Source organism: Pelophylax lessonae, assembly GCF_965119305.1.
Source record: "Pelophylax lessonae genome assembly, contig: HAP1_SCAFFOLD_347, whole genome shotgun sequence".
NCBI lineage: Eukaryota > Metazoa > Chordata > Amphibia > Anura > Ranidae > Pelophylax > Pelophylax lessonae.
Genome location: NW_028119997.1, coordinates 14,865 through 86,953, shown reverse-complemented (window position 1 = coordinate 86,953; position 72,089 = coordinate 14,865). Strand labels below are relative to the sequence as shown.

Genomic DNA, 72,089 nt, shown 5'->3' with positions numbered 1-72,089 from the left:
CTGTTACTGGAGTGTCAAACATGCTATCTATGGGTAATCTTGGAGACCTTCCGAACAGTAGAAAGAATGGAGAATACCCTGTAGCTTCACTTTTGGTGCAATTGTATGCATGTACGACCTGGGCAAGTGAACTTTTCCAGTCTTTCTTGGAATCTGGTGACAGGGTCCTAAGCATAGACAACAGGGTACGATTAAATCTTTCACATTGTCCATTGCCTTCTGGATGATATGGAGTTGTGTGAGAGTTCTGAATATGGCAGTGTTTCCCTAATGCCAAGAACAATTGGTTTTCAAATTCTTTACCCATGTCATGGTGAATTCTGGTAGGAAATCCAAACTTCAAGACAAAGTCACTGAATATCTTGTCGGCAACAGTCTTTGCTGACTTGTTTTTGGTTGCGTAGGCTTGAGCAAACCTGGTGAAATGGTCGATTACCACTAATATATACTCATAACCTCCTTTACAAGTCTCGAGATGGAGAAAGTCAATGGAGACCAGCTCAAAAGGATAAGTGGTGGCAATACTGTTCAATGGAGCTCTAGTAGGCTTATGTGGGCGTTTGTCTTTCAGACAAGTGCACTGGTGGTTGATGTATTGCTCAACGTCTCTCTGCATATGTGGCCAAAAGAATCTTTCTCTGATCAAGTTTACAGTCCTTTCGACTCCTAAGTGTCCCATATCTTTATGTAATTCTTTGAACACCAATTGATGATACAACTTGGGCAACACTAGTTGAGAACCTGATGATGTTTTCTGTCTCAAGATTCCATCTTCATCGAGGTATAGCTTGGTCCACTGTTTCATTAGTATGAAGAGATCAAGTGGTCCACCTTGTTGTTCCTGTTTTGATGGGAACCGGTTTTGGCTCTTGTACTTCCACACTGGGCCTATCACGGAGTCTTCTTTTTGGGCTGTCCTAATGGTCCCTTTGGGTATTTGAGCTACCTTCTTTTGGGTACCATCCATTGTTGACGTCATATGGGCGATGGATACTGGACACAGCCAAGGCATTTCTTCCTTCTGACGTACTTGAAGTGCTTGGGTTATGCATCCGACGATTTTGGGGTCCACTTCTTGCGAACACTGTTGCATGTATTGTTCAGGACTTAATGGCATACGGGAAAGTACATCTGCGTCCGCATTCCTTTTTCCTGGACGATACTTGATAGTAAAATTGAAGTCAGCTAATTCTGCAACCCATCGATTACCTGTTGCATTTAGTTTAGCCGTAGTGAGGACATAGGTTAGGGGATTATTGTCAGTATATACTACAAAGGATGGACAGTAGTATAGGTAGTCTCGGAACCTATCACATATGGCCCACTTCATTGCTAGGAACTCTAGTTTTCCCGAATGCATGTGATAGTTCTCCGCAGGTGTGAGAGTTCTAGACCCTTAAGCAATTACCTTTAACTTTTCCTCTTGCTCTTGATACAGCACAGCTCCTAGTCCTTCTTGTGAGGCATCACAGTGTAGAACAAAGGATTTGCTGTAGTCAGGGTAACCCATCACTGAAGGATTAGTTAACACCTCAATAAGCCGGTTCAGCACTACCTGTGGTGGTCAGTCCAGACTATAGACTGATGAGAGGGTAGTTGACCTCTTAGCTTTGGTGTTGGCTTCTTCTTCTTCCTGGACTGGCTAGTTGGTGCTGATGATGCGGCAGGTGTTGTATCCACTGACAGTAATTCATAGAGAGGTTTTGCAATTCTGGAAACGTTTTGGATGTAAGGGCGATAGTAGGAAAGGAATCCTAGTAGTTTCCCGAGTTCTCCAACAGTCTTTGGCTGGTTGTTCTTCAATGCCAGCACAGGCGCAGTGTCTGCTGGATCCACGGAATGACCATCTTTGGACACGATCTTGCCCAAGAATCTGACTTTGTTTCGGAAGAGTTCACACTTCCTAGCTGTTAACTTGACTCCATGTTTCTGATATCGTTGCAGTACCAACCTGACATGCTCCACATGTTCTTGGATTGATCTGCTGTGAACAAGGTTATCATCTAGGTACGGCAGACAGATCTCATCCCTCAGTCCCATTAAACAGGTTTCCATGCTGCGTTGAAATTCAGCTGGTGCAGAGCTAAGGCCAAAGGGTATTCGGATCCACTCATACAGACCCCAAGGTGTGATAAATGCAGTCAGTGGTCGACTGGATTCTTCCACAAATCCTTGATGGTAGGCTTTCCCTTGGTCTAGCACCGAAAACCATGAACTTCCTCCTAAGCTGTCCAGCATGTCTTGTATCCTAGGGATTGGATGGCGGTCAGGGATGGACTTCTGGCTCAATTCTCTGTAGTCACAACACAGTCTTAAACTACCGTCCTTCTTCCTTACGCATACAATGGGTGATGAGTATGGAGATTTTGACTCTGCAATCCATCCACGATTCAGAAGATCCTGCAGGTACTCTTTCACTTCTCGGTGCAGTGGTTTTGGTACAGACATGTAAGTTCTCCTAACAGGTGTGTTGTCTTTGAGGCGAAGTTGCAATTGTAGGGAAGGGATACATCCTACATCAGAGTTATCTTTGGCGAAAGCATTGCATTCCTCCCTTAACATCATCTTGACTACCTGTTGATCCTCCTCCGGTAGGTGTTCGATAGCCACTGGTGGATCCCAGTGTTCTCGATTAGCATCGCTTTCCGGTGATTGACTCGTGTCTAGGCTATCCACTCGACCTTCCGGTCCTGGTCTGGATATCGGTGGCCGATGAGTTACTGAGTGAGTGGCCACACTCACTGATTGTTTCAGTTTCACCTGAGCTGGGTAAGTTGCCTTTATGGGCTCGAGGCACCCCATCCTCGTCTGACCTGATAAAATAATGTCCCACTTAGTTGTGTTCCAAACCGGAATGGATAGTTTGGAAAATTGTCCCTTTTGGAGTGATACTAATGTCTCACCTACATGCAGTCCATCAGGCCAATGATGGGCCTCATCAGGTGTAAACAAAACTGTCTGATCTTGCAGTGCTGGTTTGGCATGAACCCTACACCTGAGATACGTCCCAGTGTTTGCCGGAATTCTTTGGCTCTTAGTATCAGTCTTTAGTGTAGCACCACCAGTTTCCCTGTGACTGGCTTGTAGTAGACTTACAAGGATCTCTGTTTTGGTGTTTGACAGTTCCAATGCTGTCCCTAGTACGTCTACAAAACCTGGAATGGCTTTCTTTCCCTTGGCAGATGTCTCCTTGAAGAGTTCTTCAATAACATTATAACCGATGATGGGCTTTTCAGCTACTTTCTCATCCTCCGATACCACAAGGGGCACTATTAACTGTTGGCAGGTGTTACTTCCCGATGTTAGCTGAAAAACGACCTCAATCCACCCGGAGAAGGGAATCTCAGTTTCATTAGCTGCTTTTCCTAGGAGGACTCCAGGCCCAAGCAATTCTTCAAAAGATCGGAGCACCGTATGTGGCAGAACCCGCTGTCTCCAGCTCTCATTGATAATGCTAACCTGAGAGCCGGTATCCCATAGGGCCTGGACAGGAGTATCATCTATTTCACAGTTCACAAGGCACTTTTTCCCAATGAGACTCAGTAACTTGCTGTTTTGTCTCATGGTAACACCATCCACATGAGTTGGCACTTCCTCAGCCATCTGGTAGAGTCTTTGGTTACTGCGGGTGGGTACCCTTTGCAAGGGGTCTTGGCTCACCCTTCCAGCCATGGCACTGATGGTGGTTTGAGAGCTTATTGCTTTGCTACCGACAGGAGTTGCACTTTGGGACACAGGGTTGGTTCTCGCACAGGTTACTGTCGGTCCCTTGACAGCAACCCTCTCCCGTTTAACTGGTTGGGACTGGTCATTTTACAGTATCTCGCTATATGTCCAGATTGACCACAGTGGAAGCAATGGTCACAAGCAGTTCTCCGACCAGTTCTTTTACAAGATTGACAACCTCTATTGCTCAATGCCATTGTTACCTGAGGCCCTCTAAGTTCACGATCTTGTCGAGTTCTCGAACCTTGGAGAAGTGTTTTCATCTCTATCATCTCTTTTTGCATCTGGAGTATCAGCTTTTCCAGTTCAGAGTTGCTCTTTGAAAGCTGTTGGATGGCTTGGCTACTTGATCTGGTGTCGGCAGTCGTTGTCAGGACATCTGGTTCCTGAGGACACTGTAAGACATTGGACTGACACTCTTTCCCTTTCATCGAATGGCTGGGCTGAGTTTTCTTTTGCTTCTGTTCCCTTTCCATCTCCATATTAGTGGCTTCATTTGTTTTCTCTATGAGCACCTCATCTGGAATGGAAGGATCGTCTAAATACTGCTTTAACTGGAACTTGATGTGGTCACTTCTCAGTCCAGTACCCACTGACCGTAGGAATTTCTTTTGTATCAGCTCAGCGCTGAAGTGTTCATCCGATCCTTCTCCTTGTGAGACAAACAACAGGCGGTCCTTCAATTCGATAGCTCTGAACAGGAAATTCTGAGGAGTTTCCTTACTATTCTGTGAGATGTTTATCAGTTGTTGGTAGAGTTCGGAAGCGTTTTCCTCCTTGTAATGGCTTTTTAGGATTCTCCTAAGTTGCACTAGGGTCAGTCCATTCTTCATTTCCAGCATACCTCTGAGACTAAGGCCGGGACTTATGGCTTTTACCACAGCTTCCACAATCTCAGACTCGGGATACCCTTTTTGTAGTCCCATGTCAATCTGGTGCATAAGGTTTGTATAGGACAACTTGTCTTTCTGTTCCTTTTCACCTATCTGACCAGCAATCCTAAAGTCCTTCCTGATTGTCACCTCTGGCAAGTTACCATGGTGAAGTCTCTGAGTAACTGGTATAGGTTCTTGTTTTGAATGACTGTCATTTGAGTCCTGGCTTTTACTACTCAGCTCTTTTATCTGTTCCTCGATCATTCTGGAAGTTTCCTGGAACTTCTCCTGCATAGTGTGGTATTGTTGTTTCAGATTGGCTAATTGCTGTTCTGGTTGGGGGTCTTTCTCACTGGTGTTTGGTGCTTCAGCATTGTCCCTCTTCTTCTCTAGCTCACTGACAAATCTCTTAGTTGCTTGGAGAAATTGTGTCACCACTTCTTCACTTTCAGTCTTGACCAGTTCATCTATCACCTCATTGACTATCCGCATGTAGTGGCGCCGGGTTTTTCCTTTCGCCATACTTGCTTCAGAGGCCTTGATAAACTGGCAAGTCTCAATGAGATCACCGACTGTCATGTGAATCAGATGCCAACTGATTTCGTCTTGCAACTTTTCTACATCCATCTGTGTGCGATTCCTGTGCAGCAACGGTTAATACTCTAATCTTCTCTCAGCTTCGCCACGGACAGCGTAACCGCTCTCTTCCACTTCCGTGACCTTTGCGTTTTCTTCACCCGGTCCCTGTTCGGGCGCCAATTTTGTTGCACATATGCTGAAAGTATGGTAAATAATTCCAATGTGCGAAGGGATCGGACCGGGTGAAACCAGAATTATTTTTATTGAGAAGTTTCTGCAAATACAAGGACATCAGTGAGGTGACTTTCTATTCTGAGGGACACAGCACTTCTATTCTGTTCATACATACTATTACACATCTATATATAATAATATCAACATTCTGATATACAGGAATAACGTCCTCATAGAAAATAATAACAAATTAAACATGTGCTGAAATGTTGTTACTCCTTCTGCATCACAGTGGTCTCATAATACAATCTAATATAACAGCCGTCACTAAATGGCGGCCCGCGGTCCAGGAGCGGCCCGCACGATGCTTCCGCCCGGACCCGTCAGGCCGCCACTGTAAGTAGTTATTAGTTTGCTGGGACCGCGGGTGTCCCAGCAACCAGTGACATTACGGGTGTGCGCCCCGCCCCCTGCTTCTTTCTTCGGCTCCCTCCCAGCCAGCCGCGAGTTGGGGCGAGACGTCACGAGCGGGCCCCGCCCCCTGCTTCTTTCTTCGGCTCCCTCCCAGCCAGCCGCGAGTTGGGGCGAGACGTCACGAGCGGGCCCCGCCCCCTGCTTCTTTCTTCGGCTCCCTCCCAGCCAGCCGCGAGTTGGGGCGTGACGTCACGAGCGGGCCCCGCCCCCCTGCTCCAAACTGCGGCTCCTGACTCTCACACTCAGCCTAGCCGCGAGCACGCCCTGCCCCTCTGATGTTCGCTGCTCCTGGCTCCCGCATTTTCTGCTCCCAAAGGTATGTGGGGCACATTTTTATAAAATGCAGACTGATGGGCATATTTTGTTAAGGGGCACACATTTGTGTCCATTAGAGTGCCCCATAAAATATGCCTATTAGAGTCCCCCCTAGCATAAAATGTGCCCATCAGCGTGCGCCTTATTTTATGTTAAGGGTCACGCTGATGGGCAAATTTTATGTTAAGGGGAACTCTAATGGGCATATTTTATGTTAAGGGGAACTCTAATGGGCATATTTTATGTTAAGGGGAACTCTAATGGGCATATTTTATGTTAAGAGCAACGCTGATGGACACGTTTTGTTTTGCCCATCAGCGTGCCCCTTAACATAAAATGTTCCCATTAGAGTGCCCCTTAACATAAAATGTTCCCATTAGAGTGCCCCTTAACATATGGGGCACTCTAATGGGAACATTTTATGTTAAGGGGCACGCTGATGGGCAAAACAAAACGTGTCCATCAGCGTTGCTCTTAACATAAAATATGCCCATTAGAGTTCCCCTTAACATAAAATATGCCCATTAGAGTTCCCCTTAACATAAAATATGCCCATTAGAGTTCCCCTTAACATAAAATATGCCCATTAGAGTTCCCCTTAACATAAAATATGCCCATCAGAATGCCGCCTAACATAAAATGTGCCCATCAAAGTGCCCCTAACATAAAATGTGCCCATCAGAATGCCCCCTAACATAAAATGTGCCCATCAAAGTGCCCCCTAACATAAAATGTGCCCATCAGCGTTCCCCTTATTTTATGTTAGGGTCACACTGATGGGCATATTTTATGTTAAGGGGCATGCTGATGGGCAAATTTTATGCTAAGGGTCACGCCGATGGGCACATTTTATGCTAGGAGGCACGCTGATGGGCAAATTTTATGCTAAGGGTCACGCTGATGGGCAAATTTTATGCTAAGGGTCACGCCGATGGGCAAATTTTATGCTAGGGGGCACTCTGATGGGCACATTTTATGTTAAGAGCAACACTGATGGACACGTTTTGTTTTGCCCATCAGAGTGCCCCCTAACATAAAATGTGCCCATCAGCGTGCCCCCTAACATAAAATGTGCCCATCAGAGTGCCCCCTAACATAAAATGTGCCCATCAGCGTGCTCCTTATTTTATGTTAAGGGGCACGCTGATGGACACATTTTATGTTAGGGGGCACTCAAATGGGCATATTTTATGTTAAGAGCAACGCTGATGGACACGTTTTTGTTTTGCCCATCTTTCTGAGTCATAGCTCAGACTTCAGATTCGGACCTCGGCCCAAAGAAAAATTTAGCAACCGGACCTCCTTGAATTTTAATTCATTACCCCTGTAATATAAGATATAAACACATAACACTACAATAATCACATTCCTGGTACACTGTAGTCATGTGATGCTACAGTGTGACCCACTAACATTTGTGCAGTATGTTATTCAATCACACAGTAGTGACAGGAGCCTTTGCTGATCACAGGGATGTAAATTAAATGAATTTCACACTGTTTATAACCATAAATATACTCCTTCTTACCTGCAAATACAAGGACATCAGTGAGGTATGATTCTGAGGGACACAGCACAGCTATTCTGTTCCCCCAGAAACAAAACGTCAAACTTTTAGTTCCTTCCATGCCTTGCTTGCAGTTGTGCTTTGTGCTGCCATCTACTGGTAAATTAATAGAAATGCCATAAAACAGAAATGTATTATTTTTATGGGGTACCTGACATCCCTTACACAGACACCAGTGACAAGGATCAGGCCCATATGGATAAGGTTACTTCCCTGCAAGGCAGAGCCAGAGGTATAGCTAGTGAAGGTTGGAATCTTTTAATGCTTTGGGAAGTTTTAGGGATTTCTTGTTCTTCATTGGATCTTGGTTGAAGGAAAATGGAGTATATACACAGTGCCTTGCGAAAGTATTCACCCCCTTGCACTTTGCAACAACTGTAATTTTTTTGTGAAGAATCAACAACAAGTGGGACACAATCATGAAGTAGAACTAAATTTATTGGATATTTCAAACTTTTTTAACAAATAAAACACTGAAAAATTGGGCGTGCAAAATTATTCAGCCCCTTTACTTTCAGTGCAGCAAACTCTCTCCAGAAGTTCAGTGAGGATCTCTGAATGATCCAATGTTGACCTAAATGACTAATGATGATAAATAGAATCCACCTGTGTGTAATCAAGTCTCTGTATAGATGCACCTGCACTGTGATAGTCTCAGAGGTCAGTTTAAAGCGCAGAGAGCATCATGAAGAACAAGGAACACACCAGGCAGGTCCGAGATACTGTTGTGGAGAAGTTTAAAGCCGGATTTGGATACAAAAAGATTTCCCAAGCTTTAAACATCCCAAGGAGCACTGTGCAAGCGATAATATTGAAATGGAAGGAGTATCAGACCACTGCAAATCTAGGAAGACCTGGCCGTCCCTCTAAACTTTCAGCTCATACAAGGAGAAGACTGATCAGAGATGCAGCCAAGAGGCCCATGATCACTCTGGATGAACTGCAGAGATCTACAGCTGAGGTGGGAGACTCTGTCCATAGGACAACAATCAGTCGTATACTGCACAAATCTGCCCTTTATGGAAGAGTGGCAAGAAGAAAGCCATTTCTTAAAGATATCCATAAAAAGTGTTGTTTAAAGTTTGCCACAAGCCACCTGGGAGACACCAAACATGTGGAAGAAGGTGCTCTGCTCAGATGAAACCAAAATCAAACTTTTTGGCAACAATGCAAAACGTTATGTTTGGTGTAAAAGCAACACAGCTCATCACCCTGAACACACCATCCCCCACTGTGAAACATGGTGGTGGCAGCATCATGGTTTGGGCCTGCTTTTCTTCAGCAGGGACAGGGAAGATGGTTAAAATTGATGGGAAGATGGATGAAGCCAAATACAGGACCATTCTGGAAGAAAACCTGATGGAGTCTGCAAAAGACCTGAGACTGGGATGGAGATTTGTCTTCCAACAAGACAATGATCCAAAACATAAAGCAAAATCTACAATGGAATGGTTCACAAATAAACATATCCAGGTGTTAGAATGACCAAGTCAAAGTCCAGACCTGAATCCAATCGAGAATCTGCAGTGGTCTGATACTCCTTCTATTTCAATATTATCGCTTGCACAGTGCTCCTTGGGATGTTTAAAGCTTGGGAAATCTTTTTGTATCCAAATCCGGCTTTAAACTTCTCCACAACAGTATCTCGGACCTGCCTGGTGTGTTCCTTGTTCTTCATGATGCTCTCTGCGCTTTAAACGGACCTCTGAGACTATCACAGTGCAGGTGCATTTATACAGAGACTTGATTACACACAGGTGGATTCTATTTTTTATCATTAGTCATTTAGGTCAACATTGGATCATTCAGAGATCCTCACTGAACTTCTGGAGAGAGTTTGCTGCACTGAAAGTAAAGGGGCTGAATAATTTTTAATGCCCAATTTTTCAGTTTATTATTTGTTAACAAAGTTTGAAATATCCAATAAATTTTGTTCCGCTTCATGATTGTGTCCCACTTGTTGTTGATTCTTCACAAAAAATTAGTTTTATATCTTTATGTTTGAAGCCTGAAATGTGGCAAAAGGTCGAAAAGTTCAAGGGGGCCGAATACTTTCGCAAGGCACTGTAAATAAAGCTACAATGATCCCAGTGGAGGATTCCTCGTGCTTTAAGGATCCGGCGGATAGAAAGGCGGAGTCTGTGGCCCGCAATATGTACTCCCTGGCGGAGACTGGTGTTTACTATTGTCCTTGGGTCACAAACCTTGACTGAACGGGCTAAGTTACTACGCTATGACCTGGATGGGGTACAACTCCCCCCCCCCCTGCAAGGCACTGTACTTATGTTGTTTTGTTTCTATTCCTTCTATGCGCCGTGGTGAGATTTTCCTGTTGTCTGATCGAATGAGTCACCAAAGCCCGAGCAGGCGACCACATCCTTATTGCTGAGACGAGACTCCCTGAAATGCTACCCGTACACCAGATGCTGAGGATTCCATACCAACCGACGATCAATACGACCCAACACCGCATGTCCTCCCTCTCAGTCACCTCCCGAAGAACGGAACCTACATGTCAACATTTGTTTTCTTTTGAGTCTACGTGTTGTGGCGGCCACCCGGGTAGGAACACGGGTCTCACCGTCAGAGATGTCCTTTTCCCCCTTGTAGCGAGTTATGTTGTAGTAACTCTGGTCTCGTTAGCAATAAAAAGTAGACTTTCCCAATAGTGATAATCCAAAGCAGGTATAGCTTTCCCCCACAGACAAAGTAAGTACAGTAATAATCAGCAGTGCAATTGATCCCATCCTCCATCACCACTGCCCCCTGCTGATCTCACCACCCCCTCAGATCTTATCCCTGATAGGATGGGGGGCAGCAGTGGTGGTGGGGAGGATGGCACCCCCCATCACCACTGCCACTAATCTCCCCTCACCACTATAGCTGCCACTGATCCCACTCCCCTCACCACCATCACTGATCCAACCCCCCCACCCATCCTGCCACTGATCCCACCCCCCTCATCACCGCTGCCACCGATCCCACCCTCCTCGTTCTTCAGTACCCATCAGTGCTGCCTCATCAGCGCACATCAGTGAAGGAGAAAAATTACTTATTTTCAAAATTTACTGACAGAAAATAAGAACTTTTTTTTTCAAAATGTTCTGACTTTTTTCTTTTTTTTTTTTGTAAGAAATTAAAAACCCAGCAGTGATTAAAATACCACCAAAAGAAAGCCCTATTTGTGTGAAAAAAATGATACAAATGTCATATAGGTACAGTGTAGCATGACCGCGCAATTGTCATTCAAAGTGTAAAAGCACTGAAAGCTGAAAATTGGCCTGGGCAGGAAGGGGGTAAAAGGGCCCGGTATTGGGGGGGGGGTGCAGGAAGGGGGTGAAAGGGCCCGGTATTGAGGGGGGGTGCAGGAATGGGGTAAATGGGCCCGGTATTGAGGGGGGGTGCAGGAATGGGGTGAAAGGGCCCGGTATTGGGGGGGGGGTGCAGGAAGGGGGTAACAGGGCCCGGTATTGAGGGGGGGTGCAGGAATAGGGTAAATGGGCCCGGTATTGAGGGGGGGTGCAGGAAGGGGGTAACAGGGCCCGGTATTGAGGGGGGGGTGCAGGAAGGGGGTAACAGGGCCCGGTATTGAGGGGGGGTGCAGGAAGGGGGTAACAGGGCCCGGTATTGAGGGGGGGTGCAGGAATGGGGTAAATGGGCCCGGTATTGAGGGGGGGTGCAGGAATGGGGTGAAAGGGCCCGGTATTGGGGGGGGTGCAGGAAGGGGGTAACAGGGCCCGGTATTGAGGGGGGGTGCAGGAATGGGGTAAATGGGCCCGGTATTGAGGGGGGGTGCAGGAATGGGGTGAAAGGGCCTGGTATTGAGGGGGGGTGCAGGAAGGGGGTAACAGGGCCCGGTATTGAGGGGGGGTGCAGGAAGGGGGTGAAAGGGCCCGGTATTGAGGGGGGGTGCAGGAAGGGGGTGAAAGGGCCCGGTATTGAGGGGGGGGGTGCAGGAAGGGGGTAACAGGGCCCGGTATTGAGGGGGGGTGCAGGAAGGGGGTAACAGGGCCCGGTATTGAGGGGGGGGGTGCCGGAAGGGGGTGAAAGGGCCCGGTATTGAGGGGGTTAAGCTAACAATCATAGTATTATTATAAGGTCACTGTTACAAATCTTAGAGTATTGTCCTACCACTGTGCATTGATATTGTGATTCTTTATCTGTTATTTCTTTATATCAGTCTCGCTGAATCCGGCTGGTTTAGTTGGGATTCGGCTGACTGGTAGAGTTGTACCTGTTTATACTTTAAGTAAATAGTAAAATCTCATTCATCTTGTGTCAGTGTGTTCTTAAAGGTATACACATAATGTCGGAACCTAGAGTGTCAGGTGGGTTGGACGGTTCACAGGGTCACAGAAGTGCTGAGGAACACCCATCAACCAGCTGGCCTCAAGGGGGCAGTGCTACAGTCATATTTTAGTGGACTAAAATTGAATAGGTTTGGTTACATTGTGATCCATTATTGAAGCATTTCTCTAGAATTGCTGATCTCATTCTATCCTCCAGGAGTAACAATGTAATAAGATGTGATTATTACCGGTATGAAGGGCTGAACACGCATTACACACGGATTTAGCCGGTGTGAGATGGAACATCTTTATAAGGAAACCAAGTTTCATTACAAGAATATTGCTTTTTTGGGCAAACAGAAGTGCAACAAAAAAAAAATAACACTGAATCTGTGCAATCAGAATTGGATAGTGTATGGGGGGCTATCCTAAACAACAGAAATAACGAACAATCGTGATACACTGACAAGCTTTAGCATGGAACCGGCATTGATTTAGCGGTCAGTGGTGGTAATAGTCCAGCCTGGAGGCGCTGGGATGATGGAGAGGCGGTAGATACCAGTGATGAGATCCAGAGAAGCTGTCAGAAAGCCGTCTGCTAGAACCTCAGAAGAAAAGCCTGGGTGATAGTAGCCAATCTGGAACCTTTTCAGAGGAAAAACCATGCCACCAGGGAACCTCAGAGGAAGACGCCTGCGAGGAGCCATCTGGGAACTCCAGACTGAGAATCTGATGTGGGATTGTGGCCCCGGGGTCAGAGGAACCCACCAGGGAACCTCAGAGGAAGACGCCTGCGAGGAGCCATCTGGGGAACTCCAAACTGAGAATCTGATGTGGGAGATTGGCCCCGGGGTCCAAGGAACCCACCAGGGAACCTCAGAAGAAGACGCCTGCGAGGAGCCATCTGGGGAACTCCAAACTGAGAATCTGATGTGGGATTGTGGCCCCGGGGTCAGAGGAACCCACCAGGGAACCTCAGAGGAAGACGGCTGCGAGGAGCCATCTGGGGAACTCCAAACTGAGAATCTGATGTGGGAGATTGGCCCCGGGGTCAGAGGAACCCATCAGGGAACCTCAGAGGAAGACGGCTGCGAGGAGCCATCTGGGGAACTCCAAACTGAGAATCTGATGTGGGAGATTGGCCCCGGGGTCAGAGGAACCCATCAGGGAACCTCAGAGGAAGACGCCTGCGAGGAGCCATCTGGGAACTCTAGACTGAGAATCTGATGTGGGAGTGTGGCCCCCGGGTCCTAGGAACCCACCAGGGAATCTCAGGGGGAGACTTCTGCAAGGAGCCATCCGGGGAATCCATTCTGCTGATCACAGTTAAAAGTTCAACAAAATATCAGCTCGGGGGGAAACCCTTTCTGACCAAGGTCTGTTTTATAACTTTTATGTCACAATAAACTTTTTTTGCTCCTTTAAAGTGTTTTGTGTGTTGAAAATAAATCAAATATATTCCAAAGGTGCTGGAAATGTCCAAGAGGTGATTCCTGCAAAGCCCTGTTTTAGGAGTAGAGGAGCATTGTAAGCAGTGAAATAAGTCATATAGAAGTATATACTTTACTGAAGGTATACGATGATATCAGCGTGTGAGTTCACACCTCCCCCACCTCCTCTGCCAGGGACAGGATGTCAGAGGTTTCTAGTAAGATGGCTCTGGCTGCTCCGCTCTATGCTAAAATCAGAGGTAAAAATAAGGCAGAACCTTCACTCCTGGATGGACTTCTTCATCGGGGCTTCCCGGTGCACCAAGCGTGAGTACTGACCCCCAACATGTGACTTGTAGTCACTGCTCCTGGACCCCCACTCTGTGTGACTCTCCCAGTATATGAATGTCATTGTGCCAGGGACCTGAGATGATGAAGTATAAACCCTCATAATGAAATGTCCGAATTCTCTATTATAATAGAGGGAGAGAAGTTCCAGGTGGAGTAATGGTGACGTGGTTGAGCTCTAGGCATAGAAAGTCATATAAAAGAGTTGGAGATAAGGAAAATGAAGTGAAGTGGTGTGGTTGGTATGGATGATAAAGGGTGGTGATAATGGACGGTGAAGTGAAGTGGTGTGGTTGGTATGGATGATAAAGGGTGGTGATAATGGACGGTGAAGTGAAGTGGTGTGGTTGGTATGGATGATAAAGGGTGGTGATAATGGACGGTGAAGTGAAGTGGTGTGGTTGGTATGGATGATAAAGGGTGGTGATAATGGATGGTGAAGTGAAGTGGTGTGGTTGGTATGGATGATAAAGGGTGGTGATAATGGACGGTGAAGTGAAGTGGTGTGGTTGGTATGGATGATAAAGGGTGGTGATAATGGACGGTGAAGTGAAGTGGTGTGGTTGGTATGGATGATAAAGGGTGGTGATAATGGATGGTGAAGTGAAGTGGTGTGGTTGGTATGGATGATAAAGGGTGGTGATAATGGACGGTGAAGTGAAGTGGTGTGGTTGGTATGGATGATAAAGGGTGGTGATAATGGACGGTGAAGTGAAGTGGTGTGGTTGGTATGGATGATAAAGGGTGGTGATAATGGACGGTGAAGTGAAGTGGTGTGGTTGGTATGGATGATAAAGGGTGGTGATAATGGATGGTGAAGTGAAGTGGTGTGGTTGGTATGGATGATAAAGGGTGGTGATAATGGACGGTGAAGTGAAGTGGTGTGGTTGGTATGGATGATAAAGGGTGGTGATAATGGATGGTGAAGTGAAGTGGTGTGGTTGGTATGGATGATAAAGGGTGGTGATAATGGACGGTGAAGTGAAGTGGTGTGGTTGGTATGGATGATAAAGGGTGGTGATAATGGACGGTGAAGTGAAGTGGTGTGGTTGGTATGGATGATAAAGGGTGGTGATAATGGACGGTGAAGTGAAGGGGTGTGGTTGGTATGGATGATAAAGGGTGGTGATAATGGACGGTGAAGTGGTGTGGTTGGTATGGACGATAAAGGGTGGTGATAATGGACGGTGAAGTGAAGTGAAGTGGTGTGGTTGGTATGGATGATAAAGGGCGGTGATAATGGATGGTGAAGTGAAGTGAAGTGGTGTGGTTGGTATGGATGATAAAGGGTGGTGATAATGGACGGTGAAGTGAAGTGGTGTGGTTGGTATGGATGATAAAGGGTGGTGATAATGGACGGTGAAGTGAAGTGAAGTGGTGTGGTTGGTATGGATGATAAAGGGCGGTGATAATGGATGGTGAAGTGAAGTGAAGTGGTGTGGTTGGTATGGATGATAAAGGGTGGTGATAATGGACGGTGAAGTGAAGTGAAGTGGTGTGGTTGGTATGGATGATAAAGGGTGGTGATAATGGACGGTGAAGTGAAGTGGTGTGGTTGGTATGGACGATAAAGGGCGGTGATAATGGATGGTGAAGTGAAGTGGTGTGGTTGGTATGGATGATAAAGGGTGGTGATAATGGACGGTGAAGTGAAGTGGTTGGTATGGATGATAAAGGGTGGTGATAATGGACGGTGAAGTGGTGTGGTTGGTATGGACGATAAAGGGCGGTGATAATGGATGGTGAAGTGAAGTGGTGTGGTTGGTATGGATGATAAAGGGCGGTGATAATGGATGGTGAAGTGAAGTGGTGTGGTTGGTATGGATGATAAAGGGTGGTGATAATGGACGGTGAAGTGAAGTGGTGTGGTTGGTATGAATGATAAAGGGCGGTGATAATGGACGGTGAAGTGGTGTGGTTGGTATGGATGATAAAGGGTGGTGATAATGGACGGTGAAGTGAAGTGGTGTGGTTGGTATGAATGATAAAGGGCGGTGATAATGGACGGTGAAGTGAAGTGGTGTGGTTGGTATGGATGATAAAGGGTGGTGATAATGGACGGTGAAGTGAAGTGAAGTGGTGTGGTTGGTATGGATGATAAAAGGCGGTGATAATGGACGGTGAAGTGAAGTGGTGTGGTTGGTATGAATGATAAAGGGTGGTGATAATGGACGGTGAAGTGAAGTGGTGTGGTTGGTATGGATGATAAAGGGTGGTGATAATGGACGGTGAAGTGAAGTGGTGTGGTTGGTATGGATGATAAAGGGTGGTGATAATGGACGGGGAAGTGAAGTTAAGTGGTGTGGTTGGTATGGATGATAAAGGGTGGTGATAATGGACGGTGAAATGAAGTGGTGTGGTTGGTATGGATGATAAAGGGTGGTGATAATGGACGGTGAAATGAAGTGGTGTGGTTGGTATGGATGATAAAGGGTGGTGATAATGGACGGTGAAGTGAAGTGGTGTGGTTGGTATGGATGATAAAGGGTGGTGATAATGGATGGGGAAGTGAAGTGAAGTGGTGTGGTTGGTATGGATGATAAAGGGTGGTGATAATGGACGGTGAAGTGAAGTGGTGTGGTTGGTATGAATGATAAAGGGCGGTGATAATGGACGGTGAAGTGAAGTGGTGTGGTTGGTATGGATGATAAAGGGTGGTGATAATGGACGGTGAAGTGAAGTGGTGTGGTTGGTATGGATGATAAAGGGTGGTGATAATGGACGGTGAAGTGAAGTGGTGTGGTTGGTATGAATGATAAAGGGCGGTGATAATGGACGGTGAAGTGAAGTGGTGTGGTTGGTATGAATTATAAAGGGCGGTGATAATGGACGGTGAAGTGAAGTGGTGTGGTTGGTATGGATGATAAAGGGTGGTGATAATGGACGGTGAAGTGAAGTGAAGTGGTGTGGTTGGTATGGATGATAAAGGGCGGTGATAATGGACGGTGAAGTGAAGTGGTGTGGTTGGTATGGATGATAAAGGGTGGTGATAATGGACGGTGAAATGAAGTGGTGTGGTTGGTATGGATGAAGTGAAGTGAAGTGGTGTGGTTGGTATGGATGATAAAGGGTGGTGATAATGGACGGTGAAGTGAAGTGGTTGGTATGGATGATAAAGGGTGGTGATAATGGACGGTGAATTGAAGTGGTGTGGTTGGTATGGATGATAAAGGGTGGTGATAATGGACGGTGAAGTGAAGTGGTGTGGTTGGTATGGATGATAAAGGGTGGTGATAATGGACGGTGAAGTGAAGTGGTGCGGTTGGTATGGATGATAAAGGGTGGTGATAATGGACGGTGAAGTGAAGTGGTGTGGTTGGTATGGATGATAAAGGGTGGTGATAATGGACGGTGAAGTGAAGTGGTGTGGTTGGTATGGATGATAAAGGGTGGTGATAATGGACGGTGAAGTGAAGTGGTGTGGTTGGTATGGATGATAAAGGGTGGTGATAATGGACGGTGAAATGAAGTGGTGTGGTTGGTATGAATGATGAGGGCAGTGATAATGGACGGAGAAGTGAAGTGGTGTGGTTGGTATGGATGATAAAAGGCGGTGATAATGGACGGTGAAGTGAAGTGGTGTGGTTGGTATGGATGATAAAGGGTGGTGATAATGGACGGTGAAGTGAAGTGAAGTGGTGTGGTTGGTATGGATGATAAAAGGCGGTGATAATGGACGGTGAAGTGAAGTGGTGTGGTTGGTATGGATGATAAAGGGTGGTGATAATGGACGGTGAAGTGAAGTGGTGTGGTTGGTATGGATGATAAAGGGTGGTGATAATGGACGGTGAAATGAAGTGGTGTGGTTGGTATGGATGATAAAGGGTGGTGATAATGGACGGTGAAGTGAAGTGGTGTGGTTGGTATGGATGATAAAGGGTGGTGATAATGGACGGTGAAGTGAAGTGGTGTGGTTGGTATGGATGATAAAGGGTGGTGATAATGGACGGTGAAGTGAAGTGGTGTGGTTGGTATGGATGATAAAGGGTGGTGATAATGGATGGTGAAGTGAAGTGGTTGGTATGGATGATAAAGGGTGGTGATAATGGACGGTGAAGTGAAGTGGTGTGGTTGGTATGGATGATAAAGGGTGGTGATAATGGACGGTGAAGTGAAGTGGTGTGGTTGGTATGGATGATAAAGGGTGGTGATAATGGACGGTGAAGTGAAGTGGTGTGGTTGGTATGGATGATAAAGGGTGGTGATAATGGACGATGAAGTGAAGTGGTGTGGTTGGTATGGATGATAAAGGGTGGTGATAATGGACGGTGAAGTGAAGTGGTGTGGTTGGTATGGATGATAAAGGGTGGTGATAATGGATGGTGAAGTGAAGTGGTGTGGTTGGTATGGATGATAAAGGGTGGTGATAATGGACGGTGAAATGAAGTGAAGTGGTGTGGTTGGTATGGATGATAAAGGGTGGTGATAATGGACGGTGAAGTGAAGTAGTGTGGTTGGTATGGATGATAAAGGGTGGTGATAATGGACGGTGAAGTGAAGTGGTGTGGTTGGTATGGATGATAAAGGGTGGTGATAATGGACGGTGAAGTGAAGTGGTTGGTATGGATGATAAAGGGTAGTGATAATGGACGGTGAAATGAAGTGAAGTGGTGTGGTTGGTATGGATGATAAAGGGTGGTGATAATGGACGGTGAAGTGAAGGGGTGTGGTTGGTATGGATGATAAAGGGTGGTGATAATGGACAGTGAAGTGAAGTGAAGTGGTGTGGTTGGTATGGATGATAAAGGGTGGTGATAATGGACGGTGAAGTGAAGGGGTGTGGTTGGTATGGATGATAAAGGGTGGTGATAATGGACGGTGAAGTGAAGTGTTGTTGTTGGTATGGATGATAAAGGGTGGTGATAATGGACGGTGAAGTGAAGTGGTGTGGTTGGTATGGATGATAAAGGGTGGTGATAATGGACGGTGAAGTGAAGGGGTGTGGTTGGTATGGATGATAAAGGGTGGTGATAATGGATGGTGAAGTGAAGTGGTGTGGTTGGTATGGATGATAAAGGGCGGTGATAATGGATGGTGAAGTGAAGTGGTGTGGTTGGTATGGATGATAAAGGGTGGTGATAATGGACGGTGAAGTGAAGTGGTGTGGTTGGTATGGATGATAAAGGGCGGTGATAATGGATGGTGAAGTGAAGTGGTGTGGTTGGTATGGATGATAAAGGGTGGTGATAATGGACGGGGAAGTGAAGTGAAGTGGTGTGGTTGGTATGGATGATAAAGGGCAGTGATAATGGACGGTGAAGTGAAGTGGTGTGGTTGGTATGGATGATAAAGGGTGGTGATAATGGACGGTGAAGTGAAGTGGTGTGGTTGGTATGGATAATAAAGGGTGGTGATAATGGACGGGGAAGTGAAGTGAAGTGGTGTGGCTGGTATGGATGATAAAGGGTGTTGATAATGGACGGTGAAGTGAAGTGGTGTGGTTGGTATGGATGATAAAGGGCAGTGATAATGGACGGTGAAGTGAAGTGAAGTGGTGTGGTTGGTATGGATGATAAAGGGTGGTGATAATGGACGGTGAAATGAAGTGAAGTGGTGTGGTTGGTATGGATGATAAAGGGTGGTGATAATGGACGGTGAAGTGAAGTGGTGTGGTTGGTATGGATGATAAAGGGTGGTGATAATGGACGGTGAAGTGAAGTGGTTGGTATGGATGATAAAGGGTGGTGATAATGGACGGTGAAGTGAAGTGGTTGGTATGGATGATAAAGGGTGGTGATAATGGACGGTGAAGTGAAGTGGTGTGGTTGGTATGGATGATAAAGGGTGGTGATAATGGACGGTGAAGTGAAGTGGTGCGGTTGGTATGGATGATAAAGGGTGGTGATAATGGACGGTGAAGTGAAGTGGTGTGGTTGGTATGGATGATAAAGGGTGGTGATAATGGACGGTGAAGTGAAGTGGTGTGGTTGGTATGGATGATAAAGGGTGGTGATAATGGACGGTGAAGTGAAGTGGTGTGGTTGGTATGGATGATAAAGGGTGGTGATAATGGACGGTGAAGTGAAGTGGTGCGGTTGGTATGGATGATAAAGGGTGGTGATAATGGACGGTGAAGTGAAGTGGTGTGGTTGGTATGGATGATAAAGGGTGGTGATAATGGACGGTGAAGTGAAGTGGTGTGGTTGGTATGGATGATAAAGGGTGGTGATAATGGACGGTGAAGTGAAGTGGTGTGGTTGGTATGGATGATAAAGGGTGGTGATAATGGATGGTGAAGTGGTGTGGTTGGTATGAATGATGAGGGCAGTGATAATGGATGGTGAAGTGAAGTGGTGTGGTTGGTATGGATGATAAAGGGTGGTGATAATGGACGGTGAAGTGAAGTGAAGTGGTGTGGTTGGTATGGATGATAAAGGGTGGTGATAATGGACGGTGAAGTGAAGTGAAGTGGTGCGGTTGGTATGGATGATAAAGGGTGGTGATAATGGACGGTGAAGTGAAGTGGTGTGGTTGGTATGGATGATAAAGGGTGGTGATAATGGACGGTGAAGTGAAGTGGTGTGGTTGGTATGGATGATAAAGGGTGGTGATAATGGACGGTGAAGTGAAGTGAAGTGGTGTGGTTGGTATGGATGATAAAGGGTGGTGATAATGGACGGTGAAGTGAAGTGGTGTCGTTGGTATGGATGATAAAGGGTGGTGATAATGGACGGTGAAGTGAAGTGAAGTGGTGTGGTTGGTATGGATGATAAAGGGTGGTGATAATGGACGGTGAAGTGAAGTGGTGTGGTTGGTATGGATGATAAAGGGTGGTGATAATGGACGGTGAAGTGAAGTGGTGTGGTTGGTATGGATGATAAAGGGTGGTGATAATGGACGGTGAAGTGAAGTGGTGTGGTTGGTATGGATGATAAAGGGTGGTGATAATGGACGGGGAAGTGAAGTGAAGTGGTGTGGTTGGTATGGATAATAAAGGGTGGTGATAATGGACGGTGAAGTGAAGGGGTGTGGTTGGTATGGATGATAAAGGGCGGTGATAATGGATGGTGAAGTGAAGTGGTGTGGTTGGTATGGATGATAAAGGGTGGTGATAATGGACGGTGAAGTGAAGTGAAGTGGTGCGGTTGGTATGGATGATAAAGGGTGGTGATAATGGACGGTGAAGTGAAGTGGTGTGGTTGGTATGGATGATAAAGGGTGGTGATAATGGACGGTGAAGTGAAGTGGTGTGGTTGGTATGGATGATAAAGGGTGGTGATAATGGACGGTGAAGTGAAGTGGTGTGGTTGGTATGGATGATAAAGGGTGGTGATAATGGACGGGGAAGTGAAGTGAAGTGGTGTGGTTGGTATGGATAATAAAGGGTGGTGATAATGGACGGTGAAGTGAAGGGGTGTGGTTGGTATGGATGATAAAGGGCGGTGATAATGGATGGTGAAGTGAAGTGGTGTGGTTGGTATGGATGATAAAGGGTGGTGATAATGGACGGTGAAGTGAAGTGAAGTGGTGCGGTTGGTATGGATGATAAAGGGTGGTGATAATGGACGGTGAAGTGAAGTGGTGTGGTTGGTATGGATGATAAAGGGTGGTGATAATGGACGGTGAAGTGAAGTGGTGTGGTTGGTATGGATGATAAAGGGTGGTGATAATGGACGGTGAAGTGAAGTGGTGTGGTTGGTATGGATGATAAAGGGTGGTGATAATGGACGGTGAAATGAAGTGAAGTGGTGTGGTTGGTATGGATGATAAAGGGTGGTGATAATGGACGGGGAAGTGAAGTGAAGTGGTGTGGTTGGTATGGATGATAAAGGGTGGTGATAATGGACGGGGAAGTGAAGTGAAGTGGTGTGGTTGGTATGGATAATAAAGGGTGGTGATAATGGACGGTGAAGTGAAGGGGTGTGGTTGGTATGGATGATAAAGGGTGGTGATAATGGACGGTGAAGTGAAGTGGTGTGGTTGGTATGGATGATAAAGGGCGGTGATAATGGATGGTGAAGTGAAGTGGTGTGGTTGGTATGGATGATAAAGGGTGGTGATAATGGACGGTGAAGTGAAGTGAAGTGGTGCGGTTGGTATGGATGATAAAGGGTGGTGATAATGGACGGTGAAGTGAAGTGGTGTGGTTGGTATGGATGATAAAGGGTGGTGATAATGGATGGTGAAGTGAAGTGGTGTGGTTGGTATGGATGATAAAGGGTGGTGATAATGGACGGTGAAGTGAAGTGGTGTGGTTGGTATGGATGATAAAGGGTGGTGATAATGGACGGTGAAGTGAAGTGGTGTGGTTGGTATGGATGATAAAGGGTGGTGATAATGGACGGTGAAGTGAAGTGGTGTGGTTGGTATGGATGATAAAGGGCAGTGATAATGGACGGTGAAGTGAAGTGGTGTGGTTGGTATGGATGATAAAGGGTGGTGATAATGGACGGTGAAGTGAAGGGGTGTGGTTGGTATGGATGATAAAGGGTGGTGATAATGGACGGTGACATAAGGAATCAAGACCTTTCACTAGATCTTGATTCATCCTGTTTTTCCGCACCTGTATTTTATCCAAATCACGAATCACAACATCCCTGAAAACCCTCAGGGGCGCCGCAAGAGCCCCCGGAGGATTAAACAGGGATGCATTAGCAAGATTCGAATGTTGGAAGACTGTCGATATCGTGCCATTATTGCTAATGGGATTACTCAATAGATATTTTTGTATATTAATTTTCCTCACAAATTTGTGTATATCCATATAGGTTTGAAACGTATTAAGACATCTGGGAGGGGCAAACTTGAGGCCTTTATCTAATATATTCTGCTCAGATTCAGAGAGGGCTTGGTGACTTAAATTAAAAATTCCTGCTCCACCTAAGTTCTTTTTCTGTCTCTTAGATTGTAGCCGCCTCCCCCCTCTGATTCCTCTGGGTTTTCTAATGGCCGCTTTAGCCCTTGCTTTGTCAGCGGAAAACCCCAGCCCGGATAACCGGGCTGTGAGGCCTCCGCTTGAGATGGTATCTCTGTTATTGCGGAGCTTCTTAATTCAGAAGTGCCCTGAGAGGGGAGGGGATCTGAATTGGACTGTACCAAAGAAGAGGACTTCAGAAAGCAGGCTGAAGTACTTACGGGCAGGTTCCTTGACAAAGGCTATGAAGGTCCCTTTCTTATGGACACTCTTAAGGAGGTTGAAAGGATGGACAGATCTAGCATGTTGTCTACTGCGGTTCGTCCCAAAACCACGAATGCTTCGTTTAAAGTCCCCTTTGTCACTACCTTCTCAACGCAACATAAAAACATAAAAAACCTTATTCGTAGACATTGGCACATCCTTAAGAGCGATCGTCATTTGTCTGATGTGCTTCCTATGCAGCCTCGGGTTATATTTAAAGGAGCCTCTAATTTGCGGGACCGACTAGCTCCCAACGTCCTCAATCCTCCAGGACCTAAACCTACTTTCTTTGACCAGTTAACAGGTTACTACAGGTGTAACCGCTGTCAGACCTGTGCGGTGAATATATGTAAAAGGAGGAATGTTAAGGAGTTTCTTTCTACAAGCACAGGTATCACATTTGAAATCAAACCCTTCATTTCTTGCTCTACGATTGGCGTCGTCTATCTTTTGCAATGCCCTTGTGGCTTGCAATACATAGGGAGGACAAAAAGACCCCTTTATGTTAGGTGCAATGAACACATAGCCAACATAAGGAAAGGGTTCAGAAAACATTCTGTGTCTAACCATTATCGGTTAAAACACAATAAGGACCCCCATGGAACCATTTTTATGGGGATCGACAAGTTTGTTCCGCATTGGAGAGGGGAACCCTTTATTAGGGGACTCTCCAAGCTGGAAATGTCCTGGATCTTTAAGAATAAGTGTTTTAACCCTTTTGGTTTGAATATAGACACAGATGTTAATGCCTTCATAGACAACTCATAATGACGACTATAATTATGCACATTTTGAGGTAGTCGTCTCCATCTAGGTTTTCACCTCCCTATTAGGTATGGGGATATGTTAATTTGTCTTATTTAAATTTTTTATGTAATTTTTTATGCATTTATTTAATGGTTTGCATTTCAGGTCAGCATGAGTTGCATCCACATAGACATTGCGATTTTTATTTATACAGTTTTCTACTTATTAAAATCAATTTCTGTATAAATTTTATATTAATGTTTTTTATATACAGTTTTATATTTATATTCTGTTCCTCGGCTGAGGGTTTGAATACTTGTCATTTTTAGTGTATGCATTTTAGTGTATTTACTTTTTATGCCTTAATGGTTAAATTTATTTTTCCATTATGAGGAGTTGATAGTAACCAGATTGTGGCATATATTAGTGGATATAATAAATTTTCATTTGTATCCTTTAGCTGATCTTTGTGGAGGCTACTCTGGCTGGATCCTTATCTGTTGATGTTTTTAGTGGATTAAAATGTTTTAAAATTTGTTTAGTAATTCGTGGCATTCCCGGATTTATTTTTGCACCTGTGCCTTCCATTGATCTGGTTGACATGGCCGCTGTGTATATTTTGCCCTTATTTGTCCGGCTATTCCCAGACTAGCGATGGCGCTCGCGACTTCTCTCTTCCAGAAGGACGCGGCCACTACGCTTGTACTGCACTGTGGGACTTCCAGAGTCCAATATGGCGCCGACCGCTTCCGACTTCCCGATGGGGCGAATGCCTCCGTGGGTATATTAGTAGTGACCCAGCATGCCGCCCGCATCCCCATGAAGACGTTAGTTGTAACGAAACGTACGTAGGGAAGGCGTGCTGACGTCACTACTGTACTTACTACTGTAAGTGCATTTCTGTATATATTTAATAAATCGTATTAGACTATCTGCACTATTGTGGCCTTTCCTCTTTGCATACTATCCATAATTCCGGACCAAGTGGGTGGTATTATTCTTGCTGGATGTGGCGATTCAAGAGAGGTGGCCCCTTCTGCAGCAGGCTTGCTTGAGAGTGTTTAATGCTGATTATTTTCCTGCATTTGGTAAGCGCATTAGCATGCTCCACTGTGGCTGATTTGAAGTGACCCTTGGTGGCGGATTCATCATCTTTTTCATCTGCACTTTGGAACCCTCTCTTTTTGGACTGTCCTACTGAATGCATATGTCATCAGTGCCATTTTTGTTTGGACTTCCTTAATGACCTCTGAGTAATACTGATTGACTTTCAGGGTATCAACTGTGTAGCGCAGCTTTTCTATTTATATATCTACCCATAGTGATTCCCACTACAGCTGCAGCTTTTTATTTGTATAGCTTAGCGCAGTTATTAACTTTTTACTATTTTTATCATTTTGATAAATGTCAGCCGGTCAACGGGGTCTGTGGACAGACGCACTCTTTTATCCATCACAAAACCTCCAGCAGCACTGAACGTTGGTTTGGAAAGCACACTGAAAGCAGGACAGGCCAGTAGCTTGATTGCATATTGAGCAAGTTCTGGCCAGTGGTCCATCCTTAATACCCAGTAACCCAGTGGATGCTCAGTTGGAAAGGTCTCCAAGTCTGCACTTGCCCCTAGATAATCCTGCACCACATGCTGCAGATGCTGCCAATGGTTGCTTAAACCTAATAGCCCTGGTCGCTGAGGACTAAAGAATTGTTTAAAGGCATCGGTCAGCCGACCGCCTTCTCCACCGCTCCTCCTTTAATCGAACGAAGACTCAGAAACACTTTGTCCAGGAAATGGTACCCTCCCAGTGTCTGGGTACACAAATTTTTCTTCAAGGATTCCTCAAGATGTTTCATCCTCTGTTCCCTCTGCGAAGGCATGAGCTCCGCAACTTTACCCTTGTAACGTGGATCAAGAAGGGTTGCCAACCAGTTATGATCCCTCTCCTTGATACCATGAATCCTCAGGTCCTTTCGCAGGCTTTGTAGCATCAGGGAGCCCATGCAGCGTGTGTTTGAGGAGGCATAAGATTCTGTGTCCTCTGGGTCATTAAGGATGACATTGTCAGGAGCAACCTCTCCCCAACCACGTACTACTCCTGGGGTTTCCTCACAAGGCCCCCTTTATGCAGATATCATTCTGGCCCTGCAAGAATGATATCTGCATAAAGGGGGCCTTGTGAGGAAAGGAAGTCCTCCTCTTCCTCCTGCTGTTCTGCCTCAAATGCCCTGTCCACGATTCCACGAGCGTGTGCTCCAGCAGGAAGACTAGAGGGATAGTGTCACTGATGCATGCATCGTCGTGGCTCAACATCCTTGTGGCTTCCTCAAATGGTGACAAGACAGTGCATGTATTCTTTATCAGCAGCCACTGGCGTGGCCAAAAGAAGCCAAGCTCCCCTGAACCTGTCCTTGTTCCATACTTACACAGGTACTCATTGATGGCCCTCTGCTGCGTGTGCAGCCGCTGCAGCATTGCCAAAGTTGAGTTCCACCTGGTGGGCATGTCACAAATGAGGCGATTGGAGGGCAGGCTGAATTCCCGTTGAATGTCAGCCAGCCGAGCATTGGCATTGTATGAACGCCGGAAATGGTCACAGACTTTTCTGGCCTGCCTCAGAATATCTTGTAAGTCCGGGTACCTGTTCAAGAAACGCTGCACCACCAGATTCAGGACATGTGCCAAGCATGGAACATGTGTCAAGTGTCCCTGTTGGAGGGCAGAGAGAAGGTTGGTGTCATTGTTGCATACAACCATTCCTGGCTCAAGCTGCCATGGCATCAACCACCTCTGAGCCTGCCCCTGCAGAGCTGGCAGAATCTCTGCCCCAGTGTGGCTCCTGTCCCCTAGACAGACCATCTGAAGCACTGCATGGCATCTTTTAGCCTGACTGCTTGCGTAGCTCCTTGAATGCTTAGGGAGCACTGCTGCTTCAGAGCACTATTCAGCAGAAGGAGCCATAGAAGAAGAAAAAGAGGAGGGGGTGGAGCAGACAGATGTTGCGGAATCACCACCAGCTTTTTGGAGGCGTGGTGATGGAACAAGCTCCAGCACTGAACCCTGTCCTGCATCTTTCCCAGCTGCCAGCAGAGTTACCCAGTGTGCCGTGAAGGAAATGTAACATCCCTGTCCATGCCTGCTAGACCAAGAGTCAGCAGTAATGTGCACCTTCCTGCTGACTGCTCTGTCCATCAATGCCAAAACACTGCCTTCCACAATAGTGAGGGTGATGGGACAATGGTCTAGGACTGATGGTAATGTACACATCTAGGTAGTATGGGTAACATAGTACAGTTCCAGGTGGGGATGGATGGAGCCTTGGTTCTTGGTAGAATTCTTGGTCAGTTCTTGATAGGAACGTTGGTCTAGATCTAGGTATTGAAGATGGTGTCGATTGTTGTGTCTGGTGGAATAGTTGGGTAGCAATCTAAGTTGAATTCTCTGAAATTCTATTTTATACATCGATTATCTCATTAATGACCTCGGATTGTTTTTCTCTCAGGTATAAAGCGCTCGCTGCCACTGGTTGGAGTTCATTGCAGTCTGCAGAAGAATGGTGAGTTGAAGGGACAATAAAAGACATTTGCTGATGGCCATCTGTTCTTTCTTATGGAAGTTTGGATTGTTGAAGTTTGTTCTCAGATTTCATAGAAGACGGTTGTGTGACCATTATGCCTTCTGTCTTCCCATAGGTTGAGAGAACATAAGAGAGATCCTTCTCTGGAGGACCCGATCCCTCAGGAGTATGTTCTGTACCTGATTCCTTCAGGGCCCCTGGGGACCTGTCTACAGGAGTTCTGGAAGGAGAGTCTCCAAGTGTGCGGGAAGAACAGAGCCCATTCCAGCTTCCCTCATATCACCTTGTGCCAGTTCTTCACTGTACGTCCCGCATCTCATTGTTCCGGATATCAGGGAAGACCATGCAATAATTGGCTTAAAAACCCATAGAAATGGTCACATGACTATGACTGAATCGGCCAGATAATCAGCTGGTCACTGGGTGTCATACGTGGGGATGAGAGAAAAGTGCGGGTCACATGACTTGTCCATGTGTGCTCTGCATTATACGCAGCAAATACGGAATGCCTTGGTCATCCATTTATAGGCCAATAAGATTACAGATTGAGATAGATGTAGAGTTCGAATGGTGTTTGAATGGGATTGTGGTGACTAGGATTGTAGTGAATGGGATTGTGGTGGATTGTATTGTGGTGAATGGTATTTTGGTGAATGGGATTGTGGTGAATGGGAATGGTAGTGTGGTGAATGGGATTTTTGGTGAACAGGATTGTGGTGAATGGTATTTTGGTGAATGGGAATGGTAGTGTGGTGAATGGTAGTGTGGTGAATGGAATTGTGGTAGAAGGTATTGTGATGAATGGTAGTGTGGTGAATGGGAATAGTAGTGTGGTGAATGGCAGTGTGGTAGATGGGATTGTGGTGAATGGGGTTCTTTTAGGTACAATATGCAGCTACTGCACAATCTACTGACATTCTGATTACCAGATGCAGTTGTCCAAGTGTAGTCAATCCCAAAAATAACCATTTCATGTGTGGGACTGTGCCAGTCCTTCGATGAGTTGGCTGCATCCGTTTTTATATTTCCTGTACCTTTCATAATACACTTCCTGTCCTGGCATGGATGGCTATGCTCACCCCTCCCCCATATCTATGGGGGGAGCAATGATTGTCACCCAGGCTGAACAACAAACACGTCTGCCTTTGCCCATCTTCATGGTGGACTGGGAGGACTGGGAGATAAGTAATTTACTGTAAGTAATACCATTGATACCATTGATACCATTGATACCATTGATAGCATTGATACCATTGATACCATTGATACCATTGATAGCATTGATACCATTGATACCATTGATAACATTGATAACATTGATACCATTGATACCATTGATAGCATTGATACCATTGATACCATTGATACCATTGATAGCATTGATACCATTGATACCATTGATAACATTGATAACATTGATAACATTGATACCATTGATACCATTGATAGCATTGATACCATTGATACCATTGATACCATTGATAGCATTGATACCATTGATACCATTGATACCATTGATAGCATTGATACCATTGATACCATTGATAACATTGTTTGTACATAAGAAGTCACAATGACATTTCTGGCAGGATGTTGAAAATGTTGATAAACTTTTGTATTTGGTTTTAGTTATTCTTTCATTTGTTTGCAGTTCTCCTATGAATGTATTGTTTGGTGTCTCCCAGACATTCAGAAGGATTCGTTCTGTCACTGTGTGTGGCCACATCTGCTACAGATCAGGAATCGGGAGGTAAAGACCTCCATCTGTACATGTGTGGCCACCAAGTCTACATCTCCATGTCTTTTATGTAGGACACCTCTATAGAAATCATTCCATGATGTCACCACAGTTTATATGTGACCTTCATGATCCGATTCTTGCTGAAGGTGATAGAAGATTTCTGATGGACGTTCTCTCTTCCTTGTCTGGCAGTGTGAGGATAGAAAGGTCGAAGGTCTCTACAAGGCCCTGCGGATGGCTGGAGATAAGTCGTCCTTCCCTCAGACCGTCTCTCTTTCCCTTTACTCATCCGCTTCATTCATTGGATTCTTCATCAATAAAGATCAGGCCGGGGCCATTCGGAGCTTTGTGGAGGAGTTCTGTAGTCTGGCCTCCACCCATGCAGGTGATGATCTCAGGTGATGGACAGTTAACCTCTTCCCCTCCAGTAGATGTTTTGGTCAGAACAATTGACCTTCGTTATATAATGATATTTTTTGATGACCTGTATGGTATGGGGGATGGGGGATGACCTGTATGGTATGGGGGATGGGGGATGACCTGTATGGTATGGGGGATGACCTGTATGGTATGGGGGATGGGGGATGACCTGTATGGGATGGGGGATGACCTGTATGGTATGGGGGATGGGGGATGACCTGTATGGTATGGGGGATGACCTGTATGGTATGGGGGATGGGGGATGACCTGTATGGGATGGGGGATGACCTGTATGGTATGGGGGATGGGGGATGACCTGTATGGGATGGGGGATGACCTGTATGGTATGGGGGATGGGGGATGACCTGTATGGTATGGGGGTTGTATATTCTCTGCTAAGATTCTTTCTGGGATGATGGAGGGGGGATACAGGATGGGCTATGGCATGTTAGCAAACCTCCCAACTGTCCCGGATCTGAAGGAACTGTCCCGCTATTGAAACCAATTTCTTCTGTCCCTCTTTCCCCCTCAGTTGTCCCTCTGTATCACAGGTGTCAAACTGGCGGCCCTCCAGCTTTTGTGAAACTATAAGTCCCATGATGCTTTGCAGTTACAAGTATGACTCCTCCCATAGGCAGAGGCATGATGGGACTTGTACAGCTGAAGGGCCGCCAGTTTTACACCCCTACTCTATATGGTGTGAAGTACACGTCTTTCTAGAAATGAATTAATGGCCGAGTATTATGTACTGTATTTGTGTGTGTGTATATATATATATATGTGTGTGTGTATACAGTATATATATATATATGTGTGTGTGTGTGTGTATATATATGGTATATATATGTGTGTAGCAGAGGAGGGCTGGCAGCCTTAGGTCTGGGGGGCAAGTCCAGTCAAGTGGCCCATTGAATCAGCTCACCATCCATGCCCACCTGATTTTATAAAGGATATTGATTTTATGAAGCAAGATAAACATGATGCAATGTGGTAACTCGTACTCTGCACATTCATACCGCTCCGCTGCAGCTCTGCAAATATAACATTGTGTAGCGGTGACCAGCAGCTGTATACATTGTCTGGCCCCTACAATAATCCAGCCCTGAGTGCGGCCTTTTTACCCAGCATCAGAGTGGCCCGGGGGGCAATTGACACCCTGCCCCCCTTCCCAGTCCTCCCCTGGTGTGTAGTATTGTTATAATACAGTGACCCCCTGTCCTCCCTCCTATCTTCTCTCCTTAGATTGCTCCATCAGGTTGGTCTCTCGAGAGTTTCACTTGACTTTGGCACATAAATTCTCTCCACACCTTCAAGGAACGCTGGAATGTCTGGCCAAATCCATCTGTCCTACTCAGAACTGTGTGTGGGAAGCCGCGATTTACTCCAGAGATATGAGATTTGTCCATTACCAGGTACCTTGGGGCACCACTGGGGGGGGGGGGGGGTTGGGGGCTGTGACAGGAGAATCTATTCAACATATACAGAGTGAATTGTATGCAATGTCCACTGCTGGCCTCCGGCTTCTGGTACAAAAGAACAATCTGCAAAATGAGGATTCTGGGAAGTTTTATTCCCCCTTCTCTGCTCTTCCTCACATTGTGGAGTTCCTGGCACAGATGAGGATTCTGGGGGCTTGTGTTCCCTGTTCTATGTGTATACCTCCTAGGTTGGTGCTAGTGAGGATATAGCTCGGTTTGGCGGGGGGTGAGTGTAGCACCCTCCTAGGTAGGTGCGAGTGAGGACATGGCTCGGTTTGGCGGGGGGTGAGTGTAGCACCCTCCTAGGTAGGTGCTAGTGAGGACATGGCTCGGTTTGGCGGGGGGTGAGTGTAGCACCCTCCTAGGTAGGTGCTAGTGAGGACATGGCTCGGTTTGGTGGGCGGGGGGGGGTGGTGAGTGTAGCACCCTCCTAGATAGGTTCTAGTGAGGACATAGCTTGGTTTGGTGGGCGGGGGGGGGGGGGGGTGGTGAGTGTAGCACCCTCCTAGGTAGGTGCTAGTGAGGACATAGCTCGGTTTGGTGGGCGGGGGGTGGTGAGTGTAGCACCCTCCTAGGTAGGTGTTAGTGAGGACATGGCACGGTTTGGTGGGGGGTGAGTGTAGCACCCTCCTAGGTAGGTGCTAGTGAGGACATGGCTCGGTTTGGTGGGGGGGTGAATGTAGCATCCTCCTAGGTAGGTGCTAGTGAGGACATGGCTTGGTTTGGCAGGGGGTGAGTGTAGCACCCTCCTAGGTAGGTGCTAGTGAGGACATGGCTCGGATTGGCGGGGGGTGAGTGTAGCACCCTCCTAGGTAGGTGCTAGTGAGGACATGGCTCGGTTTGGCGGGGGATGGATGTAGCACCCTCCTAGGTAGGTGCTAGTGAGGACATGGCTCGGTTTGGCGGGAGGGGGGTGAGTGTAGCACCCTCCTAGGTAGGTGCTAGTGAGGACATGGCTCGGTTTGGCGGGGGGTGAGTGTAGCACCCTCCTAGGTAGGTGCTAGTGAGGACATGGCTCGGTTTGGCGGGGGATGGATGTAGCACCCTCCTAGGTAGGTGCTAGTGAGGACATGGCTCGGTTTGGCGGGAGGGGGGTGAGTGTAGCACCCTCCTAGGTAGGTGCTAGTGAGGACATGGCTCGGTTTGGCGGGGGGTGAGTGTAGCACCCTCCTAGGTAGGTGCTAGTGAGGACATGGCTCGGTTTGGTGGGCGGGGGGGGTGGTGAGTGTAGCACCCTCCTAGATAGGTTCTAGTGAGGACATAGCTTGGTTTGGTGGGCGGGGGGGGGGGGGGGGTGGTGAGTGTAGCACCCTCCTAGGTAGGTGCTAGTGAGGACATAGCTCGGTTTGGTGGGCGGGGGGGGTGGTGAGTGTAGCACCCTCCTAGATAGGTTCTAGTGAGGACATAGCTCGGTTTGGTGGGCGGGGGGGTGGTGAGTGTAGCACCCTCCTAGGTAGGTGTTAGTGAGGACATGGCACGGTTTGGTGGGGGGTGAGTGTAGCACCCTCCTAGGTAGGTGCTAGTGAGGACATGGCTCGGTTTGGTGGGGGGTGAATGTAGCACCCTCCTAGGTAGGTGCTAGTGAGGACATGGCTCGGTTTGGTGGGGGGGTGAATGTAGCACCCTCCTAGGTAGGTGTTAGTGAGGACATGGCACGGTTTGGTGGGGGGTGAGTGTAGCACCCTCCTAGGTAGGTGCTAGTGAGGACATGGCTCGGTTTGGTGGGGGGTGAATGTAGCACCCTCCTAGGTAGGTGCTAGTGAGGACATGGCTCGGTTTGGTGGGGGGGTGAATGTAGCATCCTCCTAGGTAGGTGCTAGTGAGGACATGGCTTGGTTTGGCAGGGGGTGAGTGTAGCACCCTCCTAGGTAGGTGCTAGTGAGGACATGGCTCGGATTGGCGGGGGGTGAGTGTAGCACCCTCCTAGGTAGGTGCTAGTGAGGACATGGCTCGGTTTGGCGGGGGATGGATGTAGCACCCTCCTAGGTAGGTGCTAGTGAGGACATGGCTCGGTTTGGCGGGAGGGGGGTGAGTGTAGCACCCTCCTAGGTAGGTGCTAGTGAGGACATGGCTCGGTTTGGCGGGGGGTGAGTGTAGCACCCTCCTAGGTAGGTGCTAGTGAGGACATGGCTCGGTTTGGCGGGGGGTGAGTGTAGCACCCTCCTAGGTAGGTGCTAGTGAGGACATGGCTCGGTTTGGCGGTGGGTGAGTGTTGCATCCTCCTAGGTAGGTGATAGTGAGGACATGGCTCGGTTTGGTGGGGGGTGAGTGTAGCACCCTCCTAGGTAGGTGCTAGTGAGGACATGGCTCGGTTTGGTGGGGGGTGAGTGTAGCACCCTCCTAGGTAGGTGCTAGTGAGAGAGTATCATTTTTGGCACTGTCTGCCTATCAGTGGAGCAGCAGGGAAATCTATATAGCTTTCTGCCTATCAGAACAGGATCTGTGAGTGAGGTCTGCTCATTATGCTCAGTGTGTGATTCATTGGATATAGATAGTGTTTCACACTGGTCCAATAGGGAGGCATGTTGCACATTGGGAGGAAACCTGACCAATGGGTACACAGTCCTTGATACAGTCCCAGTGATTGGTAGAGACTGGTTGTTTCAGTGCATTATGGGATAAAGTATAAAAGCCAGAAGCACATGTGCTGCGGGGTCTTTGGCTGGTGAGCAGAGTCTTGGAGGAAGGGTGGCGGCTGTCTCCTCCTCTGTAGCAGTGGCACGAGGTCACAGGCAGTCGGCCCGGGGACCAGAGGAATGGAATTGAACCCAGAGGTCCAGGAGAACTGACTGGAGGGGTAGAGAAACTGGAGACCCTCGAAAAAAACAGTATTGTGAGTACAGGGGATCGTGTCTAGGGGCCTGACCTGAGGGGGGCCACCCGGTGTAGGATAGTCAGAGGAAGGGTGTCAGTCTGTGGAGCGAAGGGGGATACTAGGCAGGTATCCCGAAGATAATCTACCCAATTAAGTCATCTGTAAAGAGACTTAACCTAAATTCATCTAGTGGCAAGGTGAATCAGCAGCCTGGATGTATCTTCAGACAGAAGTCCTCATCTATTGGTAATTGTTCCATTTGGAGTATCCCACTCTTCCCTTCCCCCATCCCTATTTAAAATAAAACACCAAAAACAACTCCATACCCCTGGATTGATCATTGACTGAGCCAAAGAAGTAAATGGTTAATCTGTGAATGCCGGTGCTGCTAACGGTAACCCAGGGGGACCTGAGAGTGTAATATCCAGCAGTCCTCAAGAGGGCAGTGCTACATAAGCTTCTCCCCCATTATCACAGAGGAGGATTCTGGGGGGTTGTGTTCCCTCTTCTCCGCTCCTCCTCACATTATGGAGTCCCTGGCACAGATGAGGATTCTGGGAGGTTGTGTTTCCTCTTCTCCGCTCCTCCTCACATTATGGAGTCCCTGGCACAGATGAGGATTCTGGGAGGTTGTGTTTCCTCTTCTCCGCTCCTCCTCACATTATGGAGTCCCTGGCACAGATGAGGATTCTGGGAGGTTGTGTTTCCTCTTCTCCGCTCCTCCTCACATTATGGAGTCCCTGGCACAGATGAGGATTCTGGGAGGTTGTGTTCCCTCTTCTCTGCTCCTCACATTATGGAGCTCCTGCTACAGATGAGGATTCTGGGAGGTTGTGTTCCGTCTTCTCTGCTCCTCCTCACATTATGGAGTTCCTGGTACAGATGAGGATTCTTGGAGGTTGTGTTTCCTCTTCTCCACTCCTCCTCACATTATGGAGTTCCTGGTACAGATGAATGTTCTGGGAGGTTGTGTTCCCTCTTCTCTGCTCCTCCTCACATTATGGAGTCCCTGGCACAGATGAGGATTCTGGGAGGTTGTGTTTCCTCTTCTCCGCTCCTCCTCACATTATGGAGTTCCTGCACAGATGAGGATTCTGGGAGGTTGTGTTCCCTCTTCTCCGCTCCTCCTCACATTATGGAGTTCCTGGTACAGATGAGGATTCTGGGAAGTTGTGTTCCCTCTTCTCCGCTCCTCCTCACATTATGGAGTTCCTGCACAGATGAGGATTCTGGGAGGTTGTGTTCCCTCTTCTCCGCTCCTCCTCACATTATGGAGTTCCTAGTACAGATGAGGATTCTGGGAGGTTGTGTTCCCTCTTCTCCGCTCCTCCTCACATTATGGAGTTCCTGCACAGATGAGGATTCTGGGAGGTTGTGTTCCCTCTTCTCCGCTCCTCCTCACATTATGGAGTTCCTGGTACAGATGAGGATTCTGGGAGGTTGTGTTCCCTCTTCTCTACTCCTCCTCACATTATGGAGTTCCTGGTACAGATGAGGATTCTGGGGGGGTTGTGTTCCCTCTTCTCCGCTCCTCCTCACATTATGGAGTTCCTGGTACAGATGAGGATTCTGGGAGGTTGTGTTTCCTCTTCTCCACTCCTCCTCATATTATGGAGTTCCTGGTACAGATGAGGATTCTGGGGGGTTGTGTTCCCTCTTCTCTGCTCCTCCTCACATTATGGAGTTCCTGGTACAGATGAGGATTCTGGGAGGTTGTGTTCCCTCTTCTCCGCTCCTCCTCACATTATGGAGTTCCTGGTACAGATGAGGATTCTGGGAGGTTGTGTTTCCTCTTCTCCACTCCTCCTCACATTATGGAGTTCCTGGTACAGATGAGGATTCTGGGAGGTTGTGTTTCCTCTTCTCCGCTCCTCCTCACATTATGGAGTTCCTGGTACAGATGAGGATTCTGGGAGGTTGTGTTCCCTCTTCTCTGCTCCTCCTCACATTATGGAGCTCCTGGTACAGATGAGGATTCTGGGAGGTTGTGTTCCCTCTTCTCTGCTCCTCCTCAAATTATGGAGTTCCTGATACAGATGAGGATTCTGGGAGGTTGTGTTCCCTCTTCTCCACTCCTCCTCACATTATGGAGTTCCTGGTACAGATGAGGATTCTGGGAGGTTGTGTTCCCTCTTCTCTGCTCCTCCTCACATTATGGAGTTCCTGGTACAGATGAGGGTTCTGGGAGGTTGTGTTCCCTCTTCTCTGCTCCTCCTCACATTATGGAGTTCCTGGTACAGATGAGGATTCTGGGAGGTTGTGTTCCCTCTTCTCCACTCCTCCTCACATTATGGAGTTCTGGTACAGATGAGGATTCTGGGAGGTTGTGTTCCCTCTTCTCTGCTCCTCACATTATGGAGCTCCTGCTACAGATGAGGATTCTGGGAGGTTGTGTTCCCTCTTCTCTGCTCCTCCTCACATTATGGAGTTCCTGGTACAGATGAGGGTTCTGGGAGGTTGTGTTCCCTCTTCTCTGCTCCTCCTCACATTATGGAGTTCCTGATACAGATGAGGATTCTTGGAGGTTGTGTTTCCTCTTCTCCGCTCCTCCTCACATTATGGAATTCCTGGTACAGATGAGGATTCTGGGAGGTTGTGTTCCCTCTTCTCCGCTCCTCCTCACATTATGGAGCTCCTGGTACAGATGAGGATTCTGGGAGGTTGTGTTCCCTCTTCTCTGCTCCTCCTCAAATTATGGAGTTCCTGGTACAGATGAGGATTCTGGGAGGTTGTGTTCCCCCTTCTCCGCTCCTCCTCACATTATGGAGTTCCTGCACAGATAAGGATTCTGGGGGGTTGTGCTCCCTCTTCTCTGCTCCTCCTCACATTATGGAGTTCCTGCACAGATGAGGATTCTGGGAGGTTGTGTTCCATCCTCTCCGCCCCTCATTACATTATGGACTTCCTAGCTCAGAGGAGGATTCTGGGAGGTTGTGTTCCCTCTTCTCCACTCCTCCTCACATTATGGACTTCCTAGCTCAGATGAGGATTCTGGGAGGTTGTGTTCCCTCTTCTCTGCTCCTCCTCACATTATGGAATTCCTGGTACAGATGAGGATTCTGGGAGGTTGTGTTCCCTCTTCTCTGCTCCTCCTCACATTATGGAGTTCCTGGTACAGATGAGGATTCTGGGAGGTTGCGTTCACTCTTCTCCACTCCTTACATTATGGACTTCCTAGCTCAGATGAGGATTCTGGGAAGTTGTGTTCCCTCTTCTCTCCTCCTCCTCACACATTATGGAGTTCCTGGTACAGATGAGGATTCTGGGAGGTTGTGTTCCCTCTTCTCTCCTCCTCCTCACACATTATGGAGTTCCTGGCACAGATGAGGATTCTGGGAGGTTGTGTTCCCTCTTCTCTGCTCCTCCTCACATTATGGAATTCCTGGCACAGATGAGGATTCTGGGAGGTTGTGTTCCCTCTTCTCTCCTCCTCCTCACACATTATGGAGTTCCTGGTACAGATGAGGATTCTGGGAGGTTGTGTTCCCTCTTCTCCGCTCCTCCTCACATTATGGAGTTCCTGGTACAGATGAGGGTTCTGGGAGGTTGTGTTCCCTCTTCTCCGCTCCTCCTCATATTATGGAATTCCTGGCACAGATGAGGATTCTGGGAGGTTGTGTTCCCTCTTCTCTCCTCCTCCTCACACATTATGGAGTTCCTGGTAAAGATGAGGATTCTGGGAGGTTGTGTTCCCTCTTCTCTCCTCCTCCTCACACATTATGGAGTTCCTGGTACAGATGAGGATTCTGGAAGGTTGTGTTCCCTCTTCTCTGCTCCTCCTCACATTATGGAGCTCCTGGTACAGATAAGGATTCTGGGAGGTTGTGTTCCCTCTTCTCTGCTCCTCCTCACATTATGGAGTTCCTGGCAGAGATGAGGATTCTGGGAGGTTGTGTTCCCTCTTCTCTGCTCCTCCTCACATTATGGAGCTCCTGGTACAGATGAGGATTCTGGGAGGTTGTGTTCCCTCCTCTCCGCTCCTCCTCACATTATGGAGTTTCTGGTACAGATGAGGGTTCTGGGAGGTTGTGTTCCCTCTTCTCTGCTCCTCCTCACATTATGGAGTTCCTGGTACAGATGAATGTTCTGGGAGGTTGTGTTCCCTCTTCTCTGCTCCTCCTCACATTATGGAATTCCTGGCAGAGATGAGGATTCTGGGAGGTTGTGTTCCCTCTTCTCCACTCCTCCTCACATTATGGAGTTCCTGGTACAGATGAGGATTCTGGGAGGTTGTGTTCCCTCTTCTCTGCTCCTCCTCACATTATGGAGTTCCTGGCACAGATGAGGATTCTGGGAGGTTGTGTTCCCTCTTCTCTGCTCCTCCTCACACATTATGGAGTTCCTGGCACAGATGAGGATTCTGGGAGGTTGTGTTCCCTCTTCTCTGCTCCTCCTCACATTATGGAGCTCCTGGTACAGATGAGGATTCTGGGAGGTTGTGTTCCCACTTCTCTGCTCCTCCTCACATTATGGAGTTCCTGGCACAGATGAGGATTCTGGGAGGTTGTGTTCCCTCTTCTCTGCTCCTCCTCACATTATGGAGCTCCTGGTACAGATGAGGATTCTGGGAGGTTGTGTTCCCTCCTCTCCGCTCCTCCTCACATTATGGAATTCCTGGCAGAGATGAGGATTCTGGGAGGTTGTGTTCCCTCTTCTCTGCTCCTCCTCACATTATGGAGCTCCTGGTACAGATGAGGATTCTGGGAGGTTGTGTTCCCTCTTCTCTGCTCCTCCTCACATTATGGAATTCCTGGCAGAGATGAGGATTCTGGGAGGTTGTCTTCCCTCTTCTCTGCTCCTCCTTACATTATGGAGTTCCTGGTACAGATGAGGATTCTGGGAGGTTGTGCTCCCTCTTCTCTGCTCCTCCTCACATTATGGAGTTTCTGGGACAGATGAGGATTCTGGGAGGTTGTGTTCCCTCTTCTCTGCTCCTCCTTACATTATGGAGTTTCTGGGACAGATAAGGATTCTGGGGGGTTGTCAGGTCACCTGTGGCCAGATGACAACTGCACCCTGTTGGAGGCAGGGGCGCAGCGCAAGGTAGTGAACCCAATAGCAGACTGCTGCGGATGGACCGGAACGTGAGCCCAAGATTCCCCAGGGCGCGGAGTCTAAGACCCAGCAGGTGTTCACCAGAGCCTCTAGTGGTGAGGATGGACTTGGCTGCAGCTGGGCCCAGGTCACGGCCCCTGGGGTCCCCCAGGTCACACTCTGTAGGGAGAGAAGGGAACCAGCCACTCAGGACACACAGAATGGTGATGGGTAAGCCGAGGTCGGGGGAACAGGCAGACGAGGGTAACCAAGGGACAGGCCAAAGGTCAGGGTAACAGGCAAACAGGAATAGTCAGAGACAAGCCAAAGCCGGTACACAGAGAGGTAGATACAAGCACACGGCAGATAGGAAACAGGAAACAAACACTGTTGAACAGCCAAGCAGACCTGCAGTGCACTGGTTAATATAGACTTCCTGTGATGACCTGGGTGGGGCTGAACAGGAAGGAGAGGTGATAAAAAGGAACCAGATGAGAAGTCTGACCTCTAATATAGATATGAAGGAACAGGTAAGCTGCCAAACACTATTGTCCATAACAGGGGTTGTGTTCCCTCTTCTCTGCTCCTCCTCACATTATGGAGTTCCTGGTACAGATGAGGATTCTGGGAGGTTGTGCTCCCTCTTCTCTGCTCCTCCTCACATTATGGAGTTCCTGGTACAGATGAGGATTCTGGGAGGTTGTGTTCCCTCTTCTCTGCTCCTCCTCACATTATGGAGTTCCTGGTACAGATGAGGATTCTGGGAGGTTGTGTTCCCTCTTCTCCGCTCCTCCTCACATTATGGAGTTCCTGGTACAGATGAGGATTCTGGGAGGTTGTGTTCCCTCTTCTCCGCTCCTCCTCACATTATGGAGTTCCTGGTACAGATGAGGATTCTGGGAGGTTGTGTTCCCTCTTCTCCGCTCCTCCTTACATTATGGAGTTCCTAGTACAGATGAGGATTCTGGGAGGTTGTGTTCCCTCTTCTCCACTCCTCCTCACATTATGGAGTTCCTGGTACAGATGAGGATTCTGGGAGGTTGTGTTCCCTCTTCTCCGCTCCTCCTCACATTATGGAGTTCCTGGTACAGATGAGGATTCTGGGAGGTTGTGTTCCCTCTTCTCCACTCCTCCTCACATTATGGAGTTCCTGGTACAGATGAGGATTCTGGGAGGTTGTGCTCCCTCTTCTCTGCTCCTCCTCACATTATGGAGTTCCTGGTACAGATGAGGATTCTGGGAGGTTGTGTTCCCCCTTCTCTGCTCCTCCTCACATTATGGAGTTCCTGGTACAGATGAGGATTCTGGGAGGCTGTGTTCCCTCTTATCTGCTCCTCCTCACATTATGGAGTTCCTGGTACAGATGAGGATTCTGGGAGGTTGTGTTCCCTCTTCTCTGCTCCTCCTCACATTATGGAGCTCCTGGTACAGATGAGGGTTCTGGGAGGTTGTGTTCACTCTTCTCCACTCCTCCTTACATTATGGACTTCCTAGCTCAGATGAGGATTCTGGGAGGTTGTGTTCCCTCTTCTCTGCTCCTCCTCACATTATGGAATTCCTGGCACAGATGAGGGTTCTGGGAGGTTGTGTTCCCTCTTCTCTGCTCCTCCTCACATTATGGAGTTCCTGGTACAGATGAGGATTCTGTGAGGTTGTGTTCCCTCTTCTCCGCTCCTCCTCACATTATGGAGTTCCTGGTACAGATGAGGATTCTGTGAGGTTGTGTTCCCTCTTCTCTGCTCCTCCTCACATTATGGAGTTCCTGGTACAGATGAGGATTCTGGGAGGTTGTGTTTCCTCTTCTCCGCTCCTCCTCACATTATGGAGTTCCTGGTACAGATGAGGATTCTGGGAGGTTGTGTTCCCTCTTCTCCGCTCCTCCTCACATTATGGAGTTCCTAGCTCAGATGAGGATTCTGGGAGGTTGTGTTCCCTCTTCTCTGCTCCTCCTCACATTATGGAATTCCTGGCACAGATGAGGGTTCTGGGAGGTTGTGTTCCCTCTTCTCTCCTCCTCCTCACACATTATGGAGTTCCTGGCACAGATGAGGATTCTGGAAGGTTGTGTTCCCTCTTCTCTGCTCCTCCTCACATTATGGAGCTCCTGGTACAGATGAGGATTCTGGGAGGTTGTGTTCCCTCCTCTCCGCTCCTCCTCACATTATGGAGTTTCTGGTACAGAAGAGGATTCTGGGAGGTTGTGTTCCCTCTTCTCTGCTCCTCCTCACATTATGGAGTTCCTGGCACAGATGAGGATTCTGGAAGGTTGTGTTCCCTCTTCTCTGCTCCTCCTCACATTATGGAGCTCCTGGTACAGATGAGGATTCTGGGAGGTTGTGTTCCCTCCTCTCCGCTCCTCCTCACATTATGGAGTTTCTGGTACAGATGAGGGTTCTGGGAGGTTGTGTTCCCTCTTCTCTGCTCCTCCTCACATTATGGAGTTCCTGGCACAGATAAGGATTCTGGGAGGTTGTGTTCCCTCTTCTCTGCTCCTCCTCACATTATGGAATTCCTGGTACAGATGAGGATTCTGGGAGGTTGTGTTCCCTCTTCTCTGCTCCTCCTCACATTATGGAGTTCCTGGCAGAGATGAGGATTCTGGGAGGTTGTGTTCCCTCTTCTCTGCTCCTCCTCACATTATGGAGTTCCTGGTACAGATGAGGATTCTGGGAGGTTGTGTTCCCTCTTCTCTGCTCCTCCTCACATTATGGAGTTCCTGGCACAGATGAGGATTCTGGGAGGTTGTGTTCCCTCTTCTCTGCTCCTCCTCACACATTATGGAGTTCCTGGCACAGATGAGGATTCTGGGAGGTTGTGTTCCCTCTTCTCTGCTCCTCCTCACATTATGGAGCTCCTGGTACAGATGAGGATTCTGGGAGGTTGTGTTCCCTCCTCTCCGCTCCTCCTCACATTATGGAATTCCTGGCAGAGATGAGGATTCTGGGAGGTTGTGTTCCCTCTTCTCTGCTCCTCCTCAGATTATGGAGCTCCTGGTACAGATGAGGATTCTGGGAGGTTGTGTTCCCTCTTCTCTGCTCCTCCTCACATTATGGAATTCCTGGCAGAGATGAGGATTCTGGGAGGTTGTGTTCCCTCTTCTCTGCTCCTCCTTACATTATGGAGTTCCTGGTACAGATGAGGATTCTGGGAGGTTGTGCTCCCTCTTCTCTGCTCCTCCTCACATTATGGAGTTTCTGGGACAGATGAGGATTCTGGGAGGTTGTGTTCCCTCTTCTCTGCTCCTCCTTACATTATGGAGTTTCTGGGACAGATAAGGATTCTGGGGGGTTGTCAGGTCACCTGTGGCCAGATGACAACTGCACCCTGTTGGAGGCAGGGGCGCAGCGCAAGGTAGTGAACCCAATAGCAGACTGCTGCGGATGGACCGGAACGTGAGCCCAAGATTCCCCAGGGCGCGGAGTCTAAGACCCAGCAGGTGTTCACCAGAGCCTCTAGTGGTGAGGATGGACTTGGCTGCAGCTGGGCCCAGGTCACGGCCCCTGGGGTCCCCCAGGTCACACTCTGTAGGGAGAGAAGGGAAGCAGCCACTCAGGACACACAGAATGGTGATGGGTAAGCCGAGGTCGGGGGAACAGGCAGACGAGGGTAACCAAGGGACAGGCCAAAGGTCAGGGTAACAGGCAAACAGGAATAGTCAGAGACAAGCCAAAGCCGGTACACAGAGAGGTAGATACAAGCACACGGCAGATAGGAAACAGGAAACAAACACTGTTGAACAGCCAAGCAGACCTGCAGTGCACTGGTTAATATAGACTTCCTGTGATGACCTGGGTGGGGCTGAACAGGAAGGAGAGGTGATAAAAAGGAACCAGATGAGAAGTCTGACCTCTAATATAGATATGAAGGAACAGGTAAGCTGCCAAACACTATTGTCCATAACAGGGGTTGTGTTCCCTCTTCTCTGCTCCTCCTCACATTATGGAGTTCCTGGTACAGATGAGGATTCTGGGAGGTTGTGCTCCCTCTTCTCTGCTCCTCCTCACATTATGGAGTTCCTGGTACAGATGAGGATTCTGGGAGGTTGTGTTCCCTCTTCTCTGCTCCTCCTCACATTATGGAGTTCCTGGCACAGATGAGGATTCTGGGAGGTTGTGTTCCCTCTTCTCCGCTCCTCCTCACATTATGGAGTTCCTGGTACAGATGAGGATTCTGGGAGGTTGTGTTCCCTCTTCTCCACTCCTCCTCACATTATGGAGTTCCTGGTACAGATGAGGATTCTGGGAGGTTGTGTTCCCTCTTCTCTGCTCCTCCTCACATTATGGAGTTCCTGGTACAGATGAGGGTTCTGGGAGGTTGTGTTCCCTCTTCTCTGCTCCTCCTCACATTATGGAGTTCCTGGTACAGATGAGGATTCTGGGAGGTTGTGTTCCCTCTTCTCCACTCCTCCTCACATTATGGAGTTCCTGGTACAGATGAGGATTCTGGGAGGTTGTGTTCCCTCTTCTCTGCTCCTCCTCACATTATGGAGTTCCTGGTACAGAAGAGGATTCTGGGAGGTTGTGTTCCCTCTTCTCTGCTCCTCCTCACATTATGGAGTTCCTGGTACAGAAGAAGGTTATGGAAGGTTTCGTTCCCCTTTTCCAGGAGTTATGACTTTTATTCAGAGACAATGAATTTCCATACTATTTGAATGTTGTCCTCTGCAGGGTCCAGGTCCTGCATTGATGAGCCTCTGTAATCCCCGGACTTTCTGCCAGGGTTGCAATGGTGTAAGGATTGTTATTTCCTGAATTGGTCATTAGCTGTGAGGTGTCCGGGGCTGGATATGTTATATATGTCTGCAGATCCTCTCCTAATCAATCTATGACCTCCTATATATATCTGTCAGTACTATGTGTCCTGTATTTATACCTGTGTGTCCTCCTCTTTCAGACACTCCGAGCTTCGTTTCCATTCAGTCCTATGAATGAGGATGAATTAACGCTCAGACAGGAAGATTTTGTGTTTGTGGACCCCTCTCAGTTCCCGCACTCTGCTCAGGGGTGGCTCATGGCGGTGTCACACAGGACGGGAAGTTGGGGGTTGGTACCAGAGAACTACCTGGAGAGAACTTCTGAAACTCTCACCTGGATCCAACACCGGTAAGAGTCCCTGACGAGGCAACTAAAGGAGGTTTATTGGTTTATTGTTCGTAAAGTGATTCTAGGAGGTATGGGTGGTGGTGGTTGGGGGGGGGGGGCTCTGGTAGATCATAGATTTATTATATATATATTATTATATTATATTAGACTTGTTCATTTTACAATCTAGGGGGAGTCAACGATGGAGAAGGGTATTCTGGTAGATTATGGATTTGTTAATCTTACAATCTAGGGGGTGTACATCTGAGCGGGTCAGAAGTAGAGAAGGATCTGGGGGTTCTGGTAGATTATGGACTCGTTAATCTTACAATCTAGGGGGTGTACATCTGAGCGGGTCAGAAGTAGAGAAGGATCTGGGGGTTCTGGTAGATTATGGACTCGTTAATCTTACAATCTAGGGGGTGTACTGAGCGGGTCAGAAGTAGAGAAGGATCTGGGGGTTCTGGTAGATTATGAACTCGTTAATCGTACAATCTAGAAGGAATACATCTGGGGAGTCATGGGTAGAGAAGGACAGGTGTTCTGGTAGATCAAAGACTTATCAATCATACATTATAGGGTGTGTACACCTGAGGGGGTCAAAAGTAGAGACGGATTTGGGGGTTCTGGTAGATTATAGACTCGTTATTCATAGACTTGTTAATAATATAATCTATGGTGAGAACAACTGGGGGAATCAATGATAAAAAAGCATATGGATGTTCTACTAGATCTGAGACGTATTAATCTTACAATCTAGGTGGAGAATGTGATGGTACTCACCGTCACTGGGAGTGAAAGACAGATACTTAATGAACACTGAGAATATGGTTTGGATAACTTCCAATGGGTTCTGTGTTTACACTTATGATAATGTGTATTGTACTTCAATGTCAGAGACAGGCTCTCCCTATTGTCTGTGTTTTGAGGTGTGATGTGGATTCTGTTAAGCCTGTCTGTCCCATTGTTAATTGTTAATGAACTCACAGATTGTTTCTGTCCAGATGGCTAGATAATTAGTTCAGGTTAATTCTATTTCTGTTTACAATTTCATCTGCATATGATAATGTAGTCAGGCAATCCCTGTCCTGATGGGTTAATCTGATCAGGAGGGGGAGGTCCATGCTGTATATAAACTGTGTGACTGTTCAATAAAGGAGAAGGTTCCAGAACAAGCTAAGTTGTTGGCTAGCTTTGTATGCGGGGGCGGCTGGAAAATCCAGTATGTTCACGACTGAAGGAAGCCGTATACTGACGAAAGTCCACAAGCACAGTGTGGGTCGCGGTTCCATTACAGAGAACAAATGGGGGAGTCATTAATGAAGAAGGATCTAGGGGAGTCAATGGTGGAGAAGGTATAGAGGGAGTCAATGATGGAGAACGATCTAGGGCAGTCAATGATGGAGAACGATCTAGGGGAGTCAATGGTGGAGAACGATCTAGGGGAGTCAATGATGGAGAACGATCTAGGGGAGTCAATGATGGAGAACGATCTGAGGGAGTCAATGATGGAGAACGATCTAGGGGAGTCAATGATGGAGAAGGTTCCAGAACAAGCTAAGTTGTTGGCTAGCTTTGTATGAGGGGGCGGCTGGAAAATCCAGTATGTTCACGACTGAAGGAAGCCGTATACTGACGAAAGTCCACAAGCACAGTGTGGGTCGCGGTTCCATTACAGAGAACAAATGGGGGAGTCATTAATGAAGAAGGATCTAGGGGAGTCAATGGTGGAGAAGGTACCGAGGGAGTCAATGATGGAGAACGATCTAGGGGAGTCAATGGTGGAGAACGATCTAGGGGAGTCAATGGTGGAGAACGATCTAGGGGAGGCAATGATGGAGAACGATCTAGGGGAGTCAATGATGGAGAACGATCTAGGGGAGTCAATGATGGAGAACGATCTAGGGGAGTCAATGATGGAGAACGATCTGAGGGAGTCAATGATGGAGAACGATCTAGGGGAGTCAATGATGGAGAACAATCTAGGGCAGTCAATGATGGAGAACGATCTAGGGGAGTCAATGGTGGAGAACGATGTAGAGGAGGCAATGATGGAGAACGATCTAGGGGAGTCAATGATGGAGAACGATCTGAGGAAGTCAATGATGGAGAACGATCTAAGGGAGTCAATGATGGAGAACGATCTAGGGGAGTCAATGATGGAGAACGATCTGAGGGAGTCAATGATGGAGAACGATCTAGGGCAGTCAATGATGGAGAACGATCTAGGGGAGTCAATGATGGAGAAAGATCTAGGGGAGTCAATGATGGAAAACGATCTGAGGGAGTCAATGATGGAGAACGATCTAGGGGAGTCAATGATGGAGAACGATCTAGGGGAGTCAATGATGGAGAACGATCTGAGGGAGTCAATGATGGAGAACGATCTAGGGGAGTCAATGATGGAGAACGATCTAGGGGAGTCAATGATGGAGAACGATCTGAGGGAGTCAATGATGGAGAACGATCTGAGGGAGTCAATGATGGAGAACGATCTAGGGGAGTCAATGATGGAGAACGATCTGAGGGAGTCAATGATGGAGAACGATCTAGGGGAGTCAATGATGGAGAACGATCTAGGGGAGTCAATGATGGAGAACGATCTAGGGGAGTCAATGGTGGAGAATGATCTAGGGGAGTCAATGATGGAGAACGATCTAGGGGAGTCAATGATGGAGAACGATCTAGGGGAGTCAATGGTGGAGAATGATCTAGGGGAGTCAATGATGGAGAATGATCTAGGGGAGTCAATGATGGAGAACGATCTGGTTGTTCTGGTAGAACTATATAGGCAAAACTTTTTTTATTTTGGATAGAGTAAGAGACGGTTATAACTTCTGTCAGATTTTTTTTCGCTGTGTCCCATTGGGGAGATTTTTCTATACTTCCTGTCCCATAGCCAAACAGGAAGTGAGACGAAATCCCCCCCAGGTCACCAGAACTAGTGTCCCCATTGGACGATTTCTCTGGAGTATCAGAGTTGTCCCCCTACCACAGGACTACAGAGCCTTCATTATCGTTCCATCACCATTGGACAGGGAGATGTTTTTTTGCATACAGAAAGAGCTTCGAGCATTGATGCTTCCTACAGGAATGGTCCTTTTATGGTAACAGCTGTGAACATGTAGAAAAGTCTTCCTCTGGAGATTGTATGGTCTGTGGTGCGGGTGGGGGTTGGTCAGTGTCCATATATCGTCCCATCTGATGGTAATAGATGGATTTTTTAATACAGACTTACCTGTAAAATCAATTTCTTGAAGTACATCACGGGACACAGAGCCATAAATCATAACATATGGGTTATATAGCCACCTACAGGGGAAGGACACTGGCAACCAATAAGAAGGGATGCCCCCCTATATAACCCCTCCCACACAGGAAGTACCTCAGTTTTGTAGCAAGCAATAAAAGACCCCATAGAAGAGGGGAGGGGCTTCATAGAAGAGGGGAGGGACCCCATAGAAGAGGGGAGGGGCTTCATAGAAGAGGGGAGGGGCCTCTGTGTCCCGTGATGTACTTCAAGAAATGGATTTTACAGGTAAGTATGAAATAAAAATCCATCTTTCTTTTCGTACATCGCGGGACACAGAGCTATAAATCATAACATATGGGACGTCCCAAAGCAATGCATCTGAGGGGACACCAAAAATACCGCCATCCGACCACAAAAAGGATTACACCGCCGCCTGCAGAACACTGCGGCCAAATGCAGACTCCTCCTGGGTCCCAACATCCACTCCATAGAAACGAGTGAACGTATGCACTGATGACCAGGTTGTGGCCTTGCAAATTTGAGCCATAGAGGCTTGATGGCGATGTACCCAAGAGGCACCGACTCCTCCGGTAGAATGTGCCTTCACAGGAAAAGGTGGAACCTTTCCTACTAAACTGTACGGCTGGGTAATAACCTGGGGAACCCAATGAGAAATCATAGATTTAGATGCTGCCAACCCCTTCCTGGGCCTTCTGGTGTTAGAGATTTAGAGTATAAATGGTAAACGTCTCTGATAAATACGGTATTTATTGTAATGAGGTTCTTATGAAAGGTTATTTCTTTTTGTCTTTGTCAAGGACAGAGAATCCATCTTGCTAAATATGTGTTTCTATTCGGAGATCTTAGTGTCTATGTTAGGATTTTGGGAGGAGTTATGTGTCAAGCATATGTTAAGAGTGGGAGGAGTTATGTGTCAAGCATATGCTAAGAGTAGGAGGAGTTATGTGTCAAGCATATGCTAAGAGTGGGAGGAGTTATGTGTCAAGCATATGCTAAGAGTGGGAGGAGTTATGTGTCAAGCATATGTTAATAGTGGGAGGAGTTAAGTGTCAAGCATATGCTAAGAGTGGGAGGAGTTATGTGTCAAGCATATGTTAAGAGTGGGAGGAGTTATGTGTCAAGCATATGTTAATAGTGGGAGTAGTTATGTGTCAAGCATATGCTAAGAGTGGGAGGAGTTATGTGTCAAGCATATGCTAAGAGTGGGAGGAGTTATGTGTCAAGCATATGCTAAGAGTGGGAGGAGTTATGTGTCAAGCATATGTTAAGAGTGGGAGGAGCCACCAATTCAGACTCTGACGTACTCTTGGTACCAGAGACACGGACCAGTCCAGAGACTGGACCCTTCCGGCCCATGTAGACGGAATGTTCTGTAAGGGTCTGGCATGGAATTGAGCATAGGGAATTGCCTCGAATGCGGACACCATCTTCCCCACTAACATCATACAAAGGCATATAGAAGGATATCTCAGCCTTACTACAGAACGAATCAGATCCTTCAGGTCTGTGACCTTTCTTGTTGGCAAGAATATCTTTGCCTGTACCGCGTCCACAAGGAATCCCCGATATTCCATACGCTGGACCGGCTGTAATGCTGACTCTGCCAAGTTCAGTATCCAACCCAGACGTTCTAGGAACTGCACTGTATGGGGGACATTTCGGCTTAGATCCGAAGCCTATTTATTTATTAGTAATAGATCTTCCAGATATCCCCCGAGACCTTAGAACAGCCAATACTGGAGCTAGGATCTTTGTGAACACTCTTGGAGGTGTGGCTAAACCCGAAGGGCAGGGCCACAAACTGAAAATGATGTTTTCTATTGCAAAGCGTAGAAACCTTTGCTGAGCCTGGAATATAGAATGTGAGGATATCCATCCTTCATGTCTATGGATGCTAGAATTTTCTCTCTCTGTAGGGAGGCTATGACTGAACGAATGGATTCCATACAAAAAGTACGAACATTCAGAAACTGGTTTAGAGTTTTGAGATCCAATGCCAGAAAGAGAGACCTGTTTAGGAGATCTGTCGGTATACTTGACCTATAAACCAAGGATACGGGAAAACCTGAAATTCCAGTGCAAAATGGTGTAGATAACAGTGGTGGCTGGTGCTCAAAATTTTTGGGGGGGCGCAAAAAGAAAAATGTAATAGGTATTGCTTCGCGTCAAAAAAAGCAGTAAATAAATTGCGTGACTTTGAGGTCATGGTACAGGCATGGCACAGGTGATGGCATAGGCATGGCACAGGTGATGGTAAGGGCATGGCACAGGTCATGGCACAGGTGATGGTACAGGCATGGCACAGGTCATGGCACAGGTCATGGTAAGGGCATGGCACAGGTCATGGCACAGGTGATGGTACAGGCATGGCACAGGTCATGGCACAGGTCATGGTAAGGGCATGGCACAGGTCATGGCACAGGTGATGGTACAGGCATGGCACAGGTGATGGTACAGGCATGGCACAGGTGATGGTATAGGCATGGCACAGGCATGGCACAGGTGATGGTATAGGCATGGCACAGGTGATGGTATAGGCATGGCACAGGCATGGCACAGGTGATGGTATAGGCATGGTACAGGCATGGCACAGGTGATGGTATAGGCGGCATGGCACAGGTGATGGTATCGGCGGCATGGCACAGGTGATGGTATAGGCGGCATGGTACAGGTGATGGTATAGGTGCCATGGTACAGGTGATGGTATAGGCGGCATGGTACAGGTGATGGTTTAGGCATGGCACAGGTGATGGTACAGGCATGGCACATGTGATGGTATAGGCATGGCACAGGTGATGGTATAGGCATGGCACAGGTGATGGTATAGGCATGGCACAGGCATGGCACAGGTGATGGTATAGGCATGGCACAGGTGATGGTATAGGCATGGCACAGGTGATGGTATAGGCATGGCACAGGTGATGGTATAGGCATTGCACAGGTGATGGTACAGGCATGGCACACATGATGGTATAGGCGGCATGGCACAGGTGATGGTATAGGCGGCATGGTACAGGTGATGGTATAGGCGGCATGGTACAGGTTATGGTATAGGTGCCATGGTACAGGTGATGGTATAGGTGCCATGGCACAGGTGATGGTATAGGCGGCATGGCACAGGTGATGGTATAGGCGGCATGGCACAGGTGATGGTATAGGCGGCATGGTACAGGTGATGGTATAGGCGGCATGGCACAGGTGATGGTATAGGCGGCATGGTACAGGTTATGGTATAGGTGCCATGGTACAGGTGATGGTATAGGTGCCATGGCACAGGTGATGGTATAGGCGGCATGGCACAGGTGATGGTATAGGCGGCATGGCACAGGTGATGGTATAGGCGGCATGGTACAGGTGATGGTATAGGCGGCATGGCACAGGTGATGGTATAGGCGGCATGGTACAGGTGATGGTATAGGTGCCATGGTACAGGTGATGGTATAGGCGGCATGGTACAGGTGATGGTATAGGCATGGCACAGGTGATGGTACAGGTGATGGTATAGGCATGGCACAGGTGATGGTATAGGTGCCATGGCACAGGTGATGGTATAGGCGGCATGGCACAGGTGATGGTATAGGTGCCATGGCACAGGTGATGGTATAGGCGGCATGGCACAGGTGATGGTATAGGCAGCATGGCACAGGTGATGGTATAGGCGGCATGGTACAGGTTATGGTATAGGTGCCATGGTACAGGTGATGGTATAGGCGGCATGGTACAGGTGATGGTATAGGCGGCATGGTACAGGTTATGGTATAGGTGCCATGGTACAGGTGATGGTATAGGCGGCATGGTACAGGTGATGGTATAGGCGGCATGGTACAGGTTATGGTATAGGTGCCATGGTACAGGTGATGGTATTGGCGGCATGGCACAGGTGATGGTATAGGCGGCATGGTACAGGTGATGGTATAGGCGGCATGGTACAGGTGATGGTATAGGCGGCATGGTACAGGTGATGGTATAGGCGGCATGGTACAGGTGATGGTATAGGCGGCATGGTACAGGTGATGGTATAGGCGGCATGGTACAGGTGATGGTATAGGCATGGTACAGGTGAGGTCACAGGTCGGCTTCAATCACTTACCTGCTCTCCTCCTGGGCTGCCTGCGAGACGTCCACGGTGCTGCTCCTCTCCTCGAGTCCTCTTCTTCTGATGGCGGCGGGATTCCGGGAACCGTCCACGGCGCTGCTCGTCTCGTCCTCCTCAGTCTTCTGGTCTTCCAATCGGTCCGGGTGGCGGGAAGGAGGTCGGCGGTGACGGTGCGTGACTGACGCACGCACCGGCACCGCCCCCATTGCGACGTCAGCGGGGTCAGCAATCGGATGTCCTGGATGATGATTGGTCCAGGCTGGAGACTGGACCAATCACAGCCAGGATATCACGAAAGTGGGGGTGTCCTAGCGCTATGACCTGCGCCCAGGTTACGCCCCCAGAAGGCAGCCAATCGGCGCCTCTTCTGGGTCGTAAACCCCCCCCCCCCCCATAGCCACCACATAGGCCGGCAAATGCGATTTTTCCTTTTTATTTTTTTAATTTTATTGTTCTTTTTGTAATTTTTTTTCCTTTTTTTTAGGGGGGGCGGCGCCCTGGCGCCCCTATGCACAGGCCGCCACTGGTAGATAACCCAGTTGTCTTGGATCGATTCCAGTCAAACCTTTGAGAACTGCAGCAGCCTTCCCCCCACCCAAGAGAGTGCAGGCGCCCCTTCACACTTTAGGCTTAGAGGACCCTGCCCTGAAGGCTTGGTTCCACATCCAGATGGTTGAGGCAGTTGCCACCATCTGGATTTAGAAGCACTGGTAGTATGAGTGCTGGGGATCCTAAAAGGAGGTCGCTTGTGCTTTCTTTTCACAGGTAGCGACGTACTCCCCCCCCCCCCCTCCTTCCTGAGATCATCACCAAAAAGGCGTTCTCCCTGGAAAGGGAAGCCAGCCAGTAACTTTTTACATGGTAATTCCGTAGACCAGATCTTTAACCACTTAAGCCCCGGAAGATTTTACCCCCTTCCTGACCAGGGGGTATTTTGCGATTCGGCACTGCGTGACTTTAACGGACAATTGCGCGGTCGTGCGACGCTGTACCTAAACGAATTTGACGTCCTTTTTTTCCCACAAACAGAGCTTTCTTTTGGTGGTATTTGATCACCTGTGCAATTTTTTGATCACGCGCTATAAACAAAAAAATAGCGTAAATTTTGCAAAAATAACAATATTTTTCACTTTTTTTTATATGAAATTCCCCCCAAAAAAATGTAAAAATCAAAATTTTTTAACATTTTCGGCCAATTTGTTTTATGCTACCTATGTTTGGTAAAAAAAATCGCAAAAAGCGTATTTTGATTGGTTTGCGCAAAAGTTATTGTGTTTACTAACTACGGGAAAGATTTTTGTCATTTTTGTTGTTTTTTTTTTAACGTGTAATGGCGGCGATCTGCGATTTTTTTTTGCGGGACTGCGACATTGCGGCGGACAGATCGGACCCTTGACTGACATTTTTGACACTTTTGGGGTTACCAGTGACATTTCTACAGTAATCAGTGCTATATATATGCACTGTTACTGTAAAAATTACAATGGCAGTGAAGGGGTTAACTTTTTTTGAAAGGGCGGGGCTATGTGTGTCCCTAGGGGCGTGCTTTCTACTGTGATTGGCTGTGGCTTCAGATGTATGAAGAGTGATCAACGGTTCTACATAGTAGAACCGTATGATCATCCTGCATACACAGGGGAGAATGACAGGCAGTTTGTTTACACAAGCCGCCTGACTTTCTCCCTCTCCCCCGACGATCGCAGAGTGACCGGAGGACATCGGGTCCGCCGGTCACACGCGCGGGGAGGTCCGTGACCGCGCGGGAGCGCGCCTCCGGCGGCGTGCGCTCACTACCTAGACCCTCACAGGCTAGTGACGTAGACCTAAGTCACTTTGCCTGTGAGGGGCTGACCGCCGACGTAGATCGGCGTTAGGCAGTCGGCAAGTGGTTAACCACTTTGCCGCTGCTCACTAGAGCTATACTTCCCTGCCAGTGTCATTTTTACAGTAACAGTGCATATGTATAGCAAAAAGTGTCAAAAATGTCAGTCAGGGGTCCGATCTGTCCGCCGCAATGTCGCAGTCCCGCAAAAAAATCGCAGATCGCCGCCATTACGCGTTAAAAAAAAAAAAACACCAAAAATGACAGAAATCTTTCCCTTAGTTAGTAAACGCGATAACTTTTGCGCAAACCAATCAAAATACGCTTATTGCGATTTTTTTTACCAAACATAGGTAGCAGGGAACAAATTGGCCAAAAATGTAAAAAAGTTTAGATTTTTACATTTTTTTGGGGGGAATTTCATATAAAAAAATGTGAGAAATATTGTTATTTTTTCAGAATTGTCGCTCTTTTTTTGTTTATAGCGCAAAAAGTAAAAATCGCAGAGGTGATGAAATACCACCAAAAGAAAGCTCTGTTTGTGGGAAAAAAAGGACTTAAATTTAATTTGGGTACGGCGTCGCACGACCGCGCAATTGTCAGTTAAAGTCGCACAGTGCCGAATCGCAAAAAGTGGCCTGGACGTAAGACAGCCAAATCCTCCGGTGGTAAAGGGGTTAAAGTGGAGTTCCAGCCTCAAAACGAAAATTTGACATCCGCTTGCTCTAAGTAACCTCAAAAAGAATTGGATAATCTCGATATTTTTTTGGCTTTACTTACCCTGTTTTTGAAGAAAATATACTCACCTTCCTTCCACTTCTTTCCTCTGCAGTCGAAGGCCCACGCCGTCTCTTCCTGCTTGCATTGACTCCTGGGAGATGAACGTCATCGCTCCCAGGAATCAATGTGCCTACACCAGCCCACTCGTCACTTCCGGTGCAGGCGCGGCATTCCCTGCTAAACAGCTTCTGGGCATGCCACTGTGCAGGGATGCCGCGCCTGCACCGGAAGTGACAAGCAGGGCCGGTTCAGGGCATTCTGGGACTCCGACGTCACCGAAGAGGACACTCTGGCTTCAGCTGCCCACACCTGAGATGGCAGCACTGAACAAGACATTTTCAAGGTAAGTATTTCTTCTATGAGGAGTGCGCAAGGAGCCTAGAGAGTAAAAGGAGACTTCAGCCGTCTCTAAGGGAGGAAATTTGTGTCCAGACCGAACCATTTCAGTAAGAGACTGAACCAACAATCTCTGGGTTTGAGAGGCTGACAGAGACTCCTCTGACTCCCCAGAAGTGGAACCCTCAGCTTGACCTTCTATAGGGTCATCACCAGCTACTTCTTCCGCATCCTCTGCCCAATCCTGAACTGAATTCAGGGGGTGGCTCAGGTGAAGGGGATCTATCACATTTCTTCCCTCTTAGTGATGCTGCAATCATCTCAGCAATCTTACCCTCAAGGTTGGCTAATGCCGATGCCAAATTGTCCTTAGTGACGTAGGTTGCGGCAGAGGATACCACCTGGGGTATCTACTATGCCTGATAACCGTAACGGCTCAGATTGGCTAGTCGCCTCTGACTCTTCAGGGGGAGTAAACACAGAGGAAGCATGGTGGGGACCTTCAAGGCCTGACGGTGGCATCACAGTGCCCCCCCCCCCCAGTCCTCTTTGGGGCAGGCATTGCTTTATAGCAAGACAAACTTGAGGCACTAATTTTAGTGTATCCAAGGCTTGTGCCAAGCTTATACAGGTTATCACACACAGCACTGATTATCCCAAGATACAGGACCAGTTTATACCAGTAACATACACCCACAGGGACTCACGTAACCCAGCTGCTGCTCTGTGTGCCCCTCAGCCTCTGACAGAGGCTGGCGCATTGGAAACCGTTCCTTATAAATCATGCCCATTTATGCTGTACTGCACATGTGTGGTGTGCTATGGGGCATCCACATGCAAGCCAATTGTGTTCAAACACGCCCCCATGTGGCATACACCTGTATTTAACCGCTTGCCGACTGCCGCACGACTATTTACTGCGGCGGTCAGCCCCTCACAGGCAAAGTGATGTAGATCTACGTCGCTAGCCTGTGAGGCTCTAGGGGGCGAGCGCGCGCCGCTGGAAGAGCGCTCCCGCCCCCGCTCGCTCCCTAACTTCCCCGCGTGTGTGACCGGCGGACCCGATGTCCGCCGGGCACTCGCGATCGTCCGGTACAGAGGGAGAAAGGCAGGCGGATGATGTAAACAAAGCCGCCTGTCATTCTCCCTGGTGTAAGTGCAGAGATCACTCGGTCCTGCTATGTAGGATCGTATGTCTCTGTAGTTACACAACAAGCCACATCCCATAACAGTTAGAAGCACGCCCCTAGGGATACACTTAACCCCTCCTTCTCCAATAAAGTTAACCCCTTCCCTGCCAGTGTCATTTTTACAGTAACAGTGCATATTTATAGCACTGATTACTGCAGTAATGTCACTGGTACCCCCAAAAGTGTAAAAAATGTCAGTTAGGGGTCCGATCTGTCCGCCGCAATGTCGCAGTCCTGCAAAAAAATCGCAGATCGCCGCCATTACGCGTTAAAAAAAAAAAAAAATAACATAAATCTTTCCCGTAGTTAGTAAACGCAATAACTTTTGCGCAAACCAATCAAAATACGCTTATTGTGATTTTTTTTTACAAAAAATATGTAGCAGAAAACAAATTGGCCAAAAATGTTAAAAAATTTTGATTTTTACATTTTTTTTGGGGAATTTCATATAAAAAAATGTGAAAAATATTGTTATTTTTTCTAAATTTTCGCTTTTTTTTTTGTTTATAGCGCAAAAAATAAAAATCGCAGAGGTGATCAAATACCACCAAAAGAAAGCTCTGTTTGTGGGAAAAAAAGGAAGTCAAATTTGTTTGGGTACGGCGTCGCACGGCTGCGCAATTGTCCATTAAAGTCACGCAGTGCCGAATCGCAAAATAGGGCCTGGTCAGGAAGGGGGTAAAATCTTCCGGGGCTTAAGTGGTTAAAGGCGAAGATTCTCACACACGGACATGGGCCTTCACCACAGACACGCTATCAAGGGAGGAGACGAACATGCGGCGCTTATACGTCAAGGCGAAAACAGCAACTACATGGGGTGAGAGCAGCTTAGGCTGAATTTTGTTTGTCACAGCTGATAACTTTCAGGTGATCAGCCCAGGGTGATATAAATGGCACAATTAATCCCTAAGGAATAGCCAGAGCTTTCATCAAGATGTATTTTGCGTACTTTATCATCCACAGTCTCATGCACACATTGGTTTGTCACAGCTGATTCCTCTCAGGTAATCAGCACAGGGTGAAAACAATGTGTCAGAAAAACAAGCACAGAAATAATGCTTAATAAGATGTATTTTGCCTCGGCTTACCATCCATAATCTCATGCAGAGACTCACATGGCACTCGGTCTCTGGTATCTTTTTAAAGGGAACAGTGCATAAAATATTTACAATTTGCAATTTTTACCTTAAGGTTTGCTGTATGTGGAAATATTTTATATTGGACTCACCAGTCCTGCTGCAGGATTCTGTTTGAAACAGGAATCCAATCTTCACCCATCATGGCGAGCGTTGTCTTGGAGACCTTTAAGGACTGGGTCCCCTATATAAGAGGGGCCACGGCCTTGGACCTGTAGAGCACCCTGCACGGAGCACCTTTGGGGTTTGGTATTCCAAGGTTCCGGATCCCAGGGTCCAGCGCCTAAAAAGGACAGCGTTATAAGCAAAACCTTGTATCTGCTTCCCGAGGCTCGGGTTCCATCTTTTTAGTCCATTGACTGTTTTAGATGGATCCGATAGTTAACCCCTTAGATTCAGTGATCTTCGATCGGGATATGTAGCATATCTTCTTTCTTCTTTGCAGAGAAATGTGGAGAGACTCTTCACTGTGACCATCACCTTTAGACACTGGCGAAAAAATGGAGGTACTTCCTGTGTGGGAGGGGTTATATAGGGGGGCATCCTTTCTGATTGGTTGTCAGTGTCCTTCACCTATAGGTGGCTATATAACCCATATGTTATGATTTATGGCTCTGTGTCTCGTGATGTATGAAAATAAATTATTGTGATAGTGTGATGATTATTATAATCCAGATACATGGAATGTTCATAGAGTGTCTTCTGTCAGATGTTACAGATTCCTTCCAGGCCCGGAGCAGCCAGCAGATCAGGTAGAATCTGAGGGAGAAAGACGAGACAGGACGCCCCCCATCAAACAGGTATGACATTACCACCATGTGTGTGCCGAGACATTACCGCCATGTGTGTGCCGAGACATTACCGCCATGTGTGTGCCGAGACATTACCACCATGTGTGTGCCGAGACATTACCACCATGTGTGTGCCGAGACATTACCGCCATGTGTGTGCCGAGACATTACCGCCATGTGTGTGCCAAGACATTACCGCCATGTGTGTGCCGAGATATTACCGCCATGTGTGTGCCGAGACATTACCACCATGTGTGTGCCGAGACATTACCGCCATGTGTGTGCCGAGACATTACCGCCATGTGTGTGCCGAGACATTACCGCCATGTGTGTGCCGAGACATTACCGCCATGTGTGTGCCAAGACATTACCACCATGTGTGTGCCGAGACATTACCGCCATGTGTGTGCCAAGACATTACCGCCATGTGTGTGCCAAGACATTACCGCCATGTGTGTGCCGAGACATTACTGCCATGTGTGTGCCAAGACGTTACCACCATGTGTGTGCCAAGACATTACCGCCATGTGTGTGCCGAGACATTACCGCCATGTGTGTGCCAAGACATTACCACCATGTGTGTGCCAAGACATTACCGCCATGTGTGTGCCAAGACATTACCACCATGTGTGTGCCAAGACGTTACCGCCATGTGTGTGCCAAGACATTACCACCATGTGTGTGCCGAGACATTACCACCATGTGTGTGCCAAGACATTACCGCCATGTGTGTGCCAAGACATTACCGCCATGTGTGTGCCGAGACATTACCGCCATGTGTGTGCCAAGACATTACCGCCATGCGTGTGCCGAGACATTACCACCATGTGTGTGCCAAGACATTACCGCCATGTGTGTGCCGAGATATTACCGCCATGTGTGTGCCGAGACATTACCGCCATGTGTGTGCCGAGACATTACCGCCATGTGTGTGCCGAGACATTACCGCCATGTGTGTGCCGAGACATTACCACCATGTGTGTGCCGAGACATTACCGCCATGTGTGTGCCAAGACATTACCACCATGTGTGTGCCGAGACATTACCGCCATGTGTGTGCCGAGACATTACCACCATGTGTGTGCCGAGACATTACCGCCATGTGTGTGCCAAGACATTACCACCATGTGTGTGCCGAGACATTACCGCCATGTGTGTGCCAAGACATTACCACCATGTGTGTGCCGAGACATTACCGCCATGTGTGTGCCGAGACATTACCACCATGTGTGTGCCGAGACATTACCGCCATGTGTGTGTCAAGACATTACCACCATGTGTGTGCCAAGACATTACCGCCATGTGTGTGCCAAGACATTACCGCCATGTGTGTGCCGAGACATTACCACCATGTGTGTGCCGAGACATTACCGCCATGTGTGTGCCAAGACATTACCACCATGTGTGTGCCGAGACATTACCGCCATGTGTGTGCCGAGACATTACCGCCATGTGTGTGCCGAGACATTACCGCCATGTGTGTGCCGAGACATTACCGCCATGTGTGTGCCAAGACATTACCACCATGTGTGTGCCGAGACATTACCGCCATGTGTGTGCCAAGACATTACCGCCATGTGTGTGCCGAGACATTACCACCATGTGTGTGCCGAGACATTACCGCCATGTGTGTGCCAAGACATTACCACCATGTGTGTGCCGAGACATTACCGCCATGTGTGTGCCGAGACATTACCGCCATGTGTGTGCCAAGACATTACCACCATGTGTGTGCCAAGACATTACCGCCATGTGTGTGCCGAGACATTACCGCCATGTGTGTGCCAAGACATTACCACCATGTGTGTGCCAAGACGTTACCACCATGTGTGTGCCAAGACGTTACCACCATGTGTGTGCCGTGACATTACTGCCATGTGTGTGCCGAGACATTACCGCCATGTGTGTGCCAAGACATTACCGACATGTGTGTGCCGAGACATTACCGCCATGTGTGTGCCGAGACATTACCGCCATGTGTGTGCTGAGACATTACCGCCATGTGTGTGCCAAGACATTACCGCCATGCGTGTGCCGAGACATTACCGCCATGTGTGTGCCGAGACATTACCGCCATGTGTGTGCCAAGACATTACCGCCATGTGTGTGCCAAGACGTTACCACCATGTGTGTGCCGAGACATTACCGCCATGTGTGTGCCGAGACATTACCGCCATTTGTCTGCCGAGACATTACCGCCATGTGTGTGCCAAGACGTTACCACCATGTGTGTGCTGAGACATTACCGCCATGTGTGTGCCAAGACGTTACCACCATGTGTGTGCCGAGACATTACCGCCATGTGTGTGCCGAGACATTACCGCCATTTGTCTGCCGAGACATTACCGCCATGTGTGTGCCAAGACGTTACCACCATGTGTGTGCCAAGACATTACCGCCATGCGTGTGCCGAGACATTACCACCATGTGTGTGCCGAGACATTACCGCCATGTGTGTGCCAAGACATTACCGCCATGTGTGTGCCAAGACATTACCGCCATGTGTGTGCCAAGACGTTACCACCATGTGTGTGCCGAGACATTACCGCCATGTGTGTGCCAAGACGTTACCACCATGTGTGTGCCGAGACATTACCGCCATGTGTGTGCCGAGACATTACCGCCATTTGTCTGCCGAGACATTACCGCCATGTGTGTGCCAAGACGTTACCACCATGTGTGTGCTGAGACATTACCGCCATGTGTGTGCCGAGACATTACCGCCATGTGTGTGCCGAGACATTACCGCCATGTGTGTGCCGAGACATTACCGCCATGTGTGCGCCGAGACATTACCACCATGTGTGTGCCGAGACATTACCGCCATGTGTGTGCCGAGACATTACCGCCATGCGTGTGCCGAGACATTACCGCCATGCGTGTGCCGAGACATTACCGCCATGTGTGTGCCGAGACATTACCACCATGTGTGTGCCAAGACATTACCGCCATGTGTGTGCCGAGACATTACCGCCATGTGTGTGCCGAGACATTACCGCCATGTGTGTGCCGAGACATTACCGCCATGTGTGTGCCGAGACATTACCGCCATTTGTCTGCCGAGACATTACCGCCATGTGTGTGCCAAGACGTTACCACCATGTGTGTGCTGAGACATTACCGCCATGTGTGTGCCGAGACATTACCGCCATGTGTGTGCCAAGACATTACCGCCATGTGTGTGCCAAGACATTACCGCCATGCGTGTGCCGAGACATTACCACCATGTGTGTGCTGAGACATTACCGCCATGTGTGTGCCGAGACATTACCGCCATGTGTGTGCCAAGACATTACCGCCATGTGTGTGCCGAGACATTACCGCCATGTGTGTGCCGAGACATTACCGCCATGTGTGTGCCGAGACATTACCGCCATGTGTGTGCCGAGACATTACCGCCATGTGTGTGCCAAGACATTACCGCCATGTGTGTGCCGAGACATTACCGCCATGTGTGTGCCAAGACGTTACCACCATGTGTGTGCCGAGACATTACCGCCATGTGTGTGCCGAGACATTACCGCCATTTGTCTGCCGAGACATTACCGCCATGTGTGTGCCAAGACGTTACCACCATGTGTGTGCACAGACATTACCGCCATGTGTGTGCCGAGACATTACCGCCATGTGTGTGCCGAGACATTACCGCCATGTGTGTGCCGAGACATTACCGCCATGTGTGCGCCGAGACATTACCACCATGTGTGTGCCGAGACATTACCGCCATGTGTGTGCCGAGACATTACCGCCATGCGTGTGCCGAGACATTACCGCCATGCGTGTGCCGAGACATTACCGCCATGTGTGTGCCGAGACATTACCACCATGTGTGTGCCGAGACATTACCGCCATGTGTGTGCCGAGACATTACCGCCATGTGTGTGCCGAGACATTACCGCCATGTGTGTGCCGAGACATTACCGCCATGTGTGTGCCAAGACGTTACCGCCATGTGTGTGCCGAGACATTACCGCCATGTGTGTGCCGAGACATTACCGCCATTTGTCTGCCGAGACATTACCGCCATGTGTGTGCCAAGACGTTACCACCATGTGTGTGCTGAGACATTACCGCCATGTGTGTGCCGAGACATTACCGCCATGTGTGTGCCAAGACATTACCGCCATGTGTGTGCCAAGACATTACCGCCATGCGTGTGCCGAGACATTACCACCATGTGTGTGCTGAGACATTACCGCCATGTGTGTGCCGAGACATTACCGCCATGTGTGTGCCAAGACATTACCGCCATGTGTGTGCCGAGACATTACCGCCATGTGTGTGCCGAGACATTACCGCCATGTGTGTGCCGAGACATTACCGCCATGCGTGTGCCGAGACATTACCGCCATGCGTGTGCCGAGACATTACCGCCATGTGTGTGCCGAGACATTACCACCATGTGTGTGCCGAGACATTACCGCCATGTGTGTGCCGAGACATTACCACCATGTGTGTGCCAAGACATTACCGCCATGCGTGTGCTGAGACATTACCGCCATGTGTGTGCCGAGACATTACCGCCATGTGTGTGCCAAGACATTACCGCCATGTGTGTGCCAAGACGTTACCACCATGTGTGTGCCGAGACATTACCGCCATGTGTGTGCCGAGACATTACCGCCATTTGTCTGCCGAGACATTACCGCCATGTGTGTGCCAAGACGTTACCACCATGTGTGTGCCAAGACATTACCGCCATGTGTGTGCTGAGACATTACCGCCATGTGTGTGCTGAGACATTACCGCCATGTGTGTGCCAAGACGTTACCACCATGTGTGTGCTGAGACATTACCGCCATGTGTGTGCCAAGACGTTACCACCATGTGTGTGCCAAGACATTACCGCCATGTGTGTGCCGAGACATTACCGCCATGTGTGTGCCAAGACATTACCGCCATGTGTGTGCCAAGACGTTACCACCATGTGTGTGCCGAGACATTACCGCCATGTGTGTGCCGAAACATTACCGCCATTTGTCTGCCGAGACATTACCGCCATGTGTGTGCCGAGACATTACCGCCATGTGTGTGCCAAGACGTTACCACCATGTGTGTGCTGAGACATTACCGCCATGTGTGTGCCGAGACATTACCGCCATGTGTGTGCCGAGACATTACCGCCATGTGTGTGCCGAGACATTACCGCCATGTGTGTGCCAAGACATTACCGCCATGTGTGTGCCAAGACGTTACCACCATGTGTGTGCCGAGACATTACCGCCATGTGTGTGCCGAGACATTACCGCCATTTGTCTGCCGAGACATTACCGCCATGTGTGTGCCAAGACGTTACCACCATGTGTGTGCCAAGACATTACCGCCATGCGTGTGCCGAGACATTACCACCATGTGTGTGCCGAGACATTACCGCCATGTGTGTGCCAAGACATTACCGCCATGTGTGTGCCAAGACATTACCACCATGTGTGTGCCGAGACATTACCGCCATGTGTGTGCCAAGACGTTACCACCATGTGTGTGCCGAGACATTACCGCCATGTGTGTGCCGAGACATTACCGCCATTTGTCTGCCGAGACATTACCGCCATGTGTGTGCCAAGACGTTACCACCATGTGTGCGCCGAGACATTACCACCATGTGTGTGCCGAGACATTACCGCCATGCGTGTGCCGAGACATTACCGCCATGCGTGTGCCGAGACATTACCGCCATGTGTGTGTCGAGACATTACCACCATGTGTGTGCCGAGACATTACCGCCATGTGTGTTCCGAGACATTACCGCCATGTGTGTGCCGAGACATTTTCGCCATGTGTGTGCCGAGACATTACCGCCATGTGTGTGCCAAGACGTTACCACCATGTGTGTGCCGAGACATTACCACCATGTGTGTGCCAAGACATTACCGACATGTGTGTGCCAAGACATTACCGCCATGTGTGTGCCAAGACGTTACCACCATGTGTGTGCCGAGACATTACCGCCATGTGTGTGCCGAGACATTACCGCCATTTGTCTGCCGAGACATTACCGCCATGTGTGTGCCGAGACATTACCGCCATGTGTGTGCCAAGACGTTACCGCCATGTGTGTGCTGAGACATTACCGCCATGTGTGTGCCGAGACATTACTGCCATGTGTGTGCCGAGACATGACCGCCAGGTGTGTGCCGAGACATTACCGCCATGTGTGTGCCGAGACATTACCGCCATGTGTGTGCCGAGACATTACCACCATGTGTGTGCTGAGACATTACCACCATGTGTGTGCCGAGACATGACCGCCAGGTGTGTGCCGAGACATTACCGCCATGTGTGTGCCGAGACATTACCGCCATGTGTGTGCCGAGACATTACCGCCATGCGTGTGCCGAGACGTTACCACCATGTGTGTGCTGAGACATTACCACCATGTGTGTGCCGAGACATGACCGCCAGGTGTGTGCCGAGACATTACCGCCATGTGTGTGCCGAGACATTACCGCCATTTGTCTGCCGAGACATTACCGCCATGTGTGTGCCAAGACGTTACCACCATGTGTGTGCTGAGACATTACCGCCATGTGTGTGCCGAGACATTACCGCCATGTGTGTGCCGAGACATTACCGCCATGTGTGTGCCGAGACATTACCGCCATGTGTGTGCCGAGACATTACTGCCATGTGTGTGCCGAGACATTACCGCCATGTGTGTGCCGAGACATTACCGCCATGTGTGTGCCGAGACATGACCGATGTAACGGAACTGCAACCCACGCTGTACTTGTGGACTTCCATCAGTATACAGTTTCCTCCCAGTCGTGAATATAGATATAAGATTTTTCAGCCGCCCCCCCCCCCCCCCCCATACAAAGCTAGCCGACAACTTAGCTTGTACAAGTTTTGGAACCTTCAGTTTATTGAACAGTCACACAGAATTTACATTTACATACAGCATGGACCTCCTGATCAGATTACCACACACAGGTCAGGGGTTGCCTGATTACATTATCATATTCAGATGAAATTGTATACAGAAATATAATTAACCTGAACTAATTATCTAGGCATCTGGACAGAAACAATATGTGAGTTCATTAACAATTAACAATGGGACAGACAGGCTTACCAGAATCCACATCACACCTCAATACACAGACAATAGGAAGAGACCTCCAGTGACAGACTGTCCGTCTCTGACATTGAAGTACAATACACATTATCATAAGTGTAAATAAAGACCCCATTTGAAGCAATCCAAGCCATATTCTCAGTGCCCAATAATTATCTGTCTTTCACTCCCAGTGAGGGTGAGTACCATCACATATCTTACCCCCCAAAGGTAGACTAACCAGGTACCAGACCTCCAATCGCTCTGTGCCTGAGTTAGTCGGGTAACAAGGAGTCAATCCATCATGGCAACTTCCTTGACAAAATTCCACATAGTTTGTAGGTTTGTCCCGGCCGGGCGCATGGAGCTCCTCCCCATTGACCTGACCATACATGGTCTTATATACAGTATATTAGTAATATATTTGATATAATAGGAGGATCGGTGAAGCACAGTCAGCGCTCAGCAGGAAAGTCCTGGCTGACAACACTGGTGGGAATTCAGTCCAGCAGTGTTTCTGTGTTGTCACCTTATAGAGGAAATCAGAAGCCATTATCCCCCCTTCTGACTGATCCCCTTGTGCCCCCAGGTGACCCCCCCCCGAATCCTCCTCCTGTGCCATGCTGAGAGTGTGGATGAGGTGTTCGGCCCGCGATGGCTGACTGAGAGAGCGCTAAAAAATGGTAAGGGGTCCAGCACAGTATTCTCGGTATATGTCTGTCCTATGGGGTCCAGCACAGTATTCTCGGTATATGTCTGTCCTGTGAGATCCAGCACAGTATTCTCGGTATATGTCTGTCCTGTGGGGTCCAGCACAGTATTCTCGGTATATGTCTGTCCTGTGAGGTCCAGCACAGTATTCTCGGTATATGTCTGTCCTGTGGGGTCCAGCACAGTATTCTCGGTATATGTCTGTCCTGTGGGGTCCAGCACAGTATTCTCGGTATATGTCTGTCCTATGGGGTCCAGCACAGTATTCTCGGTATATGTCTGTCCTGTGGGGTCCAGCACAGTATTCTCGGTATATGTCTGTCCTATGGGGTCCAGCACAGTATTCTCGGTATATGTCTGTCCTGTGGGGTCCAGCACAGTATTCTCGGTATATGTCTGTCCTGTGAGGTCCAGCACAGTATTCTCGGTATATGTCTGTCCTGTGGGGTCCAGCACAGTATTCTGGGTATATGTCTGTCCTGTGAGGTCCAGCACAGTATTCTCGGTATATGTCTGTCCTGTGAGGTCCAGCACAGTATTCTCGGTATATGTCTGTCCTGTGAGGTCCAGCACAGTATTCTCGGTATATGTCTGTCCTGTGAGGTCCAGCACAGTATTCTCGGTATATGTCTGTCCTGTGAGGTCCAGCACAGTATTCTCGGTATATGTCTGTCCTGTGGGGTCCAGCACAGTATTCTGGGTATATGTCTGTCCTGTGAGGTCCAGCACAGTATTCTCGGTATATGTCTGTCCTGTGGGGTCCAGCACAGTATTCTCGGTATATGTCTGTCCTGTGGGGTCCAGCACAGTATTCTCGGTATATGTCTGTCCTGTGAGATCCAGCACAGTATTCTCGGTATATGTCTGTCCTATGAGGTCCAGCACAGTATTCTCGGTATATGTCTGTCCTGTGAGGTCCAGCACAGTATTCTCGGTATATGTCTGTCCTGTGAGGTCCAGCACAGTATTCTCGGTATATGTCTGTCCTGTGGGGTCCAGCACAGTATTCTCGGTATATGTCTGTCCTGTGAGGTCCAGCACAGTATTCTCGGTATATGTCTGTCCTGTGAGGTCCAGCACAGTATTCTCGGTATATGTCTGTCCTGTGAGGTCCAGCACAGTATTCTCGGTATATGTCTGTCCTGTGAGGTCCAGCACAGTATTCTCGGTATATGTCTGTCCTGTGGGGTCCAGCACAGTATTCTCGGTATATGTCTGTCCTGTGGGGTCCAGCACAGTATTCTCGGTATATGTCTGTCCTGTGGGGTCCAGCACAGTATTCTCGGTATATGTCTGTCCTGTGAGGTCCAGCACAGTATTCTCGGTATATGTCTGTCCTGTGAGGTCCAGCACAGTATTCTCGGTATATGTCTGTCCTGTAGGGTCCAGCACAGTATTCTCGGTATATGTCTGTCCTGTGAGGTCCAGCACAGTATTCTGGGTATATGTCTGTCCTGTGGGGTCCAGCACAGTATTCTCGGTATATGTCTGTCCTGTGAGGTCCAGCACAGTATTCTCGGTATATGTCTGTCCTGTGGGGTCCAGCACAGTATTCTCGGTATATGTCTGTCCTGTGGGGTCCAGCACAGTATTCTCGGTATATGTCTGTCCTATGGGGTCCAGCACAGTATTCTCGGTATATGTCTGTCCTGTGGGGTCCAGCACAGTATTCTCGGTATATGTCTGTCCTGTGAGGTCCAGCACAGTATTCTCGGTATATGTCTGTCCTGTGAGGTCCAGCACAGTATTCTCGGTATATGTCTGTCCTGTGAGGTCCAGCACAGTATTCTCGGTATATGTCTGTCCTGTGAGGTCCAGCACAGTATTCTCGGTATATGTCTGTCCTGTGAGGTCCAGCACAGTATTCTCGGTATATGTCTGTCCTGTGGGGTCCAGCACAGTATTCTCGGTATATGTCTGTCCTGTAGGGTCCAGCACAGTATTCTCGGTATATGTCTGTCCTGTGGGGTCCAGCACAGTATTCTCGGTATATGTCTGTCCTGTAGGGTCCAGCACAGTATTCTCGGTATATGTCTGTCCTGTGGGGTCCAGCACAGTATTCTCGGTATATGTCTGTCCTGTGAGGTCCAGCACAGTATTCTCGGTATATGTCTGTCCTGTGAGGTCCAGCACAGTATTCTCGGTATATGTCTGTCCTGTGAGGTCCAGCACAGTATTCTCGGTATATGTCTGTCCTGTGGGGTCCAGCACAGTATTCTCGGTATATGTCTGTCCTGTAGGGTCCAGCACAGTATTCTCGGTATATGTCTGTCCTGTGAGGTCCAGCACAGTATTCTCGGTATATGTCTGTCCTGTGAGGTCCAGCACAGTATTCTCGGTATATGTCTGTCCTGTGGGGTCCAGCACAGTATTCTCGGTATATGTCTGTCCTGTAGGGTCCAGCACAGTATTCTCGGTATATGTCTGTCCTGTGGGGTCCAGCACAGTATTCTCGGTATATGTCTGTCCTGTGAGGTCCAGCACAGTATTCTCGGTATATGTCTGTCCTGTGGGGTCCAGCACAGTATTCTCGGTATATGTCTGTCCTGTGGGGTCCAGCACAGTATTCTCGGTATATGTCTGTCCTGTAGGGTCCAGCACAGTATTCTCGGTATATGTCTGTCCTATGGGGTCCAGCACAGTATTCTCGGTATATGTCTGTCCTGTGAGGTCCAGCACAGTATTCTCGGTATATGTCTGTCCTATGGGGTCCAGCACAGTATTCTCGGTATATGTCTGTCCTGTGGGGTCCAGCACAGTATTCTCGGTATATGTCTGTCCTGTGGGGTCCAGCACAGTATTCTCGGTATATGTCTGTCCTGTGGGGTCCAGCACAGTATTCTCGGTATATGTCTGTCCTGTGGGGTCCAGCACAGTATTCTGGGTATATGTCTGTCCTGTGAGGTCCAGCACAGTATTCTCGGTATATGTCTGTCCTGTGAGGTCCAGCACAGTATTCTCGGTATATGTCTGTCCTGTGAGGTCCAGCACAGTATTCTCGGTATATGTCTGTCCTGTGAGGTCCAGCACAGTATTCTCGGTATATGTCTGTCCTGTGAGGTCCAGCACAGTATTCTCGGTATATGTCTGTCCTGTGGGGTCCAGCACAGTATTCTGGGTATATGTCTGTCCTGTGAGGTCCAGCACAGTATTCTCGGTATATGTCTGTCCTGTGGGGTCCAGCACAGTATTCTCGGTATATGTCTGTCCTGTGGGGTCCAGCACAGTATTCTCGGTATATGTCTGTCCTGTGAGATCCAGCACAGTATTCTCGGTATATGTCTGTCCTATGAGGTCCAGCACAGTATTCTCGGTATATGTCTGTCCTGTGAGGTCCAGCACAGTATTCTCGGTATATGTCTGTCCTGTGAGGTCCAGCACAGTATTCTCGGTATATGTCTGTCCTGTGGGGTCCAGCACAGTATTCTCGGTATATGTCTGTCCTGTGAGGTCCAGCACAGTATTCTCGGTATATGTCTGTCCTGTGAGGTCCAGCACAGTATTCTCGGTATATGTCTGTCCTGTGAGGTCCAGCACAGTATTCTCGGTATATGTCTGTCCTGTGAGGTCCAGCACAGTATTCTCGGTATATGTCTGTCCTGTGGGGTCCAGCACAGTATTCTCGGTATATGTCTGTCCTGTGGGGTCCAGCACAGTATTCTCGGTATATGTCTGTCCTGTGGGGTCCAGCACAGTATTCTCGGTATATGTCTGTCCTGTGAGGTCCAGCACAGTATTCTCGGTATATGTCTGTCCTGTGAGGTCCAGCACAGTATTCTCGGTATATGTCTGTCCTGTAGGGTCCAGCACAGTATTCTCGGTATATGTCTGTCCTGTGAGGTCCAGCACAGTATTCTGGGTATATGTCTGTCCTGTGGGGTCCAGCACAGTATTCTCGGTATATGTCTGTCCTGTGAGGTCCAGCACAGTATTCTCGGTATATGTCTGTCCTGTGGGGTCCAGCACAGTATTCTCGGTATATGTCTGTCCTGTGGGGTCCAGCACAGTATTCTCGGTATATGTCTGTCCTATGGGGTCCAGCACAGTATTCTCGGTATATGTCTGTCCTGTGGGGTCCAGCACAGTATTCTCGGTATATGTCTGTCCTGTGAGGTCCAGCACAGTATTCTCGGTATATGTCTGTCCTGTGAGGTCCAGCACAGTATTCTCGGTATATGTCTGTCCTGTGAGGTCCAGCACAGTATTCTCGGTATATGTCTGTCCTGTGAGGTCCAGCACAGTATTCTCGGTATATGTCTGTCCTGTGAGGTCCAGCACAGTATTCTCGGTATATGTCTGTCCTGTGGGGTCCAGCACAGTATTCTCGGTATATGTCTGTCCTGTAGGGTCCAGCACAGTATTCTCGGTATATGTCTGTCCTGTGGGGTCCAGCACAGTATTCTCGGTATATGTCTGTCCTGTAGGGTCCAGCACAGTATTCTCGGTATATGTCTGTCCTGTGGGGTCCAGCACAGTATTCTCGGTATATGTCTGTCCTGTGAGGTCCAGCACAGTATTCTCGGTATATGTCTGTCCTGTGAGGTCCAGCACAGTATTCTCGGTATATGTCTGTCCTGTGAGGTCCAGCACAGTATTCTCGGTATATGTCTGTCCTGTGGGGTCCAGCACAGTATTCTCGGTATATGTCTGTCCTGTGGGGTCCAGCACAGTATTCTCGGTATATGTCTGTCCTGTAGGGTCCAGCACAGTATTCTCGGTATATGTCTGTCCTGTGAGGTCCAGCACAGTATTCTCGGTATATGTCTGTCCTGTGAGGTCCAGCACAGTATTCTCGGTATATGTCTGTCCTGTGGGGTCCAGCACAGTATTCTCGGTATATGTCTGTCCTGTAGGGTCCAGCACAGTATTCTCGGTATATGTCTGTCCTGTGGGGTCCAGCACAGTATTCTCGGTATATGTCTGTCCTGTGAGGTCCAGCACAGTATTCTCGGTATATGTCTGTCCTGTGGGGTCCAGCACAGTATTCTCGGTATATGTCTGTCCTGTGGGGTCCAGCACAGTATTCTCGGTATATGTCTGTCCTGTAGGGTCCAGCACAGTATTCTCGGTATATGTCTGTCCTATGGGGTCCAGCACAGTATTCTCGGTATATGTCTGTCCTGTGAGGTCCAGCACAGTATTCTCGGTATATGTCTGTCCTATGGGGTCCAGCACAGTATTCTCGGTATATGTCTGTCCTGTGGGGTCCAGCACAGTATTCTCGGTATATGTCTGTCCTGTGGGGTCCAGCACAGTATTCTCGGTATATGTCTGTCCTGTGGGGTCCAGCACAGTATTCTCGGTATATGTCTGTCCTGTGGGGTCCAGCACAGTATTCTCGGTATATGTCTGTCCTGTGGGGTCCAGCACAGTATTCTCGGTATATGTCTGTCCTGTGAGGTCCAGCACAGTATTCTCGGTATATGTCTGTCCTGTGGGGTCCAGCACAGTATTCTCGGTATATGTCTGTCCTCTAGGGTCCAGCACAGTATTCTCGGTATATGTCTGTCCTGTGGGGTCCAGCACAGTATTCTCGGTATATGTCTGTCCTGTGGGGTCCAGCACAGTATTCTCGGTATATGTCTGTCCTGTGAGGTCCAGCACAGTATTCTCGGTATATGTCTGTCCTGTGGGGTCCAGCACAGTATTCTCGGTATATGTCTGTCCTGTGAGGTCCAGCACAGTATTCTCGGTATATGTCTGTCCTCTAGGGTCCAGCACAGTATTCTCGGTATATGTCTGTCCTGTGAGGTCCAGCACAGTATTCTCGGTATATGTCTGTCCTCTAGGGTCCAGCACAGTATTCTCGGTATATGTCTGTCCTATGAGGTCCAGCACAGTATTCTCGGTATATGTCTGTCCTGTGAGGTCCAGCACAGTATTCTCGGTATATGTCTGTCCTCTAGGGTCCAGCACAGTATTCTCGGTATATGTCTGTCCTCTAGGGTCCAGCACAGTATTCTCGGTATATGTCTGTCCTGTAGGGGTCAGTAATGCAGTCTCTGGCACTTTCCTATTTCTAGGACTTTATTCCAGGACAGATCTGAACCTCCCAGTGAAGATTCCTCACAGAAAAGATGTCAGAGATTTGGAGAAAGATCCCCCATTGTCATCTTGTGGATTGTTCCAGGCTCAGGTGTTTGGTAAGAGTGGAAGGCGCCGGTTCCTTCCCTGTGTGGGTGACGGAATCACCAATTATTATTGAATGCCCAATCATAATGATGGAGAATATTGAGTGGGGGGGGGGGGGGTGATGGGATTTGGGGGGTCAGCACAGTTCTTAGGATCAGGAAGCGATTTGTCATAGAAATACAGAATAGAGACTTCCAATGTAAACAGAGACCCTGATTGGCTGTGGAGTTCACCTTCTGCTAGGGGTAGGGATCAGTGCTTGTATGGTGGAGACACGGGTACCAGTAGGGATCAGTGCTTGTATGGTGGAGACAAGGGTACCAGTAGGGATCACTGCTTGTATGGTGGAGACAAGGGTACCAGTAGGGATCAGTGCTTGTATGGTGGAGACACGGATACCAGTAGGGATCAGTGCTTGTATGGTGGAGACACGGGTACCAGTAGGGATCAGTGCTTGTATGGTGGAGACAAGGGTACCATTAGGGATCAGTGCTTGTATGGTGGAGACACGGGTACCAGTAGGGATCAGTGCTTGTATGGTGGAGACATGGGTACCAGTAGGGATCAGTGCTTGTATGGTGGAGACAAGGGTACCAGTAGGGATCAGTGCTTGTATGGTGGAGACAAGGGTACCAGTAGGGATCAGTGTTTGTATGGTGGAGACACGGGTACCAGTAGGGATCAGTGCTTGTATGGTGGAGACATGGGTACCAGTAGGGATCAGTGCTTGTATGGTGGAGACACGGATACCAGTAGGGATCAGTGCTTGTATGGTGGAGACACGGGTACCAGTAGGGATCAGTGCTTGTATGGTGGAGACATGGGTACCAGTAGGGATCAGTGCTTGTATGGTGGAGACACGGGTACCAGTAGGGATCAGTGCTTGTATGGTGGAGACACGGATACCAGTAGGGATCAGTGCTTGTATGGTGGAGACACGGGTACCAGTAGGGATCAGTGCTTGTATGGTGGAGACAAGGGTAC

The 72,089-nt window shown here is 48.4% G+C and overlaps 1 protein-coding gene across 1 annotated transcript; it reads left to right on the top strand.

Moving 5' to 3' along the window:
- Positions 1 to 13,631: 13,631 nt before the first annotated feature.
- LOC309543764 (ubiquitin-associated and SH3 domain-containing protein A-like) lies at positions 13,632 to 71,116 on the top strand (the record flags this gene model as incomplete). Its single annotated transcript, XM_082276202.1, has 9 exons — positions 13,632 to 13,756; positions 27,140 to 27,193; positions 27,330 to 27,516; positions 29,148 to 29,340; positions 30,618 to 30,787; positions 43,596 to 43,804; positions 57,127 to 57,217; positions 64,852 to 64,945; positions 70,997 to 71,116. Coding segments are annotated over 9 exons (1,243 nt in total), but the record flags the coding sequence as incomplete, so codon positions are not given.
- Positions 71,117 to 72,089: the final 973 nt, after the last annotated feature.